Here is a 72,089-nt window from a genome sequence, read left to right as displayed (position 1 = left end):
ACATTAAACTTTAAGGCTCTAAAATACCAAGTTATTTTGATTTATGTGGAACAAGCTAAAAGCATGAGTGCCCCTGAAGAATGTCAAAAATTATACCTTGGAAGTCTTTTTCCCAAAAAAGAAAAAAAAAGAATATGAGCCATCATAAGGTTTCCCAACAGAATTTTATGTGAAAATTAATGTCACTTCAAAATTATTTCTTTGCATGACTGAAAAGGCTGCTCTTCACATTAATATTCTTCAAAGCGTTGTTTTAAGTGCTATTTGGCTACACTAAGAAAGACAATTAATAGCCACAGTAAAGTGCTATGTTCCAATTGTACCGATCTGCTACTTACAAAGTGTCAGAAAAAAAAAAAAGAGAGAGAGAAAAGCTATTGAAAGCTAATGAAAAATTGCAGTGCTTAATAGTAATAGGATTTTTCAAAATGTTATTGGTAAGCCCACAAGATGAAAGGTCCCTATAGAGGCTTTTATTTAGTTCTTAAATTACTTTTTAAACTCTAGGCTTAAGAAGAAATAGAATCAAACCCCAAACTTTCAAACCTTTCATAAAATATCAGTGAATATCTTCATATGGCATCCCTCAAGGATTCCTTATTCCATACAGTGTATTTTCAAAAAGTCAAGTAAACAATAACCACATTCTTTAAAACAGCCTAGAAGAAAGTAAGTATGTGCTAGTGTTTCCTGGCATGGAGTTCACTGTTAATTTACTGTACCAAAAACCACCTCACAGACCATAAAAGAATCCCAAGAGGTTATTAAATGCCTCAGTATCAACCTATTATCACATCTCTTTTGTAACAATTCTCTCCAAATAGAAAGAAAACACAAAGCTAAAAGAGCATTAAAACTATTTAATATAGTGTTACTTTTTTCAATAGCTTTGTCAGCAGTTAAATATAATTAGAGTCACTTAATATAAAACATTATGGGAGGGGCGCCGGGTGGCTTAGTCGGTTAAGCGTCCGACTTTCGCTTAGGTCATGATCTTGCGGTTCGTGGGTTCGAGCCCCGCGTCGGGCTCTGTGCTGACTGCCAGCTCAGAGCCTCGAGCCTGTTTTGGTCTGTGACTCCCTCTCTCTCTGACCCTCCCCTGCTCATGCTGTCTCTCTCTCTCCTAGAAACAAATAAAACATAAAAAAATTTTTAAAAAAATAAATAAAATAAAACATTATGGGAAAGAGTTATGAAATGCCCAGCCTTTTCAATATTGCATTGCTCTTAAAATAATTTAATTAATGAATTAATACAGCACTTTATATTAATATTAATAAACTTTATTAATTTAGCATTTAATTCACTGATAAAAAAGAATGAAAGTCAAAACTTTAATACTTAAGTAATAACTTAGCTATGAATATACTGCTTCTTCAGATGCCACCTGAGTGGGTTAGTTGGTTGAGCGTCTGACTCTTGGTTTCAGCTCAGATCATGATCTCATGGTTTCATAGGTTCAAGCCCGACATCAGGCTTCATGCTGACAGTGTGGAGCCTGCTTGGGATTCTCTGTCTCCCTCTCTCTCTGCCCCTCTCCCTCTCATGCTATCTCTGTCTCAAAATAAATAATTTTTTAAAAGCTGTAAAATACTTCAATATTATTAGTTTGAAAAAAATTTATGAATAGTTTTGTAAATATGCATCACTGAGTAAAAGAAAATAAGAGAAAATATGTTTAAACTTTTAAATGAAAAATACTCAAGGATATAGAAACATATTCCCAGAAATTTTGAATAGACTGAAGCGGCATGCAATCTTCAAAATATAGGATCTTTGCTCACTACTGCCTACACACCCATTCTTTTCTATCCAATATTAGATACCAAAAATGTTAAAAAGTCCATTTGTTCAAAGCACTTTCCTAAATACAGAAAGAAGAAAATTCTTATTTTCAAATAAAATTTAAAAGACACTTAAGATATCAATGGAGGAATGATTTCCTTTCTATATTAGTACTCTAAAAAGGAACGTGAAAGCCATAGATGGGTCCCAAAGATAATAGGCTAATGCTCATTGCTTGGGCAATGAACAGCAGGCACCATTGCTTTTGGAGTCACTAAGTCTGGGCCCAAATATTGGTTCTGTTACTTATGACCACATGACCTGGCACAAAGATAGTAGCTTCTCTGTGCTCATTTCCTCACTTTTAAAATGAAGTAATACTACTACAGGTTTAATGGGGTTCCTATTATTTGAAACTATGAAAGTAAATCCCTTAGCACAAAGCTTAATGGCAAAAGCTTACATAAGTTTGATAAACAGTATTACACAACTTCTTTTCAACTCAGAAGTGATGTTCCTTTCCTCCTTAGGGGTATCAACAAGAGTTGTGTTCTCAACTACCACAACTGAAAACCCCACCTGTTGCCTAAATCTTAAGTCCACATACACCCAAATGTAAGCACACATTCGCTTTTCATCCTGCACTCTATGAAACCAAACAGTCAAGCAAACATCTCTCTCTCTCCCTCTCTCTCTCTCTCTCTCTCTCTCACACACACACACACACACACACACACACACACACACGAAGTTTGGAAGATAAGAGTTTGGACATTAGGGGAACAACTGTACAATTGACTGCGACATCTAAAATATGCAGTGGTTTTCAAAATAATCAAATGATGCCACCAAATATACGATATAATATTTCTTAATATCTGGATCTAAATGTGGAATCCATTAGTTCATATACTAACTTCAAAACTTGCCAAAACACCCATAACTTAACTTTCTTACATATGAAGAAAAAAGTATTAAGTTTTAAAAGAATTAGAAAGTTTTCATCAACCTCCATTTAAAACACAACGACTACAACAACAAATAACCTAAGGCTTCTGCTTCCAGCACTAGGGTAAATAAGATACTTTGAAAGACCTTCCTACCCAAACCAGCCAGATTTCAAAAAAAGACTTTACATTTTTTAGGGGCTCCAATTAAGCAAAGTAACTCACTGAGGAACACTCCTCTTGTTTAAGGGGGTAAAAAAAAAAAAAAAAAAAAGATAAACTAAAGCAATGAGCCAGGAGCAAACAACTAAGAACAAATGTCAATATAAGTAAGCATTATAAAATAACAATATACTTTGGAATAGTGGCAACATTGGAGTACTACACCTGCAGTTTCTGAATTAATAAATATCTTAGGGGAGGCTGGGTGGCTGAGTTGGTTAAGTACCCAACTTCGGCTCAGGTCATGATCTCATGATTCATGAGTTTGAGTCCCAAGTCAGGCTCTGTGCTGACAGCTCAAAGCCCAGAGCCTGCTTCCAATTCCGTGTCTCCAGCTCTCTCTGCCCCTCCCTGCTCATCTTCTCTCTCTCTCCCTCTCTCCTTCTCTCTCAAAAAACAAACAAACACTGGAGCACCTGGGTGGCTCAGTTGGTTGGTTAAGTGTCCAACTTGGTTTTGGCTCAGGTCATGATCTCACAGTTTGTGAGTTCCAGCCCCACATTGGGCTCTGCACTGACTCTGTAGAGCCTGCTTTGCATTCCCTCTCTCTCTCTCTCTCTCTCTCTCTCTCCCTCTCTCTCTCTCCCCCTTTCTCTCTGCCCCTCCCACACTCGCTTGAACATGTTTTCCTTCTCTCTCTTTCAAAATAAATAAATATTTTTAAATAAATAAATACAAACAAACATTTAAAAAAAAAGAAATATCTTAGAAGATGGTTATCACGGCCCCAGGCCAGTAGTAATCCTGGCTCCCAAAAGAATGTACATTGTTCTGTATCTTTAGATGCAGAATCCCCTAAGCCTCCCAGATTTCTAAGATTTGATATTGATAGTCTCCTAATCAATATGAGTAGGAAATATAGAGGGAAATAAACTTCCAATGTTGAAAGTCAGAAGAAACCTCAATGAACGAACTACAAAAATGAGCAAATAACAAAGACCATTAACAATTAGCAGTCAGATTTATAAAAGAGCCAAAAGAACATCTAAAAATGAAGAGCATAGGGAGGCCTGAGTGGCTCAATTAGTTAAGCATCTGACATTGGCTCAGGTCATGATCTCATGGTTTGTGAGTTCCAGTGTCCCATCAAGTCAGCTGGTGCTCTGCTTTGGGTGAGCTTATGCCCAGGTTTGAGTGAACATGAGCTGCACTCTGGGTGAGCTCCACTTCTCTCTCTCTCTGCCCCTAATGGGATTCTCTCTCTTTCCCACTCTCTTTCTCTCCCTCCCTCTCTCGTTCTCTGCCTTCCACTCATCTGCACCCTCTCTCTCTTTCAAAATAAATAAATGAAAAACATAATTATTAAAATAAAAAACTGAATTAATGAGTTAAATAGTAGATTAGACACAACTAAAGTAATAATTAGTAACTGGAATATGAAGCTAAAGAAATTAACCCAAAATGGGAGTTTGTGGAGTTGAGAACATAGCCGTTGTTGACAATGGCTTAGAAAGGCAAGTAAATAGAGAATTTAAAGAAAAAAGATATAAAGGGGAGAATCTCAAAAGGTCTTGAATGCATAGAGTTAACTTAACATCCAATCCACATAATTTTGAGAATGAAAAAGGGACTCTGTTAATAATAGGCTAGAACAAAAGATTTATACCAACACTATTCAGTACAAATCAGGACTATGATCATTCTACATATATACCTTATGAGAATACTAAAGAAAGTGGAGAGGAAATATTTCAAGACATAATAGTCATGAATTTTCAAAAATTGACTAAAAGACATAAATGGATGGAAAACCAGAATCATGAAGAGATCATAAAAAGCAACCTGATAAAGGCCACCTACAAAAGAACAGCAAATAGAAATGACAGCAGTCTTCCCAGTGGAAACAATGAAAGCCAGAAGATTGTCAAGTAATTTCTACAAAGTGCTGAGAGAAAATAAAAAACCCAAGGAGACCACTTTCTAAGAATGAGAAATCAAAAATATACACTTTAGATAAACTAAAACCAAGAGAGTTAACCTCAAATAGATCTTCACTAAAGGAACTTCTTAAAGGGATGAATGACAAGAGCAAAAATCCCTGAATGATGGTCTGAGATACAAAAAGGGAGGAACAACAAATCTGGAAATACTGGATAATTTTAAATGCACACTGATGTGTAAAACAACTTTTTAAAGGCACAAATTTAGATACTCTACAAAATAGCGTGTAATTCTGGAGGAATGATGAGAACTCTCTATACAATTATAGTAATAATTTTTTTATTTAAATTAGAGCTAACATACAGTGCAATATTGGTTTCAGAAGTAGCATTCAGTTATTCATCACTTACATACAACACTCAGTGCTCATCACAAGTGTCCCATTTAATACTCATTACCCATTTAGTCCATCCCCCACCCACATCCTTCCATCAACCCTCAGTTTGTTCTCTATTGTTAAGAGTCTGTTTTATGGTTTGCCTCTCTCTTTTTTTCCCCTATGTATCTGTTCTGCTTCTTAAATTCCATGTATGAGTGAAATATGGCATTTGTCATTCTAATTGACTTATTTTGCTTAGCATAATACACTTTAGCTCTATTCATGTCACTGCAAATGGCAAGATTTCATTCTTTTTGATGGCTCAATTGTTGGGAGTTGTTTTCTGAGCTCATAAGTTGAGAAGGAACTCCTTATGAGGTAAAGTAAGTTGCATGGACTCTTACCATCAGATGGCGACCGATATCCACCCCCACCCAATTGTTTCTGCTTGGAGTACCAACTCCCAAGGCATTTTATTGATCGGTATTCGGAGTGACTTATTCTGGCTTTGATATGCTGATCAAACCCTGTGAAGGAACCTATTGTAGGAACTTCTTCCTTTGTGATTATGGGAGCAAATATTTGTGTTTCCTGAAAGATCTGTTTTTTTTTTTTTCATAGTAAAGGATTTTTAATACATTTCTCTTAGTAACTGATAGAATAATCAGAGAACAAACTTAGTCAGGATATATGTGATGATTTGAACAATATTATTAGCAAAACTGAATCAATTTGCATATTAACATATGAGTTAATTGCATTTATTTATTTATTTTTTTACAAATAGTTTATTGTCAAATTAGTTCCCACATAACACTCAGTGCTCATCCCCACAAGTGTCCTCCTCCATGCCCATCCCCCCTCCCCCCCACATCCATCAGTCCTCAGTTTTTGTCAGCATTCAAGAGTCTCTCATGGTTTGCCTCTCTCCCTTTCCCCCACCATTTCCGCCCTTCTTCTCCCCCTTGTTCCTCCGTCAAGTTCCTCCTAATCCTCCTATACGTGCAAACATATGATATTTGTCCTTCTCTGCCTGACTTATTTCGCTCAGCATAACACCCTCAAGGTCCATCCATGTTGCTACACATGGCCAGATTTCATTGTTTCTCATTGCCATGTAGTATTCCATGGTATAGATAAACCACATCTTCTTGATCCATTCATCTGTTGATGGACACTTAGGCTCTTTCCATGTTTTAGCTATTGTGGAGAGTGCTGCTATGAACATTGGGGTACATGTGCTCCTATGCCTCAGCATTTCTGTATCCCTTGGGTAAATTCCTAGCAGTGCTATTGCTGGGTCATAGGGGAGTTCTATTGTTAGTTTCCTGAGGAACCTCCACACTGTTTTCCAGAGGGGCTGTACCAGTTTACATTCCCACCAACAGTGTAGGAGGGTGCCCGTTTCTCCACATCCTCGCCAGCATCTAGAGTTCTCTGATTTGCTCATTTTAGCCACTCTGACTGGCGTGAGGTGGTATCTCAGTGTGGTTTTGATTTGTATTTCCCTGATGAGGAGGGATGCTGAGCATCGTTTCATGTGTCTGTTGGCCATCTGGATGTCCTCTTTGGAGAAGTGTCTGTTCATATCTTCTGCCCATTTCTTCACTGGGTTATTTGTTTTTCGGGCGTGTAGTTTGGTGAGTTCTTTATAGATTCTGGATATTAACCCTTTATCTGATTGTTCATTTGCAACTATCATTTCCCATTCCGTTGGTTGCCTATTAATTTTCTGGGTTGTTTCCTTGGCTGTGCAGAAGCTTTTAATCTTGATGAGGTCCCAATCATTTATTTTTGTTCTGAAAGATCTGTTTTTCTTAATACTTCCCCTAAAACAAACAGGCTATTGACCCCTGCTCACAAAGAACTAACTTTGCCTTTTTTTATGCTAAAAACATTGTCTTGAATGCTAAAGACATTCCTCATAGGAATGCTACCTTCCTTCCCCATAGGACAAGCATCCAAATCCCCTACCTCAATCACTATTGATAAAGGCCATGCATGAGTCTTCTACAAATCTATGTTCTGGGAAATTCTTACATATCAAAGAAATTTGCCATCAGAAATCATTGTCTAAGGCAAATGCCACTTCTGTGCTGTCCCCCAAATACTTAATTATAAAATGAAGTTGAGCCCCAGTCAGAGCAGAGATGCCTACCTGGTGATCAGGAAGATTCCTGTGGCTCTCTCATACCTCCCTCGCTGAAACTGTCCATCTTTCAGGGACCCCTGGACCCGGCCAGAGCAGGACTCTGGCATACTGGCTCCTGAACAACAGACCTGAAGGTAATCTTTTTAAACTACGTCGTTTTCATTTCATTAGTCAGGATGGTTAGGATTCCACCATAGGGTACCTCAGACCCCCTTGCATAAGATAAGTACGGTTAGTTGGTGGATAAGCAAAGAACTGTTTTTGAGAAGTTATGGGCCATAAAGAGCCTAAGGAAAAGAGACTCTTTATAGATATAATGCAGAACATGCTTACAAAAAAAGGGGGGTAAGAATGTCCCCTCAACAGATTGGTCAATTTTTACGTTTTGTTCAAAAACCATGCCCCTGGTTCCCTGAGGAAGGAACTGTCAGCATAGATATCTGGAATAAAGCTGGGGATGAAATTAGACAATGTTATATTTCACAAGGACCTCAAAAAATACGGGCAGAAATTCTTTCTCTATTGAACATCATAAAGGAGGTATTAGATCCCTCAAAAGAGACTTTGGGAGTCTTCAAGCTCACCACCTCCCCAAATAAGGTGAACTCAGGGACTGTCACCGACCCCACCACTATGAAGGTTTCAAATTTAACATCAACCAATTGGGTTTTCCTGTTCAGACTATAGGGACTTTCCCTCCATATGGACCACTTCCTCCCATGCCACTTTCAAAAGGAGTAGGGCTCAGATCTGCAGTTAGAGAGGCAGAAAAAGAGAGAGATACAGATTTTGTTTGCTGCTTCCCCGTTGCTCTTGGGGGAGAATTTGATGAGGACCCTTCTTGGGAACCTCTTCCCTATAAGATTGTTAAAGAATTAAAAACTGCCTGTACCGAATATGGGCCACTTGGGCCCTACATACTTACATTGCTAGAGGCCCTAGTATCCTGCTGGATGACACCTTATGACTGGATTCAGACTGCAGAAGCATGCCTGTCAGGAGGCCAATATCTGCTATGGAAAGTGGAATATGACGACTTAGCTAGAAAAAGAGTAGTAATAAATAAAAGGATGAATAGGAGAGACATTACCCTTGATAAACTCCTGGGTGAGGGTGATTTTGACACTGCTCAAGCTCAAATGTATCTTGACAGGGTCACCTTACAGCAGGTCACTGATTACGCCTATAACACATGGAGAGCTTTGCCAATTGCAACAGGCAGAGCCTCTACCTTGGGAGAAATCTGACAGTGATCAGATGAAAGCTATGCAGATTTTGTATATAGACTCATATAAGCTGTTAGAAGAGTGATAACTAATGATGAGGCAGCGGACATTCTCATTAAATAACTAGCATTTGAAAATGCCTCTTCTACCTGCCAATCCTTATAACGACCCATAAGAAAAACAGGCACCTTAAATGATTATGTCAAACAATGCACGGATATAAGTCCTGCCTTTATCCAGGGCATGGCTATCGCAGCAGCTTTAAAAGGAGAAACATACTCTTAATATGTCAGGTCTTTAGGGCAGTCAGGAGATACTAAGAGCGAAAAACCTTCCTCAAGGTTTAAGTGTTATTCTTGTGGGCAAGTGGGACATTTCAGCAGGAAATGCCCTACAAGAAAGGCAATTACCTCTCTGCCAACCACACCTGTTCCTCAGGTGATAAATAATAACAACACGCCCAGGACTATATGCCCTAGGTGTCAAAACTGCTTTCACTGGGCCAAAGATTGTAAACCTAAATTTCACAAAAATGGCCAACCACTGGAAACCAATCTCCAAGAATCTCAGGACCAGGGAAATGGATTGAGGGGCCAGCTGCAGGCCCTGGCACTAATTGGGGCAACATCCCTCAGCCTTCTCAACCCGTTCACCAATCCCAATCAGTCTCTGAGCTCTATAGGGCAACCCCAGGCAGCACAGAACTGGACCTCCATTCCACCGCCAGCACAATACTAATGCCTTATTCACCTCCTGTAACTATTCTCACCAGTGTAAAGGGGCCCCTGACCCCTGGGGTAGTGGGACTAATATTGGGACGGGACTCCATCTCCCTTTAGGGGATTACTATAATCCCTGGGATGGTTGACGCTGATTATCAGAAAGAGATCAAAGTGCTGGTCTCTCCTCCTTCTTCCACTAAGCAAATTTTTAAGGATCAGAGAATTGCCCAGTTACTATTCTTGCCTTAATATCACATAGGAAAGATGACACTAATGCCCCCAGAGGAGGAGACTTTGGCTCTAGCGATGTGGCCTTTTGGATACAAGAGATTAAAGCCTCTAGGCGCACTAAAATATTGCAGATTCAGGGAATTCCTATTCAAGGACTTCTAGACACCAAGCAGATGTCCCTGCATTGCAGGAAAAGATTGGCCCTCAGCTTGGCCAACTCAGAATGCTCCTGTTACTCTTGTGGGTATAGGACAGGCTTCTAATGTGGCAAAAAACTCTCAAATTCTAAGATTCCCTTAATTCAGCTTCAGTGGTCTTGGTTGGTCTCTGTGTCTCTCAGCATAACATTTTGGAGGCCCTAGCGAGATTATGGAGACCCCAGACCTCCAAATTCCTGTCTCGTTCACCTGCACCATCCCCGGCTCCTGAAGACGTCCTGGGACCCGGGGAAACACTCTTGTCTTTCCTGCCACCCAGAAAATAGCTCCCAACTCTGAATAATATTCCTGTGTGTGTGTGTGTGTGTGCGCGTGTGTGTGCGCGCGCTCTCTCCATAGTTTGGCTATTGTCGATAATGCTGCTATAAACACTGAGGTGCATGTATCCCCTTCAAATCTATATTTTTATAATCTTTGGGTAAATACCTAATAGTGAAATTTCTGGGTCATAGGGTAGTTCTATTTTTAACTTCTCTAGGAACCTTCACACTGTTCTCCAGAGTGGCTGCAAGTGTTTGCATTACCACCAACAGTACAAGAAGGCTACCTTTCTCTGCATTCCCGCCAACACCTGTTGTTTCTTGTCTTGTTAATTTTAACCATTCTGACAGGTGTGAGGTGATATCTCATTGTAGTTTTGATTTGTATATCCCTGATGATCAATGATGTTGAGCATCTTTTCATGTGTCTGTTAGCCATCTAGATGTCTTCTTTGGGAAAATGTCTATTTGTGTCTTCTGCCCACTTAACTGGGTTCTTACCTGGGTTGTTTGGTTTTTTGGGTGTTGGTGCTTAACCAACTGAGTCACCTAGAGACCGCTATCAACTTTTTAAACTCATTTATTTTAAATACAATAGGGATACGATAGCCCAGTAAAATATATGTTTATTGGGCACTTCAAATGAGCAAGGTAGACACTTGTTAGGTGCTGAAGATACACTGATAAAAAATAGTTTCTATAGGAGGTGATGATCTATTAACAAACATACATGTAACATTATAATGCACTACATAAGTATAGTAATAAAAGTATGCTCAAATTGTTGTAGGATTAAGAAATGAATTGTATATTTCCAAATCACAGATTTCCAATGATAATTTTATTGAGATAAAACCTTTCATGATTGACTTCTTCTTCTATAGCATTTCATGTATTTTTTCTCAACCTAAATATCATAAGAGAAGAGCAAAGGGAAATTTGATCTCAGATCAGAAGTTTTCAAACTACCATCTAAGTGTTTTCTACAATAATTGTTAAATATTTTGTTTATATTTGGATAAGAATTTCAAAAAAATAACATGAGTATGTTTTTCAATCATCTATTACCATCTTTTAATTTAGGACCACTGGGTGAATTATTTACTCCAAGTGGCGGTCAAATTCATTTGCTGTGTTAATAAAATATTCACAACAGTTTAAATAAAGAAAAGCTGTAGAAAAATTGAATTCTCACACCCTTACAATGTAGTATAATAATGAAGAACTTGAAAATACACACTAATAGTCAGCCTTATGTTAATGCTTTTAAGTAATGACTTAGTTTAAGCAAAGCAACATCGGTGACTGTTAACATGAATGGCATTAGTTTTACAGCTCTGCTGTATTTTACTTGTTAATTTACTCCACTTTTATTGCTGCCTAGATCCTATAACTAAGCAGTGCAACCCAAGTTTGATGTTGACACACATTTTAGTTAGGCTCTGAATAAAAATACTATTTCAACACTGAGGATATCTGTGGAAATTCGGTAAGTGTCCATACATTGCTTAAATTTGAAAATAAGAAATATATGTGTGAGATGTAATATTGTACTGCTTTCTAAAGAACAAGTTTTTGATTTCTATCAGTTCACTAATGCATATATGAAATAATGTTATGTAAAAATAATAGAATGCAAAATATGATAGAGACCTAATCACTTCTTTAATAGGGCATGAATGACAAAGAGTTATCATCAACATAGTAAGAGTTCTTATAAACTAATAATGAAAAATTAATGTTAAATAGAAAAAAATGGGCAAATGGCATGAACAAACAATATGCAAATGAAGAACTACACAAAAGAAATATAGGTGATCAAAAACATATCATAAATATCAACCTTCTTACTAATGAAAGAAATAAAAATTCAAACAACAATAAGAAAATTATTTTTTCATCAACTATTCTATAAGCTATTTTGAGTCCTTTTTAATGGCAATTGCCTGTACTTTCAAGGTTTCATGGAAATGAACATTCCTTTACTTTAGGGGGCAAAGAAATGCTGAGATATAAACTGTACAAGTTTTATGAAGGGTAGTGTGTCAACATGTGAAAAACCATGAAGGGCATATCATTTGACCCAAAATTTCTATTTCTGGAGTCTGACCTAAAGATGTAGCACAAATACATAGGATGTTCATCATAGCACTTGAAACAAGCTAATGTCTGACAATAAGGAATTAATTATATATATTACAAACAACTACACAATAGGTGTGTGTTTTTATTTCACCAATTGAAATTATGTGTAAGTTTTTATTTAGTGAAATAGAAGTATGTTTGTGATATATTGCTAAATTTTAAAAAAGAAGGTTACAGAAATCTGTAATCTCATTTTATGGTTAATAAATCATATATGTGTGTGACTACACACATATATACATGAACACATATATATACAAACATACAAAGGATAGAATGAACGACAATTCTCTCTGATTATTGGAACTATAGGTGATTTTTATCCTCTTTTTCTATGTACTTTCTAAAGTGTATATAATTTAAAAAAATAAGGCTATTTTTCTTTTTTTAAATATAAACATTGTTTTAAGTTTTCTTTTTTCATTTTGAGAGAAAGAGAGAATGATCAGGGGAAGGGCAGAGAGAGGGAGAGAATCTCAAGCAGGCTCCATGCTGTCAGCATGAAGCCCGATGCAGGGCTCAAACTGTGAGATCCTGACCTAAGCAGAAATCAAGATTTGGATGCTTAACCAACTTAGCCACTCAGGGGTCATAAGCTTTTTTTATTTTTTAAATAAAAATCTATTTAACAGCATGTTTCCATTTTAACACATATTACTTAAATTGTCTACTAAAAATTACTGTCATATAGCTTTATTGGGGATTGGTTATTTTCTATGTGAGATTGTATTCTTAATCTCCTTTACCTATTTCTTTTTTAAAGTTTTTTTTAACATTTTATTTATTTTTGAGAGACAGAGACAGAGTTTGAGTGGGGGAGGGACAGACAGCAAGCGAGACACAGAATCCAAAGCAAGCTCCAGACTCTGAGCTGCCAGCACACAGCCTGACAGAAGGCTTGAACTCACCACTGAGAGATCATGACCTGAGCCCAAGTCTGATGCTTAACCCACTGAGCCACCCAAGCGCCCCCTTCCTTAACCTATTTCAACCATCTCCCACCTACCTCCCCTCTGGCAACCATCAGTTTATTCTCTATAGTTAAGAATCTCTTTTGGGGTTTGTCTCTTTTGTTTTCTTTGTTAGTTTGTGTTTCTTAAATTCCACAGATGAGTGAGATCATATGGTATTTGTCTTTCTCTGACTGACTTATTTCACTTAACATTATACTCTTCTAGATCAATTCATGTTGTTGCAAAAGACAAAATTTCATTCTCTTTTATGGCTAATATTTCATTCTGGATGGATAGACGGATTGATGGATGGATGGACAGATAGACAGATTGATTGATTTCACATCTTCCTTATCCATTCATCTACTGATGGTCACTTAAGTTGTTTCCATAATCTGGCTATTGTAAATAATGCTGCAATAAACATAGGAGTGTATACATCTTTTCCAATTAATGTTTTCACATACTATGAGTAAACCATCAGTAGTGGAATTACTGGATTATATGGTAATTCAATTTTCAATTTTTTGAGGAACCGCCATACTGTTTTCCACAGTGGCTGCACCAATTTGCATTCCCACCAACAATGCACAACAGTTCCTTTTTCTCTACACCCTTGCTAGCACCTGTTATTTCTTGTGGTTTTTATTTGAGCCATTCTAACAGGTTTGAGGTGTTATCTCATTGTGGTGTTGAATTGCATTTCCCTGACATTAAGCATCTTTTCTTGTGTCTGTTGGCCATCTGTATGTCCTCTTTGGAGAAATGTCTGTCCATGTCTTCTGCCCACTTTTAAACTGAAATTTTTTTTGGTGTTTTGTAAGTTCCTTATATATTTTGGATAAAAACCCTTTATCAGATACTTCATTTACAAATATCTTCTTCCACTCAGTAGGCTGTCTTTTAATTTTGTTGATTGTTTCCTTTGCTGTGCAGAAGCTCTTCTTATTTCTACTTATTGTCTTTCTTCTCCACTTAGAATCCCCTTTAACATTTCTTGTAGGGCTGGTTTAGTGGTCATGAATTCCTTAACGTTTGTTTGTCTGGGTAACTCTTTATTTCTCCTTCTGTTCTGAATGATAGCCTTACTGGTTAGAGCATTCTTGGCTGCAGGATTTATTTGTTTCTTTCTTTCTTTTAGTATTCTGAATATATCATGTCACTCACTCTGGTCTGCAAAGATTCTACTGAAAAATCAGCCTATAGCCTTATGGAGTTTCTCTTAGAATTAACTATTTTCTCTTGTTGCTTTTAAAATTGTCTTTATCACTACTTTTTGCCGTTTTAATTACTGTGTGTCTCAGTGTAGACCTCCTTGGGTTGATTTTATTGGGGATCTCTGTGCTTCCTAGATCTGGATTTTCATTTCCATCTCCAGATTTGAGAAGTTTTCTCTTCTTCCAGGATCCCTATAATGCAAATGTTATTACACTTGATGGTGTCACTAAGTTCCCTTGAGTATTTTCATTTTGTATAATTTTTTTCTCTTTGCTGTTCAACTTGATTGCTTTCCATTACTCTGTCTTCCAGGTTGCTGATCCATCTGCTTCCTCTAGTTTACTATTTATTCCCTCTAATGTGTTCATAACTTCAGCTACTGAGTTCATCTCTGATCAGTTCTTTTCTTTTCTATTATTTTCTAATTCTTTGTTAAGAGTTCTACTGAGATCCTCCACTTTTTGCTCAAGTCCAGTGACCATCTTTATAATCATTACTTCTGTGACCTCCTTGGGCTTGAGTTGAGTCATACCAGGCAGAGATACAGTTGCACTGACCTGCAGGGCACATTTCCTCTGTTGTCCCTTGAGAAGCTTTCATTGGGAGACAGGGTCTGTAGTCAAACCAGACACCTGACTACAGCCAGCTACTGGAATGAACCACAGTTGATTGGTGTGTGTGGTTATCTTCTCCTCTCCCCAGGACAGAAGTCACTTTGGATTTACACTGGCCCATCAGGGATGGTCACATACTGCCAGGCATATGGCACCGCTGTGGATGAGCTCAGGCCAAGGGTATATTGGAGGAGGTGTGTCCAGAGGAGAACACGGTGGTGGGGAAGAGGAGGCAGGGATGCACTTTAACAAGCTGGATGGTGAGTGTTCATGCTCTGCTGATTCTAGTAGATGCCTGAGTATCTTGGCTGGGGGTGGGGAGCAGGAGGGGAAATGGCACTCGCCAGTTCTTTTGTTCTTAGAGAAATTCCCCAAAGATCCCTACACCCCCAGCACATGCTCTGAGATTACTAAATAAACCTTCCAGTATGCCCCAGATGTTCTTCAAACTGTTGCTTCTAGGACAAATACCGTATGTTTGCACGTATAGAAGGATTAGGAGGAATTTAATGGAGAAACATGGGTGAGAAGAAGGGGAAAAATAGTGGGGGGGAGAGGGAGGGAGACAAACCATGAGAGACTTTTGAATGCAGAGAACAAACTAAGGGTAGATGGGAAGGGGTGGAGGGGAATGGGGGTGATGGGCATGGAGGAGGGAACTTGTGGGGATGAGCACTGGGTGTTATATGGAAACCAACTTGACAATAAACTATTAAAAAAAACTGTTGTTTCTATCCTGGATCTCTGTGGGACTGTTTGTTGTGCTGTTTAAGGGTGGAGCCTCTGCCTCCTAGCTCTCCCAGAGCCCAGCCCACTAATTTTTAAAAGTTCCAGATGTTAAGCCCCACTGATTGTTAGGCCCTTCTAGTTTTCAAACCAAATTTTATGGGAATTGATCTTCCCATAAAAACAACTTTCTACTAGTTAGTTGTGGAACGAGGTAAGCTTAGAATGCTCCTACTCTGCCATCTTTCCCAAAAGTCTTCTACTTTTTAATTTAATAAAAATATATCTACACTTTAATACTGATTCAAACTAAAAGTCTAAGAGGAAAAAAGGTGTTCAGTTTTTAACCAGGTTTCATTTTTAAAGTAGGTTATGCTCAGAATATAATCACACTTAAAGACTTCCTTTCAACATATTTCAGGACTCACATAAGCCTGCTTTGTTGAAATATGCATTTACAATATTTATGTTGATATGTACATGTCACTCAATTATTCCAAAGCATAATCAAAATCTAAAATTTCTCCAAAACCAAGGAGTATCATCAATGTTTTATTCTATAGCATTTTGAACACAGAAAGCACTCAATGAATAAACACCACATATACTGTATTGGTAAATTCAGTGCCAAGCCATCAGCTTTCCTCTACTTCATTTAAAGAATGAACATATGGGCACCTGGGTGGCTCAGTTGGTTAACATTCAACTTCGGCTCAGGTCATGATCTCATGGTTTGTGAGTTTGAACCCCACACAGGGGTGCACACTGACAGTGCAGAGCCTACTTAAGATTCTCTCTCTCTCCCTTTCTCTACTCCTCCCTGAATTGTGTGTGTACTCTCTCGTGTGTGCTCTCTCACACATATGATCTCTTTCTCTCTTAAAATAAATAAATAAACTTTAAAATAATGAACATAGAGTGTTCCAGAAGCCCTTTAAGCAACCTCTGTTAGTGAAATTCATAGAAATAGCATCTGATTGTGTATTCTGAGAAAAACTGGCACATTAGCTAAGGATGGTGCTGCATATTTTCCTACGGTGGTTTTGGTAGCACATGAGCTTACTCATCTGCCTTTAGTGTGTCTCTGAAAAATAAAGCTTAAAAGTCACCGACTTAGAGTGCTGCATTGTCCTATAGTTTGATTATTAAATTGTTAAGAATGAAGAAATCATAGAAGTTTTCTGTGCTCTTTACTATGTAAATTGAAGCTAGCAACAATCTTTAATAGGTAGGTGTTGCCTTTAATATTTCAACTTATTCATGCTGAGATCTTTAAAACTCATCCACTTTTGAGAACTGCTTTCTCATTAAATGTCAACCTTACTATTAAATAATGATAACTCTTCTTCCCTGCATGAGAATTGTGGAGGAGAGGAAACTTCAACAGACTTCAAACAACAAACTATTAAAACAGCTTCTTGTTGTGAAGGACAACCTCCCCCCCCCTTTTTAGAAAGCACATGACAAAGTTAGAATAAATGCATTTTCTGTTATCTACTCCTCGGTACACATGTTATCTGGATGTTGCTTCTCATCTTGCTCCACAGCCCACACAACACCCACTGTCTAGTCAGTGAAAGCTCTGTGGGTAGATCACCTTCACAGGAGACAGAAAAAGTCACGATCCTTTGATGGATGAAAGATAAAATACTTAAAATTCAAAAAATAACATAAAAAGGGGGGAATATGGTAGTAATAAGAGAGATAAGAGAATTTGTTGTACCATTTTCCTCCATTTGAATTGGAGGATAATGATGTTTGTAATCTTACATATTAAATAATCCATATATATTCTTTTTATTTATTCTTACCTGTTGAGGCAACAGTAAATATTTCAACCCTATGTGACTTTTGCTAGCTTTCCTTGGATTTTCACTACATAAACAAAAAGAGGAACAGATAGCTGGTTTGGCAGCCAAAACTTCCTTATCCCCAACATAACATCTTTTATCAATCAGATTCTTTCATCACTCAGTGAACAAAACTGTCATGTAAATGTCATAAGCTTTCTTTATTTATAAACGTATCACCTATTCTACCTGGCATGGTAACTGCTTAGTAGAAGTTTATAGAATGACATATACTATACAACATTGGTAGCTTTTCCTAATACATCTTGAGTATGTAAGATATATATGACCCTATTCCTGCGTTCCATGGCCTAGAGGGAGGGTGGACAGGGAGAGCTGAAATGAAAAGGGATGAATGAGACAAAATAGCAGCCTAAAGGGTATAATCAGCTCTCTCAAAGCTTTCACAGAGGAGGTGATGCTTGTGGTATGAATTGAAAGATGAGAAAGAGTTCATTAAGAAGGGGTCAAAAGAATCTCCCAGTTAGAGAAAACTGCATGTTCAGAAAGCATGGAGCACGAAGATACAACCATTTTGGAATAACATTTGGCAGTTTCTTGGGGTTTTTTTCCTTCCTTAAATAGTTTATTGTCAAGTTGGTTTCCATATAACACCCAGTGCTCATCTCAACAAGTGCCTTGGCAGTTTCTTATATAGTTAAGTATATACTCTGTTTACAATCCAGCAATTGCCCCCCTAGGTATTTACCCAAGAAAAACAAAAAGATAGGCCCACCAAAAAAAAAAAAAGGTATTGAATAAGAGGGTTTATGGAAGCTCTATTCATAATAGACAAAAACTGGAAATAACTCAATGTTATCATAGAAGAATAAAACAAACTTATTGTGCAATATTCATACAATGGAAACTACTCCATATAAAGAATAAGCTGGTGATTTCAAAAATATTATGTTAAACTAAAGAAGCCAGACAAAGAAGAGTATATACTCTATGATTCCACTTATATGAAGTTCAAGTACAGGGAAAACTATTCAATAGTGATACAAGTCAGAACAGTAGTTGCTATGAGAGGAGGGGGGAATTAACAGAAAAAGGGCACATAGGGAACTTTCTGCTATGTCACCAATGTGTTAAATTTTGATTGGAGTGGTGTTACACAGCCACTTACATTTATCAAAACTTACCAAATTATGGACTTAAGATCAATACATTTCATTGTATGGAAATTTCTCCTTAATAGAAATAATGAGCAAAAAAATTGATATAATATTAGAACAAATAAACAAAGACATAAAGGCTGAAACTACATAGCTAGTAGTTTAGCAGTGATGAAGCACAGTGTGTGAGCAGTGAAGTAATAGGGAATGAGCCTGGAAAGGTGAGCACTGTGAAACTGGAATGCGAATGGTTCCATGTTTCTGACCAAAAAAAATTGGAACCTAGGTTAAAGAATAAATCTTGGAAGTTAAAGAGTGATTGACTAGGAGCGCCTGGGTGGCTCAGTCAGTTAAGCGTCCAACTTTGGCTCAGGTTATGATCTTGTGGTTCATGAGTTTGAGTCCAATGTCGGGCTCTGTGCTGACAGCCAGCTCAGAGCCTGGAGCCTGTTTCAGATTCTGTATCTCCCTCTCTCTCTGACCCTCCCCTGCTCATGCTGTCTCTCTCAGAAATAATTTTTTTTCATTTAAAACAATTTTTAAAGAAAAGAGTGATTGACTAGCCAGAGACCTCCAGAGATTTTAGAGTTCTCTCTGTTTCCTTATCTAAGGAGAATGAAATTCTGAGCCTTGAAGTCAGTCCTCTAGATCCCAAAGAACTATAAAAGGTAGAGAGTAGCCTATTAGTTTTGTGGGTTGTTTCCTTTGCTATGCAGAAGCTTTTAATCTTGATGAGGTCCCAATCATTTATTTTTGCTCCTGATTCCCTTGCTTTTGGGGATGTGTCAAGTAAGAAGTTGCTGCGGTGGAGGTCAAGGAGGTTGTTCCCTGCTTTCTCCTCTAGGGTGTTGATAGTTTCCTGTCTCACGTTCAGGTACTTTATCCATTTTGAGTTTATTTTTGTGCAACAGAATGGGAAAAGATAGTTGCAAATGACATATCAGATAAAGGGTTAATATCCAGAATCTATAAGGAACTCACCAAACTCCACATCTGAAAAACAAACAACCCAGTGAAGAAATGGGCAGAAGATATGAACAGACACTTCTCCAAAGAGGACATCCAGATGGCCAACAGACACATGAAACGATGCTCAGCATCCCTCCTCATCAGGGAAATACAAATCAAAACCACACTGAGATACCACCTCACGCCAGTCAGAGTGGCTAAAATGAGCAAATCAGAGAACTTTAGATGCTGGTGAGGATGTGGAGAAACGGGCACCCTCCTACACTGTTTGTGGGAATGTAAACTGGTTCAGCCCCTCTGGAAAACAGTGTGGAGGTTCCTCAGGAAACTAACAATAGAACTCCCCTAGGACCCAGCAATAGCACTGCTAGGAATTTACCCAAGGGATACAGAAATGCTGATGCATAGGAGCACATGTACCCCAATGTTCATAGCAGCACTCTCCACAATAGCTAAAACATGGAAAGAGCCTAAGTGTCCATCAACAGACGAATGGATCAAGAAGATGTGGTTTATCTAGACCATGGAATACTACATGGCAATGAGAAACAATGAAATCTGGCCATGTGTAGCAACATGGATGGACCTTGAGGGGGTTATGCTGAGCGAAATAAGTCAGGCAGAGGAGGACAAATATCATATGTTTGCACGTATAGGAGGATTAGGAGGAACTTAACTGAGGAACAAGGGGGAGAAGAAGGGGGTTAATGGTGGGGGAAAGGGAGAGAGGCAAACCATGAGAGACTCTTGAATGCTAAGAAACAAACAGAGGACCGATGGATGTGGGGGGGAGGGGGGAAATGGGCATGGAGGAGGGCCCTTGTGGGGATGAGCACTGGTTGTTATATGGAAACCAATTTGACAATAAACTATTGTAAATAAATAAATATTGAAAAAAAAAATAAAAATAAAACCTAGAGAGTAGGGGTTCCTAAGTGGCTCAATTGGTTAAGTGTCCAACTTCAGCTCAGGTCATTATCTCATGGTTCCTGAGTTCAGAGCCCTGCATGGGGCTCTGTGCTGACAGCTTAGAGCCTCCAGCCTGCTTCGGATTCCATTTCTCCCTCTCTCTCTTCCCCATCCCCAGAGAGTGCTCACTTGCTTGCTCTCTCTCTTTCTCTCTCTCTCTCAAATAAACATTAAGAATTTTTAACTAGAGAGTAAAAAATTTTTAAAAAGTAAAAAGTAAGGGTTTTTCTTCCTCCCTAAAGAAATGATGGGGCAGCATGTAGCCTATATATAAACTTCTAGACTCATAATTTCAAGGTTCTCCCTTTCCCCAACATACAGGATAACATCTGGCTCTCATTGTATCACTTGTGAATGAATGCAGTCATTGCTGTAATGATAATTCTATCTCTGCCCCCAAAATATCACGTTTGTATACTCATGCAGATGAATATACATATAAATTATAAAGATTTATCAAACAGGAATTGGATCATAAGAGCTTCCTATAACATGTAAGAAGTGTCTAGATTTGTCTTGTTGCCACTGGGAAGACAGATATAGAAGGGTTTTAAACACAGGAAAAAGACCATATTTGAGTACAGAAAGATCATTTAGCAGCTCTATGGACAATAAATCCAAGATGATCAAGACTGAAGTCAGCAAGATGATTTAGAAGAAGCAGCCAATAGCCCTGGTAGAAAATGATGGGATAAACATTAGTAATGGGGAATTATCAGAGGGAACTGACATGAGCAATGTCATGAAGGTAGGGAGGAAGGTTTTACTCCTATAAGATGTGATTCCCACACAGTGCCTAGTGGATCTGTACAGAAACACCAGAGACATTACCTTCTTGCATTTCCTTGAACTATACTATCCCCCTGTACCTGCTAATTTGTCATGCCCTTCCACTTATTCACCTGAATTCATCTTCTACTTGTGTTCATTTTCTACTAGTAAGACTCCTGAAAACCTTTAACCCACAAAGCAAAGAACTGGCAGGCACAAAGTAAAAACTCAATAAATATCTGTAACTAAATTAATAAGCATTGCTATAAGTAACATTTATAGAAGATCAACAACTAGAACAACTTACCTCATTTCCCAGACTTCCTACGGGACTCCAACTAATGACATTATGTCCTCAATAAATTCAAACAAATCATTGGAGTCTCATTTTCACTGTAATAAAATATAAACCTTATAAAACTTTAATAAAAATGAAATTCAGAATGAACCTTAACATGAGTTTTTCAAGACATGTGATTGATCAATCTGTTGCTCCCTTAGCGTGACCTAAATTTAGTACCTGGAAACTCTAAAGATTCCTAATAGAGGAGGAAGCCTGGGAAGATGGTGGAATAGGAGGACCCTAAGCTACCCCATCCCATGATTACAACTAGATATCACTTATCTGTGTAAATAAACCAGAGAGTAATACAAAGACTCGCAGGACAAACTCCATAACTAAATGTAGAAAAGAAGCTGCATCTGAAAGGGTAGGAAGGACAGAATAGTTGAAGGCTGCCCACAGGAGGGAGGGAGCTCCAGGTGTGGAGAGGGCAGAGAAATGTTCCATTAGGCCAAGAGCTCAAACAGTGAAGATGAATCCTCATAATGTGTGGCTTTGAAAACCAGAGGAGCTGGGGCGCCTGGGTGGCTTAGTCGGTTAAGCATCCGACTTTCGCTTAGGTCATGATCTCGCGGTTCGTAGGGGCTCGTGGGTTCGAGCCCTGCGTCGGGCTCTGTGCTGACTGCCAGCTCAGAGCCTGGAGCCTGTTTCAGTCTGTGACTCCCTCTCTCTCTGACCCTCCCCTGCTCACGCTGTCTCTCTCTCTCTCTCTCCTAGAAATAAATAAAACATAAAAAAAAAAATTGAAAACCAGAGGAGCTGAATTCTGTGAGTTTGTATAACCAGTGGGACTTGGAACCTGGAGCTTTAAATGTCAGCTGACTCAGCACTGGAGTCAAATAAATAAACTCAGAAATGAAAGGGAGAGATAACAATAAAACCACAGACATACAAAGATGATAAGAGAATATTATGAAAAATTATATGCAAACAAACTGGACAACCTTGAAGAAATGAATACATTCCTAAAAATGTATAACCTCCCAAACCTGAATCAGGTAAAAACAGAAAATGTGAACAGACCAATACCAGCAATGAAATTATCAGTAATCAAAAAGCTCTCAGTTTCACAGGTGAATCCTACCAAAAATTTAAAGAAGAGTTAATACCTATTCTTCTCGAACTATTCCAAAAAAATAGGAAGAAAAAAAATTCCTAAAACTTTCTATGAAACCAGCATTACTCTGATACCAAAACCAGATAGATCCGCTAAGAATGAGAACTATAGGCCAATATCTGTGATCAACATAGATGCAAAGATCCTCAAAAAATATTAGCAAATGGAAACCAACAACACATTAGAAACATCATACACCATGATCAAATGATATTTATCTATGGGATGCAAGGATGGTTCAATAATCACAAGTCAATCAATGTGACACATTACATCAACGACAGAAGAGATAGACACCATATGATAATTTCAATAGATTCAAAAAAATCATTTGACAAAGTACAACATTATAAAAACCCTCAACGAAGTAGGCTTAGAAGGAAAATACCTCAGGATAATAAAGATCATCTATGAAAAACCTAATATAGTTCCCCCTTAATGGGGAAAAACTGAGAGCTTTTCCCCTAATATTAGGAACAAGACAAGGATATCCACCCTCACCACTGTTATTTAACATAGTACTGGAAGTCCTAGCCACAGAAATTGGACAACAAAAAGATATAAAAAGCATCCAAATCAATAAGGAAGAAGTAAAACTGTCACTATTTGCAGACAACTTGATACTAAAATAGAAAATCCAAAAGACTCCACAGAAAAAAAACCTGCTAGAACTGATAAATGAATTCAGTAAAGTTGCAGGATACAAAATCAATGTACAGAATTACGTTGTATTTCTCTACACCAATAATGAAGCAGGAGAAAGAGAAATTAAGGAAACAATCCCATTTACAATTACACCAAAAATAATAATAAGATACTTAGAAACAAACCTAACCAAAGAGGTCAAAGATCTGTACTCTGAAAACTATACAACATTGATGAAAGAAATTAAAGACCACACAAAAAAATGGAAAGATATTCCATGCTCATGGATTGCAAGAGTAACTATTGTTAAAATGTCTATACTACTCAAAGCAATCTACACATTTACTGCAATCCCTATCAAAAAACCACCAACATTTTTCACAGATCTAGAACAGTCCTAAAATGTATATGGAACTAGAAAAGATCTCAAATAGCCAAAGCAATCTTGAAAAAGCAAAGCAAAGGTAGAGGCATCACAAATCCAGACTTTAAGTTATATTACAAAGCTTCAGTAATCAAAACAGAATGGTAGTGACACAAAAAATAGACACAGATCAATGAAATATAGTAGATAACCCAGAAATAAACACACAACTATGTTGTGTCTTTGTCAAATTAATCTTTGACAAAGCAGGAAAGAATATCAAATGTAAAAAGAAAAAAAAAAACAATCTCTTCAACACATAGGGTTGAGAAAATTGGACAGCGACATGCAGAAGAATGAAATTAGACCACTTTCTTACACCATACACAAAAATAAATTCAAAATGGATTAAATAACTAAATGTGAGACCTGAAACTATAAAAATTCTAAAAGAGAATACAGGCAGTAACTTCTTTGACATCAGTCATAGCAACTGTTTTCTAGGTAGGTTCCCTGAGGCAAGGGAAACAAAACCAAAAATAAACTATTGGGACTACATCCAAATAAAAATCTTCTACACTGTGAAAAAAAAAATCAACAAAATTAAAAGACAATCTCCTAAATGGGAGAAGATATTTTCAAATGACATATCAGATAAAGGATTAGTATCCAAAAATCTATAAAGAACTTACCAAACTCAACACCTGAAAAACAAATAATCCAGTGAAGAAATGGGCAGAAGACATGAATAGACACTTTTCCAAAGAAGGCATCCTGATGGCCAACAGACACGTGATAAGATGTTCAACATCACTCATCTTCAGAGAAATACAAAATCAAAACCACACTGAGATACCACCTCATACCAGTCAGAGTAGCTAAAATTAACAACTCAAGAAACAACAGGTGCTGGTGAGGAGAAACAGAAACCCTCTTGCACTGTTGGTAGTATTGAAAACCAGTGCAGCTCCTCTGGAAAACAGAGTGGAGGTTCCTCAAAAAATTAAAAATAGAATTACCCTGTGACCCAGCAATAGCACTACTAGGAATTTATCCAAAGGATACAGGAGTGCTGATTCATAAGGGCACAGGTACCCCAATGTTTATAGCAGCACTTTCAACAATAGCCAAATTATAGAAAGAGCCTAAATGTGCATCAACTGATGAATGGATAAAGAATATGTGGTTTATATATACAATGAAATACTACATGGCAATGAGAAAGAATGAAATCATGCCATTTGCAGCAACGTGGATGAAACTGGAAGGTATTCAATGGAATATGGAAAAAAGTCAAACAGAGAAAGACAGATATCATATGCTTTCACTCATATGTAGATCTTGATAAACTTAACAGAAGACCATGAGGGAAGGGAAGGAGGAAAAAATAGTTATGAATGGAGAGGAAGGGAGGCAAACCATAAGAGATTCAAATACAGAGAACAAACTGAGAGTAGATGGGGGTTGGGGGAGAGGGGAAAATGGGTGATGAACATTGAGGAGGGCACTTCTTGGGATAAGCACTGGATGTTGTATGTAAGCGATGAACCACAAGAATCTACCCCAAAAACCAAGAGCACAATTTATATACTGTATGTTAGCCAATTTGATGATAAATTATATTAAAAAAAACAACAACTGATGGGCACTTGGGTTGTTCAGTCGGTTAAGCATCTGACTTCAGCTCAGGTCATGATCTCACTGTCATTGAGTTTGAGCCCCGGGTCAGGCTCTGTGCTGACACCTCAGAGCTTGGAGCCTGCTTCAGATTCTGTGTCTCCATCTCTCTCTGCCCCTCCCAGGCTCATGCTCTGTCTCAAAAATAAATAAACATTTAAAAATAAATAAATAAATACTCAAGAAACAAGTGTTGGCAAGAATATGGAGAAAAAGGAACACTTGTACACTGTTGCAAGAAGTGCAAACTGGTACAACTACCAGGGAAAACAGTTTAGAGATTCCTCAGAAAGTTAAAAATGGAACTACCCTATAATCCAGTAATCATACAACTGGGTATTTATCCAAAGAATATAAAAACACTAGGGATATACGCACCCCTATGTTTCCTGAAACATCATTTACAATAGCCAAATTATGAAAGAACCAAAATGTTCATCAATTGATGAATGGATAAAGATGTGGTATATATATACACAATATAATATTATTTAGCCATAAAAAAGAATGAAATCCTGCCATTTGCAACATGATGGATGGATCTAGAGTGTATAATGCTAAGCAGAAAAGATAAATATCATATGATTTCACTCATATGTGGAACTCAAGAAACAAAACAAATGAGCAAAGGAAAGAAAGAGAATGAGAGAGACAAATTGAGAAACAAACTCTTAACTATAGACAACAAACTGATGGTTATGAGGCAAGGTGTGGGGGGTGGGTGAAATAGGTGAAAGAGATTAAAAAGTACACTTACCATGATGAGCACTGAGTGATGCAAACGACTATTGAATTACTATATTTTACACCTGAAACTAACAAAACACTGTGTGTTAACTATACTGGAATTTGTTTTAAATTAATAATTAAAAAGAGAGAAGAGTTATCAATAATGTAGCTGTGGGAAATCCCCAGACTGTAAGACCGATTGTCAAGCTGGCCTCTTCCTCAGGAACCATTGATGACAGCCACTGAGATAGAAAAAGTATAAGTGGTGGTGACCAATAGTCTGGATTCCTCCCTGGAATACCTTTAGGGAAAAGCATTAGACTTCTTAGCTTTAACTTCTCACAGAACCTACTGGATGTTAAGAGGAGTAATATCCACGTGAGGTGGAATTAGTTCCCAGGAAACAAAGGAATACCTTGCAATATCACAAGGGTCTTCTAATTCCATATTAGATAAGAAGGACTTTTGCCCTTGAACTGATTTGGTACTTTGTGGAGGGAGGGCACCTCCACAGGAGCCAAGGTGGTTAGGACAAGGAAGAAGAATGCATCTTCTTTATCATAAAAATTTTCCTCTAGGGACCCATTTTGTGAACCTGCACTCAATATGTTGGCTCAAATATAACAGTAAACTTGTGGTCTACATATTAAATGTTTGTTTTTAAGTTGAAAAAAAAAAAGATTCCTAATAGAGATGTACAATCATCTTGATGCCACAAAACACGTTTGAGCTTTATAGTGTCTTTACTTCAGCATGGTGACATTAAATAAGATAGCATAGATGAAAGTACAGTGATACCCACATACATAGTATACAAATAGTAAGTACAAATTTCACCTTTCCCTCTCCATACACATTTCTTATACTTAATGCTCTGCCCTCATTTTTATTTACAGGTGAACCTATGAAAACTGATGAAATTTTCACAGCCTCGTTTAAAATCACAAATATTATTAATGGGCACTGAAATTCATGATACAATTAAAATGTGCTTATACTGCATAGAAAATAAAACAATGGCAGTAGGAAGAAAAAATGTTTCCTCTTCTTCTCTGGAAAATAGGAATATATAAAAATATACATTTAGTGCACATCCAGCCACTCTAATGATTTCAGTAAACAAGGGAAAAGATAAAACTGTATGATAAGAATATACAAAATGAATGGTTCATTATTCTAAATAAGGGAATGAAATAGAAAATAGGTAGACTTTACCACCTATATCCAATTCCAAAAGTTAAAGATATTATTCTTATTCCCCAGTGAACATCTACCATTAGCACTTAATAAAGATAGAAACATTGACCTTCATTCAGTACAGAAAGCAGAGCCTAAAATTGGAGTTATTCAGAGGGTGGCATTGCATTCCAAAGTTGTCAAGTTTAACTTAAAACAAGCTTCCAGTCTAGACCATAAATATGAGAGAACCCACTGATCTACACTGCCGCTTTCTTCAACTCCATAATAAGAATTTTATCAAAGCTTATATCCAACAAATAATGAGGCCAGAAACCAGGGCTTGTAATGTGAGACTAGACTACATATTGGAACTTTAGTTTCACTTCATTCAGGATGAAGGATGTCTCGGGAAAACTTGTCTCTACAGTAGAAAATGCCTAAGAAAGCAGACTGTGGCAATAGAGGCAGGAAAACAAGTACATGGGCTAATCTCAAAAGACTGTACAATCTAGAAATTATGTCTCATTCAGTTCACAACCTCCAACTCATAAAGAGACACTCAGCATTCAGGGTCCAACATTTATTGAGTACCTACTCTGTGCCAGGATCTTTATTAGAAAAGTCTGCTTCTCTTAGTTCATTTAAATTACTTGTCAAACCAAAAATTCTGTATTATCTCCATGTTACAGATAAGGCAAATGAGAACCAGAGAATTACAGGGACCCAAAGTCACATGGTGAGGAAATATCAGAGCTAGGATTTAACTCTGATTTTATACCTCCATGAGCTATATAATATCCACAGTACCACAGTGCAATCATTTCAAAATGTCAGAAAATTCAAAGGTCCTTTCCCAGGGGATGAGGAAAGAAGATGGAGGTGGAGGGAGAAGAGCAGTGCCTCTAGTGACTGAGAGGGAAACAGGTGCATGGTGTGCCTTATGTACATTATGCTAATACATATACAATGGATGGCTCTTTTAAAGGAAAATTTGGATAATTTCTTTTTAAAAATTTTTTATAATATTTATTCATTTTTGAGAGACAAAGTGTGAGCAGGGGAGGGCAGAGAGAGAGGGAGACACAGAATCTGAAGCAGGCTCCAGGCTCTGAGCTGTCAGCAAAGAGCCCGATGCAGGGCTCGAACTCATGGACCACGAGATCATGACCTGAGCCAAAGTCAGAAGCTCAACTGATTGAGCCACCAGGTGACCTTAAATTAAATAATTTCTGATAGTATGCAGAAAACACTTATTTTGTAGTCAGTCTTCACATTTGACTCCAACAAATGAAACCACAAATTTTTCCTTATGGTTCTTTTGCCATTTGGCTTAAAAAACACTGAGCCTCATATTTTACTATAATAAAAGTAGCCTAGTTTCTTTTAACAAAAGAATCCAGAGAGGCCATATGGATGGTGTGATGATCTTCCTGGTATGTTCTAACTCAGCTATGGTCTCTAGGTATTCAACAAAACACTAATATAGGTGTTTCTGTAAAAGTATTCTATAGATGTGATTAAAGTCCATAAGCAGTTGGCTTTAAGGAAGGGAGATTATTATAGATAATCTGAGTGGGCTTGACTGAGTCAGTTTAAAGGCCTTTAAAGTAGAGCTGAGGCTTCTCTGAAGAAGAATAGATTTTACTTACAGACAGCAGCTTTAGTCTCTTCCCTTCTTGACAGCCTGTCCTATTAATTGCAGACTTTGCTATGCCACCTCACACTGTACAAGACAATTCCTTGTGATAAATCTCTTTGATGTATATTTCCTACTAGTCTACTTCTTGATACAGACTGATTTAAGATGCATTATTTTGGACTCCCATGATAAAAGATCCTGGATCTAAACACATCCTTGGTTATATGTTCCCTCAATAAATAAAACATGGTTTGGGAGGTGGAGAGATGGAAGGTGATTTACATTTATTGAGAGCCTACTCAGAACCGAGTATTTCCACATGCATTGTCTCTACTCATTCTGACCAAACCCCACACAAAGTTATCATTAGTATTCCTGCTGTACTTACAAAGGGACTGAAACCAACATAAATCATGTCATTTGCATAAGGTCACAGGCAATCAAAGCAGGATTCCAAAATGGATCCATATAAGGCCAAAGGCAAAACTTCCCATGATGTTTTCCCTAGGAAGATAAACATCTTATAATATTGTCAGCTTATACCATAAAGTTTTCAACTAAAACACTACTATGGCACTGGGAAGTAAAGGGTAAATCAGCAAATAATCCAATTTAGTTAAAAGATTGGGAAAATCTGGAGGATAATCAAATTTTTCCTCAGGCATTGACAGAAACATATAAAACTCAATTTTTATAACAGACTATTGAATTTCTCAGAGGAATGCTGAAAAAGATGCCTAAGTGACCCAGAGGGTTCATTTAAGTATCTCCATTATAGGATTTGGGCTTCAATTTAAAAGGAAAAAAAGTGATTCACATTAAACCAAACAAATCAGGATCTGAAATGTAGCTTTATGCCAATCTGCCACTTAATGGCTTCTCCAGAAATACATCACAGTTACCTTTCTATCCTCCGAGTCTCTTCCTTTAAGAAATTCACCTTGATTATTCTGTGTCTTTAAAGTGCTGAAATTGAACAGTCAAAATCCCAGTTCTATTTAAGAGTGCATCCCTTGGAGCCCAGGGCAACCTGTTACTTAAATATAACATATGAATTCCACTGTATTTCAATGATTTGGGTGACATTTCCTTGACATTCACAATATGTCTATAAATTAGAAGTGCTATAGTTTTTACACAAAATGAATAAAATGATCAAAAGAATCCTCCAGTTACTGCTTACCCCTGGAGGAGGGGGAAGCTAATCGGATTGCTACTCTCTGAATACATCAAGCTATACAAAGAAACACGGTGAAAGCACTAATAAATTGCCTTTTCTCATTATATTTTGCTTTACTTTTATGTTTTGCAATTGATGTAATTACTCATTGTCTTCTACCGAAGCACATTATAGAAAACCTTGATTAATCCATTGAAACCCTCAATTTACTGTAATTTAGTAACCAGAAATTGTTTTCTAAGTGTTAAGGCTATAGAGAAGCAAATGATAACATAACAACCTATATCAGAATGCTTTTGTGGATTTTTTCTTTTTCTTATTTGATTTATTTATTTGAAGCACACTATCTCTTACAATAGAACATATAAACCCCATATAAGAATATTCACACATAAAAGGTCAGGCACCACCAAATGTTCAGGAGATAGCTCTTTCCAAATTCTGAGGACTGAGGACTACGCACTCCAAGGGAAGTCTCCAATCTCTCTTGCTATGAACCCATACACTATACACGGAAACCATAACCCTCATGTGATAGTGCTAGGAGACTTGGCCTTTGGAAGGTAATATGGTTTAGAAGAGGTCATAAGGGTAGAGCCCCATGATTGAATTAGTGTCCTAATAGAAAGAAGAGGATAGAGCCCTCTCTTTCTCTCCACCATGTGAGGACACAGCAAGAAAGAGGGAAACCAAGAAAAGAATCTTTACCAGACCATGCTGACATCCTGATCTTGAACTTCCAGCCTCCATTTTGAGAAATAAATTTATATCTTTGATTTGGTTTTGTTTTTAACTTGAGAGAGAGAGCACATGAGTAGGGGAGTAGGGCAAAGGGAGAGAGAGGGAGAATCTTAAGCAGGTTCCACACTCAGCACAGAGCCCAACACAGGGCTCAATCTTATGACCCTGGGATCGTGACCTGAGCCAAAATCAACCAACTAAGCCACCCAGGCACCTCAAAATTTCTGTTATTAAAGCCAAACCAGTTAAGTTTCTCAAATTCCACATATGAGAAAAACGTATGATATCTGTCTTTCTCTGACTGACTTATTTCACTTGGCATAATACCCTCCAGTTCTATCCACATTGTTGCACCCCACAAGATTTCATTCTTTCTCACTGCCAAGTAGTATTCCATTATATATATAAACCACATCTTCTGTGTCCATTCACCAGTTGATGGACCCTTGGGATCTTATGTAGAATTTGAGAAACATAACAGAAGACCATGGGGGAAGGGAAGGGAGGAAAATCATTTCAAACAGAGAGGGATGCAAACCATAAGAGACTCTTAAATACAGAGAACAAATTAAGGATTTATGGGGAAGGCATGGGGAAGAGGTTAAAATGTGTGATGGGCACTGAGGGGAGCACTTGTTGGGATGAGCACTGGGTGTTGTATGTAAGCGATGAATCATAGGAATCTACTCCCGAAGCCAAGAGCACACTGTATACAGTGTATATTAGCTAACTTGACAAGAAATTATATTTTTTTAAAAAGCCAACCATTTCTGTATCCCTTGGGTAAATTCCTAGCAGTGCTATTCCTGGGTCATAGGGGAGTTCTATTGTTATTTTCCTGAGGAACCTCCACACATGTACCCCAATGTTCATAGCAGCACTCTCAACAATAGCTAAAACATGGAAAGAGCTTAAGTGTCCATTAGCAGACGAATGGATCAAGAAGATGTGGTTTATCTAGACCATGGAATACTACATGGCAATGAGAAAGAATGAAATCTGGCCATGTGTAGCAACATGGATGGACCTTGAGGGTGTTATGCTGAGCGAAATAAGTCAGGCAGAGAAGGACAAATATCATATGTTTGCACGTATAGGAGGATTAGGAGGAACTTAATGGAGGACCATGGGGGAGAAGACGGGGGAAAATGGTGGGGGAAAGGGAGAGAGGCAAACTATGAGAGACTCTTGAATGATGAGAAACAAACTGAGGACTGATGGATGTGGGGGGGAGGGGGGAGATGGGCATGGAGGAGGGCACTTGTGGGGATGAGCACTGGTTGTTATATGGAAACCAATTTGACAATAAACTATTTGTAAAAATTTAAAAAATTAAAAAACAAAATAAATAAATAAATAAAAATAAAAAGCCAACCAGTCTGTGGTATTCTTTTACAGCAGCCCAAATTGACTAAGATGTCTCCAAATGCACAGGGCTACAGGTGCACTCTGGAGCCTATCCAAGAATAAGAACAGTAAAGGGTGGTAACAATCACAACTAACACATGCATGGCCTTGATCTAAACACTGTAGGGATATGAAGAGCAACCCCTATAAGGTAAGTATTAATGTTATCTTCATTTTTCAGGGGATGAAATTGAGACAAAATACATTTAAATCATACAGCTAGCAAGCTGTCTGGTGAGCCCAGATTCACCCAGGCAGTTAGCTTTTCAGCAGTACAAGTCTCTTTTTTTCTCATTAAATTATAAACTACCTACAAATTGGTATCATTTTCACAGCTTCAGTATTCAAACCATATCAAACACCTGAGGATTAAATGGTAGATTGAGAGGGGCACTTGGGTGGCTCAGTTGGTTAAGTGTCTGACTCCTGATTTCAGCTCAGGTCATGATCTCATGGTTCGTGAGTTCGAGCCCCAAATCGGGTCGGGCTCTGCACTGACAGTACAGAGTCTGCTTGGGATTCTCTCTCTCTCTTTCTGTCTCTCTCTCTCTCTCTCTCTCAAAATAAATAAACTTTTAAAAAATGACTACTGAGGAACTTGACGGAGGAACAAGGGGGAGAAGAAGGGGGGAAATGGTGGGGGAAAGGGAGAGAGGCAAACCATGAGAGACTCTTGAATGCTGACAAAAACTGAGGACTGATGGATGTGGGGGGGAGGGGGGGATGGGCATGGAGGAGGGCACTTATGGGGATGAGCACTGAGTGTTATGTGGAAACTAATTTGACAATAAGCTATTTGTAAAAAAATAAATAAATAAATAAATACTAGTAATAAAAAAAATGACTACTGAATGAACAAATTATATCAATAGTAAATTATCTTAAGAAAAGATTGAGAATAAAAAAACAAACTTGACAGGGTTTCTGAGAACATGTTAAACAGACTAATCACAAGATCTATAATAGGAAATAGCCAGCAACCACCAACTATAGTCACTCTCCTTGGCACAGACCTCAGAGCCCCACATCGGGCTCTGTGCTGGCAGCTCAGAGCCTGAAGCCTGTTTCTGATCTGTGTCTCCCTTCTCCCTTCCCTTCCCTGCTTTCTCTCTCTCTCTCTCTCTCTCTCTGTTTCTCTCTCTGTCTCTCTCTCTCTCTGTCTCTCTCTCTCATAAAAAAAAATTAAAAAGGAATTTAGTTACCCAGAACACTTGATTCCGTAAGCATTGAAGTGAATCAAGGTTTTAACCAAATTTCCTTAGCTCTTGGATATTAGGTATGACAGTTGCAGTGTTTGCCTTGAGAGCTGACATGTAGGGGCATCTATAGATTCCTTATGGCTTTGTGAGTCAATGTCACAATGTTACCTTGTCATTTTCACTTTGGGATTTTTATCTACTACTTCAAGTTAAGAAGGAAAGGCCTGAAATGTGTTTTTAAAATACATCCAGGACAATACTTCTTTTTTGGAACTCTTCACTGGTTAAATAAAAAACCCTCTAACAGCTGCTAGATAGGAGAGGAATACCAATCATTTCAGAAGCTAAGAAATATATGATGAGCTACTACTTCAGTTCCTAAAAAACAAGCCCATTCAAAGCTAGCTAAGGCTGTGATACCCCAAATGAAATGCTAAATCTAGGCTGCATTTCTTGTTGCTGGCAAGAATGAATGTATAAAGTGCCTCGAAGGGTGCAATTTTCCTTGAATGTTATTATGGAGTACCTTCATTTTTGAGGGAAAGATTTCTTCTTGCTTATACAGTATCTATAGTCGCATTTTGGTACAATGCCTTCTCAAGTTCTCTAGAATGAATATAAAGTTGTACCTCTACAAGCTCTTTTACACAATGTACATGCCAGAGAAATCAGATAGTGTTGAAATTCATCATGTACAATCTATGAAATAAGGGCTGTGCAACCATATCAGCACATGTTACAAGATATATTTCTTTCTTTTTTTTTTTTTTTCCTTTTCATGTCCCTCTGAACTTACTTGACAGAATTTCAGAAGGGAAAATGTGTTTGCCAGAGGGCAGGTTATTTTTGCTTCTTGGAGTCAGCAAAGATGCTAAATGATTTTCAGCTTTCTTTGTCATTATTTAAACTTCATCATCTTACACATCTAGTCATACTCTGCATGCCATAGCAGTGGGGATTCTTTCCTAAATCATCCTTTGTCTCAAGTGTTTCTCAAGGCACTTCTGGGCAGGTTTAGACATTCCAAAGTCACAGCTATATTTTTGTTTTTTTAATTTTTTAATGTTTATTTATTTTTGAGAGAGCAAAAGAAAGACAAAGTATGAGAGGGAAGGGGCAAAGAGAGAGGGAGACACAGAATCTGAAGCAGGCTCCAGGCTCTGACCTGTCAGCACAGAGCCAGTTGTGGGGCTGGAACTCACGAACTGTGATATCATGACCTGAGCTGAAGTCAGATGTTTAGCTGACTGAGCCACCCAGGCACCCCATAAAAGTCACAGCTAGTTTTAAAACACCCTTATATCAACACCAAAATAAAAACAAAAAAGCTGCTTTTTTTAACCTAGTCCATTAGCCACCACACCTGGTTACTGAACTCTCCTAAATATCAATTTTCTTCTATTATTTTTAAAAGTATAATTCTGAGACCTTCAGCACCCTCAAGCTACAAATACATATTTTTTCTTGTGTTCAGGAGGTTAAAATCATAAGCCTCTGAAGGCATTACTTCCTCCCCTCCTATTCAATCCTCAACCGTTAACTTATTTGTTTACCATTTCAATAAAGCTATTCTTGTTCTTTTGGTTTATGAAGGCCTAACCCAGTGTCATTTTCAAGCTTTGTCACTCAACAGCATTGTATACCATTAGCCAATACCTGCTTTGAATTATCCACTCCCTTTTCCTCCTGGCACCACTTTCTCCCAAAGTTTTTTACTTCTCCCATAATTCCTTCTCAGCTCTGTCTACTAACTACTCTCCTTAACTGGTAGTAGTGCCAGGATGGGTGGATATTTGTTCTTCTCCTCTGATTCCTGAACAATCTTATTCAAGTCTCCAAAAACTTCCATACATTAACAACTGTATTATCTCCAAACTGGATCACTCTCTTGAACCTCATGCTTACTTTACCAACTGCTTCATGATGATCTCTACCCAGATGTCCCACAGAATCTCAACTGTAGATATCCAAAACTTAATCCACCCTTTCCCTTCCCAAAATTGGCTCTTCTCTTTTGATTAATAAAACAATGATTCACAGTCAGAAAGTTGAGATGAATCCCATGCTGTTCTTCTACCTTAGTCCTAAATCCTCATCATTTCTCATCAAAAGACGTTAACTTTCTAACTGGTCATCCAGAATCTGGCATCACCCATTGCCTCCACCCTCCATTTTCCATCTTTTTGAAGTCAAACCCTTCAAAGGCCTCCATTATCCGCAGGTTGAAGTCCAAACTCCAGAATAGAGCATTTTGGGATTTGTGCTTCTGTCTACCTTAAAAAGTTATAACTGTATTCACATAATATCCTCTAGGTCCATCCATATTGTCACAAATGGCAAGATTTCATCCTTTTTATGGCTACATAATATTGCTCTGTGGGGTGTGTGTGTGTGTGTGTATGTAACACATCTTCTTTATCCAATCATCTTGGGTTGCTTCCATAATTTCACTATTGTAAATAATTCTTCAATAAATATAGGAATACATATATTTTTCAAATTAGTGTTTTTGTTTTCTTTGGGTAAATATCCAGTAGTGGAATTATTGTATCATATGGTATTTCTATTTTTAATTTTTTGAGGAACCTGCATACTGTTTTCCACAGTGGCTGTATCAATTTACATTCATACCAACAGTGCATGAGGGTTCTTTTTTCAAATAAGTCAAACAGAGAAAGACAAATAACATATTATTTCACTTATATGTGGAATCTAAAAAGCAAAATGAATAAACAAACAAAAAGCAGCATCAGACCTATAAGTACAGAGAACATAGTGATGGTTGCTAGAGGGAACAGGGTCAGGGAATAGGCAAAATGGGTAAAAGAGAGTGAGAGGCACAGGCCTCCAGTTATGGAATAAATAAGTCACAAGAATAAATGGTGCAGCATAGAGAATATAGTCAATGGTACTGTAATCGTGTTATATGGCATCAGATGGTAGCCCACACTTGTGGTGAGCATAGCATGATATATAGAGTTGTTGAAATACTAAGCTGTATACTAATGTAACATTATGTATCAATTACACTCAAATAAAATTAAAATTAGAATAAATTAAGTTATTAAATTAAATGTAATTGAATTAAATTAAGTTAAATTAAAAGCTATATCTCCGACACATCCTGGTCTCTTGGCTGCTTCAGAATTTTCCGCCTTTTCTTATATGCTACCTCTCTAGTCTGTAAGAGAAGACTGGAACACTAATTCATTCTTTAAGAATCTATTCAAATGCAACCCTCTTTGAGAAGCCTTTTCTAGTCTCTCCAGGAAAAGTTAAGTGCTTCCTCTCTCATGCCTTCTCAGCATCTTGTTTATTCCTCTACTGTAGCATTAATCACTTTGTTGTAACTGTTCTTATAGTGGAGGGTAGGAATAATGGTTTATTCTGTTCATCTTTATATTCCCAATGTTCAGAACTATGCTCCTCACATAATAAGAGCTTAATAAATACTTTGAGAATAGAATGGTGCAAGGGTCATATAATTCTCTGCCTTTCAGAAAATATGCCTGTCTATGTATTTATGCATGGTTTACATCAGAAATCTCCATTTAAATCCTAAATGGAAATTAAAACCTAGTGCTCCTGACTTTGCTGAGTTTCCTTACCATCATTTATGGTTGTTTCGGGTATATTTTGGAGGAATGAGAAATTCTAGAAAGTCCAGTGTCCCCTTCATTCAGCTAATCACAAATCATATGCCCAAGGACACTATCAAAGCTGAATCTTATAGATACCAAGGAAAAACTAAAATTGAGAGCCCTTTCCTTCCCTGCTTGTTGAAAAGATAATATCACAATGTTAGTATATTAGATTCTGCTGCTGCCAGAGATATCTGCTTCTATGAGAATTTCCTCGACAGAGACCAACCTCATGGAAATTTCCTAGATTGTGGCATTTGCTTCTCAATGCTATGTAGCCTACACAGGGCTGACCTCCAGGAAAATCACTGACTCCTTAACTATTTCAAGTAAGTTTCTTATACCCTCTCTATCTAATCAATCAAGAGGCTCTATAGGTCTCTCAATGACATAATACCCTAAAATATTCAAGCCTATCACCCAGCAAATCAAACTCACCACTCTACCACAAGAACAAAGCTCCATATCATCTTAAAGGGTTTAACCAATCTGCTTTAATACTATAAGAGGAAGAATTTTCACATATTTGCCTTTCCTCTTTAGGGTAGCACAGTAAGAGGTACAAGTAACTTCTCAGTATATATATTGTTTGAATTGAACGAATTTTTAGGTTCCTTTTCATAATACCATAAGTGCATTTGTAGGGGCACCTGGGTGGCTCAGTTGGTTAAGCATCTGACTCCTGATTTCAGCTCAGGTCATGATCTCATGGGGGTGAGATCGAGTTCCACAATGGGCTCCATGCTAAGTGTGAAGCCTGCTTAAGACTCTCTCTCTCTCTCTCTCAAAAAAAAAAAATCCTGTAAATGCATTTGTAACCCATTCCCACCTACCCTCATACAAAACACTCTCACAAAGTTACATATACACTTTGTTTCCCACATGCTCCTTTTTGTATGGTTAAGTAGCTTATTGTTAGAGGGGTTTATCTACCTATCAAGTGTAATCAGGAGGAAGCGTTAGGATATTTACTACCCCAGAAAATAAGCCTAAACCATGTAGTTTAAACTGAGCTGACCCTACCTAGGGCTAAATCTGGAGGTGACCCTGATACCTCGCAATACAGAATCTAAATCTTTGTCAAAATATTGTGAAATTTTCTTTTTTTAATGTTTATTTGAGAGAGAGAGAGAGAGAGTGCACACACATAAGTGGGGGAGGAGTAGAGAGGGAGGGAGAGAGAGAATCCCAAGCAGGCACAGAATCTGTCATAGCCTGACTTGGGGCTCAGTCTCATGAGCCATGAGATCATGACCTGTGCCAAAACCAAGAGTCAGATGCTTAACTGACTGAGCTACCCAGACATCCTAAATACTGTAACGTTTACATAAGTTAAGTTGATAGACATGTCTCCAAAACATCATAAACTTAGAATTTTGTTGATGACCTAAATTTTTGGTTTTTATGATTATTAATAAAATATGATGTTTGTTAGCATAAATATATTTTAGGCATAGTTTTATATAAATGTTTCATGTTTAATGTGCTTTTGCTTGGTTTCTATATATACTCTATATTGTATGAGAACTTGTCATACATTTGGAGCACAACACTTAAGAAATAATTTATATTTGGCCATGAGGTTGCACCTATTCAATGAAGATGCAAAAAAGAAAAAGTAAAGACCAAAGCCAGAATATTAAAAACCCAGAAAAGAATCTGTAGTGCTAAAGCCAGAATTCATTCACATTGAACAGAGAGAAACTTAATGCCCATTACAGACAGGAAGCAAGGAACTGGCTAATGAATGTGGTTGTGCTTAGAACAGACTTCACAGTCTCTAATGAACAATTATCTTTTATAGTTCAGGCTAGACAAGAACTCCCTTTGCCTTCCAGTGTAACTCCTCCACAGAAGAGTACATTTGTTTTTCTGCCCTTAACCTTTAAAGCTAAATAGATATTAAAGTATTTTAATGCCTGTTCTGAAATCAAGTGTGTTATGTTGCAGCAAAACATCTGGGCATTAGTTGCTGTCCTCAGAGATTGTTCTTATTCTTTTCTCCTTTCTTTATGTCTATTACTTGCTAATGAATGAGTAAATGAATTTCCTTCTTTAAAATGTCATTCTAAGATTATACATACTGACCCGGTTGACCAACTATATTAACAACTACAAACCTCTAAATTTTATTGAGAAAAAAAGAGCAGAGGTAGTTTAGGAGGTATGGTTTTAGCTATTTTTAAAATGAGAAAAGAATATTTAAAGGAAATATGTGAAATTTTAGCAGTTATTAAATATGATTAGAAATTACATGTATTTTGTGTTTTTCTATATAATTGAAATAATCCATGATGAGGTTGACAAAAAATTATCTACCTTCAGCTAGACAAGCCAAATTGCAATAGTAATAAGATTTAGAATTCCTCACTCTCTAAATATCCACTGTTCTTGCTTTGTCAATCCCTTTCCCTAATTAAGCTTTTTATTTCCTAGTCCTGCTTCCAGACTACCCAGTTTTACTGCACAATGCCATGCAACTAGTGGTTGCCTTACAGGCTCACTCCAACCTATCTAAGACACTGTTACTTAACAATTTGTTTATCCCTCTACTTTAATCTACTATTATCATATCACTTAGACTATCACAAGTCCTTTCTATTTTGGTCAACACACCACATTTTCTGAACTATCTTTGCAAAATGTGTTGACCTTTCCTAAGCTTCTTAGCTTCCAGAGGGCTTTTCAGAGTACTCTTCAGTCAAACCTTCTATTGCTGTCATATTTTTCCAAGAATTCTAGATGTAGTACAATTTTTTGCTTTGTTTTTTTGATGTTTTTGAATAGATTCTAATTTATATTTTTTAGTTTTTATTTCAATTCCAGTTAGTTAACATAAAATGTTATATTAGTTTCAGGTATATACTATAGTGATTTAACACTTCCATATCACCCAGTGTTCATCACAAGTGCACTTCTTAATCCTCATCATCTATTTAACATAACTCCCACCCACCTTCCCTTCAGTAACCATCAGTCTGTTCTCTATAATTAGTCTTTTTTTCTGTTTCTTTCTTTTTTTCCCCTTTGCTCATTTGTTTTGTTTCTTAAATTCTACATATGAGTGAAATCATATGGTATTTGTCTTTCCCTGACTTATTTCTCTTAGCATTATACTCTCTAAGATCCATCCATGTCTCTGCAAATGTCAGGATTTCACTCTTTTCTTTTTTTTGGCTTAGTAATATTTCCTCATATACATATTTACCACATCTTCTTTATCCATTCATCTATAATGGACATGTGGGTTGCATCCATAATTTGAGTATTATAAATAATGCCGCAATAAACATACGGGTGTATATATGTATCCTGTTGAATCAGTGTTTTTGTACTCTTTGGATAAATACCCAGTACTGTGATTCCTGAATCATAGGGTCCATCTATTTTTAACTTAATGGGAATCTACCCATTTTTTTTGCAGTTGCATCAATTTCCATTCCCACCAACAGTGCACAAGGGTTCCTTTTTCTCCACATCTTCACCAACACCTATTGTTTCTTATGTTATTGATTTCAACTATTCTGACAGATGTGAGGCAATATCTCATTGTAGTTTTGATTTGCATTTCCTGATGGTAAATGATGATGAGCATCTTTTCATGTGTCTATTGGCCATCTGGATATCTTCTTTGGAGAAATGTCTGTTCATGTTTTCTGATCATTTTTTAAATTGGATTATTTGTTTTTTGGGGTATTGAGTTTTATACATTCTTTATATAATTTGGATACTAATCATTTATCAGATATGGCATTTGCAAATATCTTCTCCCATTCCATATGATGTCTTTTATTTTGTTGATTGTTTCTTTCTCTGTGCATAAGCTTTTTATTTTGATGTAGTCCCAAAAGTTCCAATAGGTTTTGTTTTGTTTTGCTTTTTTTGCTTTGCTTTTATTTCCCTTGCCTAAAGAGACAGCTACAAAAAAAAAAAGTTGCTTTGGCCAGTGTCAGAGAGGTTATTGCCTCTGTTCTCTTCTAGGATTTTTACATGTAAGTCTTTAATCCACTTTGAATTTATTTTTGTGTATGACATAAGAAAGTGGTCCAGTTTCACTCTTCCTAAGTTGCTGTCCAGTTATCGCAACATGATTTGTTGAAGAGACTATCCTTTTCCCACTAGATATTCTTTCCGCTTTGTCAAAGATTAATTGACCATATATTTCTGGGTCCATTACTGGGTTTTCTATTCTGTTCCATTGATCTACATGTCTATTTTTGTGTCAGTACCATACTATCTTGATGACTAAAGCTTTGTAATATAACTTAAAATCTGGAATTGTGATGCTTCCAGCTTTGCTTTGCTTTTTCAAGATTGCTTTGGCTATTCAGGGTCTTTTGTGGTTCCATACAAAGTTTAGAATAGTTTGTTCTAGCTCCATGAAAAATGCTTGTGGTATTTTGATAGAGATTGCATTAAATGTATAGATTGCTTTGGATTATATAGGCATTTTAACAATATTTGTTCTTCAGTGCATTAGCCTGGAATGTTTTTCCATTTCTTTCTGTCATCTTCAATTTCTTTCATAAGTGTTCTATAGTTTTCAGAGTACAGATCTTTTACTTCTTTGGTTAGGTTTATTCCTAGGTATCTTATGGCTTCTGGTGCATTTGTAAATGGGACTGATTCCTTGATTTCTCTTTCTGTTGTTTCATTATTTGTGTACATAAATGCAACAGATTCCTGTACATTGATTTTATATCCTGCAATTTTTCTGAATTAAAGTATCAGAACTAGCAATTTATTTTTGGTTGAGTCTTTCAGGGTTTTTTTTACATAGAATATCATGTCCTCTGCGAATAGTGAAAGTTTGACTTTTTCCTTACAGATTTGGCTGCCTTTTATTTACTTTTGTTGTCTGATTGCTGAGGCTAGGACTTCCAGTACTGTGTTAAATAGCAATGCTGAGGTTGGATATCCCTGTTTGTTCCTTATCATAGAGGAAAAGCTCTGTCATAGAGGCTGATATTACCTGTGAGTCTTTCATATACAGTCTTTATGATATTCAGGTATATTCCCTCTATCCCTACTTTATTTGAGGGTTTTTTTTTTTTTTATCAAGAATACTTCCTGTATTAAAGCCATTAAAACCCTAGAGAAGAAAACAGGCAACAATCTCTTTGGCCTCAGCCACAGCAACTTCTTACTTGACAGGTCTCTGAAACCAAGATAAATAAAAGCAAAAATGAGCTACTGGGACCTCATCAAGATACAAAACTTCTGCACTACAAAAGAAACAATCAACAAAACTAAAAGACAACCAACGGAATGAAAGAAGATATTTGCAAATGACATATCGGATAAAGGGTTAGTATCCAGAATCTATAAAGAACTTACCAAATTCAACAAATAATCCAGTGAAGAAATGGGCAGAAGACATAAATGGACACTTTTCCAAAGGAGACACCCAGATGGCCAACAGACACGTGATAAGATGCTCAACATCACTCATCAGGGAAATACAAATCAAAACCACGAGATACCACCTTACACCAGTCAGAGTGGCTAAAATTAACAACTCAGGAAACAACATATATTGACAAGGATATGGAGAAACAGGAACTTGCACTGTTGGTGGGAATGCAAACTGGTGAAGCCACTCTGGAAAACAGTGTTGAGGTTCCTCAAAAAATTAAAAATAGAATTACCCTATAACCCAGCAATAGCACTACTAGGAATTTATCCAAAGGATACAGGAGTGCTGATTCACAGGGGCATATGGACTCCAATGTTTACAGCGGTGCTTTCAACAACAGCCAAATTATGAAAAGAGCCCAAATGTCCATCAACTGATTAATGGATAAAGAAGATGTGGTTTACATATACAATGGAATACTACTTGGCAACAAGAAAGAATGAAATGCTGCCATTTGTAACAAAATGAATGGAACTGGAGGGTATATGGTAAGTGAAATAAATCAAACAGAGAAAGACAGATATCATATGTTTTCACTCATATATGGAACTTGAGAAACTTAACAGAAGACCATGGGGGAAGGGAAGGGAGAAAAATAGTTTCAAACAGAGAGGGAGGCAAACCATAAGAGACTCTTAAATACAGAAAACAAACTGAGGGTTGATGGGAGGGGGGCATGGAGAAAGGGAGAGGGAGAAATGAGTGATGGGCATTGAGGAGGGCACTTGTTGGGATGAGCACTGGGTGTTGTATGTAAGCGACAAATCATGGGAATCTACTCCCGAAGCCAAGAGCACATATACTGTATGTTAGCTAACTTGACAATAAATCATATTTAAAAAAAAAAAAGAATACTTCCTGTATTATCTCAAATGTTTTTTCTGCACCTATTGAGAAGATCATATGGTTCTTATCCTTTCTTTTATTAAGATAGTATATTACATTGGTTGATTTGCAAATCAATATTGCAAAGATTTCAATATTGAACCACTCCTGCAGAGATGATCAAACTCCACTTGACAGTGGTGAATAGTTCTTTCAATGTTCTATTTGATTCGATTTGCTGGTTATCTTGTTGAGAATTTTTATATCCATGTTCATCAGGGATATTGACCTGCAATTCTCTTTAGTGCAGTCTTTGTCTGGTTTTAGAATCAAGGTAATGCTGGCCTCATAGAATGAATGAGTCTGGAAGTTTTCCTTCCTTCCATTTCTATTTTATGCAACAGTTTGAGAAAATAGGTATTAACTCTTCTTTAAATGTATAATAGAATTCCCCTGTGAAGCTATCTGGCCCTGGACCTTTGTTTGTTCAAAGGTTTTTGATTACTGATTCCATTTCTTTGATGATTATCAGTCTATTCAAAATTTCTATTTCTTCCTGTTTAAGTTTTGATGGCTTGTATGTTTCTAAGCATTTATCCATTTCTTCCAGATTGCCTTATTTGTTGGCATATAATTTTTCAAAATATTCTCATATAATTGTTTATATTTCTGTGGTATTGGTTGTGAACTCTCCTTTTTCATTCACAATTTTATTTATTGGGATCCTTCCTGGTTTCTTTTTGATAAGCCTAGCTAGGAGTTTATAAATTTTGTTAATTCTCTCAAAGAACCAGTTCTTAGTTTCTACTGTTTTTTTTAATTCATACTTTTTTTTAAGTTTATTTATTTAGAGAGAGACAGAGACAGCACAAGTGGATGAAGGGCAGAGAAAGAGAGAGGAGAGAGAATCCCAAGCAGGCTCTGCCCTGCCAACACAGAGCCCAATGCAAGGCTCGAGCCCACAAAGCCATGAGATCATGACCTGAGCTGAAACCTAGAGTCGGGTGCTTAACTAACTGAGCCACCCAGGTGTCCCTTTTCTTATTTGTTTCCATATCATTTATTTCTGCTCTGATCTTGTTATTTCCCTTCTTCTGCTGGCTGTAGGCTTTATTTGCTCTTCTTTTCCTAGCTTATTTAGGTATAAGGTTAAGTTGTGTTTTTGAGAATTTTCTTACTTCTTGATGTAGGCCTGTATTGCAATATACTTCCCTCTTAGGACCACCTTTGTTGCACCCAATAGGTTTTGGACTGTCATGTTTTCATTTTCATTTGCTTCCAAATTTTTATTTCTTCTTTAATTTCCTGGTTAACCCATTCATTCCTTAGTAGGATGTTCTTTAACCTCAATGTATTTAGGGTCTTTCTAAATTTTTTTATGTTTATGTTTCACTTCAAATTTCATAGTGCTGTGGTCTGAAAATAGGTATGGTATGACCTCAATCTTTCTGCACTTGAGGCCTGATTTGTGATCTAGTACGTGATCTATTCTGAAAAATGTCCTATGTGTATTTGAAAAGAATTTGTATTCTGCTGCTTTAGGATGAAATGTTCTGAATATATCTATTAAGTCCATCTGGTCCAGTGTTTCATTCAAAGCCATTGTTTGCTTGTTGATTTTCTGCTTAGATGACCTGTCCATAATTCTAAGTGGGGTATTAAAGTCCCCTACTATTAGTACTCTGTTATCAATGAGTTTCTTTATGCATGTTAATAACAATATGTAGGTGTCTTTAGGTCTCAAATGAGGGTCTCATAGCAACATATGGATGGGTCTTGCTTTTTTATCCATTCTGTCACTCTGTCTTTTGAGTGGTACATTAATCAATTTACATTCAAAGTAATTAGTGACAGATATGTATTTATTACCAAATTATTACTTGGTGTGTAGCTGTTTCTGAATATTTTTTCTGGGCCTTTCTTATCTTTCTCTCGTTTTGCTGATTTTGTTAGTGATATATTTGGATTTCTTTCTCTTCATTCCTTGCATGTTTATTAGTTGTCTTTGATATATGGTTACCATCAGGTTTTTACACAACCTCTTCTGCATATAGCAGTATATATTAAGTTAATAGTCATTTAAGTTTGAACCCATTCTTCTCTCCTCCCCACATTTTAGGTATATGCTACTATATTTTATTTCTTTTTTGTGAATTCCTTAATTGATTTTTTACAGAAATATTCATTTTCATTGCTTTTGCATATCCTACCTTTATATTGTCACTTTTGATCTCTAATTTCCACTCAAAGAGTCCACTTTAATATTTCTGGCAGAACTGATTTACTGGTCACAAACTTCTTCAGTTTTTGTCTGGGAAATGCTTTATCTCTCATTGTATTCTGAATGATAGCCTTGCTGAATAAAGTATTCTTGGCTGCAGATTTTTCCCATTCAGCACTTTAAATATACCATGTCATTTGATTCTGGCTTGCAAAGTTTCTGTTGAAAACTTTCCTGCCACCCGTATGGGTTTCCCCTTGTAAGTTACTGACTTCTTTTTGTCTTATGGCTTTAAGATTTTTTCTTTATATTAATTACAATATGTCTTGGTATAGGTCTGCTTTTGTTGATTTTGATAGGAGTTCTCTATGCCTCCTGGATCTGGATATCTGTTTCCTTCCCCAGATTAGGAAAGTTTTCAGCTATTATGTCTTCAAGTAAATTTTCTGTCCCCCTTCTGTCCCCCTTCTATTTCTGTCCCCGGTCTATTCTTGTTTTGTGTAATTCTTTTTTCTTTCTTTTGGCCAGCTTGATTCGTTACCATTATTCTGTCTTCTAGGTGACTAATTCATTCCTATGCTTTTTGCATCCTGCAATTCATTCTGTCAAGTATGTTTCTCATTTCATTTATTGAGCCCTTTATCTCTGCTATGTTACTCCTTTTCTCTGTGTAAGTCTCACTTATGTCTTCTACTTTTTTCTCAAGTCCAGTGAGTATCCTTATGATCATTGCTTTAAATTCTCCATCAGGCATGTTACTTATATTTGTTTCTCTTAGATCTCTACTTGTGGTGTTATCCTTTTCTTTCATTTGTGTTAAATTTCTCTGTCTCTTCATTTTGTCTGCCTCTTTCTGTTTTTCTGTGTTAAGAAAGTCAGCCATTAACACTGTCTTTGGGCTGAGCCATTGTGGACATTTTGAGGGAAGCCGACCTGCAGCCTGTATGCCTCCACACCATGTCCTGTGGAAGCCTAAGCCAGCTGTATAGCTTTTTCCCTTTGTCTCATAACCACGTCCACCAATAAAAATGCTAATTCACCAGCTGCCTGCCATAACAGATTCAAGAAAAAGGGGAAAGACAGTACAGAAATGAGGTGGCACTGAATAGAATTTAATGTGGAGCTGAAGAAAGCTAAGAAGGATGACCAGATGCTGAAAAGGAGAAATGTAAGATCATTTCCTGATGATTCCACTTCTCCATTGCAGGAAAACTGCAACAACCAGGGCACTGTAAATTGGTCTGTTGATGACAATGTCAAAGGCATAAATAGCAATGATTTGGAAAGCTGGCTCCAAGCTACTAAAGCTGATAGGAAACTGCTTTCTAGTGGAATACAGCCTTCCATAGACAACATAATCTGGACTGCTTTTGATTCCAAAATTTGTGTACTTCTTGGACAGAACTGATTGTAGCCCCATTCAGTTTTAATCTGCTTGGGCCTTCACTAACATTGCTTCTAGAATATCAGAACAGACCAAACTTGTGGTAGATAGAGGTAGTACCCAAGCATCCATTTCTCTGTTGTCATCTTCCCATGCACACATCAGTGAATAAGTTGTAGGGGTGCTAGGAAGCATTGCAGGTGATGGTTCAGCTCCACAAAACTTGTTTATCAGGTATGATGTAGTTGATCTGATGTTGGCTCTCCTTACAGTTTCTGATATGTAATGTTTAGCATGTGGTTATTTACATAACCTTCCTTGGACACTTTTAAATCTTCATCACAACAAAAATCTTGAATGTCTCTTAGACGGTATTGAGCAGATTCTTCCTAAATTAGTTCATCTCCTGCATCATGATGATCCAGATGTATCATTAGATACCTGTTGGGCCATTTCCTACCCTACTGATGATCCAAATGAATGGATTGAAATGGTCATGAAAATAGGAGTTGTACCCCAACTTCTAAAGCTTCTAGGAGCTCCTGAATTGCCCATTGTGACTCCTGTACTAAAAGCTACAGGAAATATCGTCACTAGGGTAGATGAAGAGCAGGTTGTAAAAGATGTAGGAGCAACTGCTGTCCTTCCAAGCCTGCTAATGAACCCCAAAACTAATATTCAAAAGGAAGCTATGTGCCCAATGTCAAACATCATGCTGGTCACCAAGACCATATACAGCAAGTTATGAATCATGGATTAGTACCATTCCTCACTGATGTTCTCTCTAAGACTTTAAGACACAAAAAAGAGCTGTATGGGCTGTGACCAACTATACAAGTGGCAGAACAGTTGAACAGGCTGTATAACTCACTCATTGTGGCATAATGGAACAATTGATGAATCTCTTAACTGAAAAAGATACAAACATTATTCTGGTTATTATGGATGCATTTCAAACATCTTTCAGGCTGCTGAGAAACTTATGTAATGATTGAAGAATGTGGCGATTTGGACAAAATTGAAACTCTACAAAACCATTAAAATGAGTCTGTATACAAAGCTTCATTAAACTTGATTGAGAAGTATTTCAGAAAAGGAAGATCAAAATGCCATTCCAGAAACTAACTCTGAAGGCTACACATTCCAAGTTCAGGATTATACTCATGGTTTGGGGGATCAATCCCCAAGCTGAGCTCTAAGCAGAGAGCACAGAGTCTGCTTGGGATTCTTTCTCTCCCACTCTCTCTCTCCGCCCCTCCCCCACTCACACTCTTTTTTTCTCAAAATAAATTTTAAAAAATGTTTTGTTTGTTGTGTACTATGTTTGGTATATATTACTGTTTCTCTACTAAGAACTCTTTTTAAATGTGTTTTGTTACTGTAGCACTTTTTACAAGGAAACTATACTTGAAAAATTCCAAACTGTATGCACTGTATGAAGTTTCTCCTCTAAGTGTTTATTTCTTTATAGAATCTCATATCTTGCAGTGTGCTGGGAGGGAGGGAAGGAGGATGGAAGGGAGGAAGGAAGGAAGGAAGGAAGGAAGGAAGGAAGGAAGGAAGGAAGGAAGGAAGGAAAGAAGGAAGGGTCAACTATGTCTTCTGCTTTTGAAAGCAATGACTTAGGAAGAAGAGGTCCTGAAGTGCCTTGCAGGGCAATGTTCCCTGTTCACCAGAACCTCGTGCTTCAGAAGAGTATCCTACGTGTGTTGCTTATGCCCTGATACTGTGTCTGAGTCACTTTTCCTTTCAGTGCAATTGTCTGCACTGACTCTCTGACTTTTGTGAGCCCTACTGGCTCTTTGTGGTGTTAATGGGACACAGCATACCAGCTCTGAGCAGGCATGCCCACCAGGCAATTTGGGAATGGGGTGGCAGTGTTAGAAAATTTTTCATTGAGCCACTGGATAGCCATTCTGGATACCCTGAAGTTCTGTGGCAGCTGGGGCCTGCATTCCAGGCTGGCCAGGGGCATGAGGCTGGGTGTGGTGCTTGATGATGGCTGAGCATAGCTGGGCCCAGTGCACAATGGTGGCTGGGGGCAACATGGCTGGGTGCAGTGTGGTGGTTCAGTGTGGCACAGTGTGCATGATGGCAGCAGCTGTGTACCCACAGGCAAAATTTGAGCAAAATTTGCCCCAGCCCTGTGTCTAAGCTAAAAATATCTGTGCCACCTTGCCACCCAGAGGTTTTAAAGCCAAATATTATAGGAGTTAGTTTTCCCCATGTGAACTCCATGGTGCGAGGGCCGGATTCTCCGCCCTCTCCAAGTGCAGTTCCCCTTCCTCCTACAGGCATCCTCCCTCTGCCTCTTGACTGTCCTAAACTTTCAGATGCAGCTTCTTCTCTATAGTTAGTTGTGGAGTTTGTTCTGCCAGTTTTCCAATCACTCTCTGTCTTACTGACTTGGATGTGGATGATATCTAGTTGTAAACATGAGAAGGGGTAAGTTCAGGGTCTTCCTATTTCACTATCTTCCCAAGCTCTATTATAGTATGATATTTTGATATCTTGTGCCTACAATGAATAAGATCAAAGTTAGAGAAGAGTTCAGTACCTCCTATGATCTTATAATTTGTCAAGCACCTTGGCGTGGCACACAGACCCTACAATGACCACCCACTCTGAACACTGTCCACTGTCTAGTGTTCTCACCTTTGTGTAACCCCCTCCTCTTCCATGTAGAAGACACCTATGACTTGTTTTAGCAAACAGAATACAGTGAAGGTGATGGAATGTCACTCACATTTTACATTATATCGTACAATACTGCCTCTTAGGAGACTGAAGTGAGAGATTCTCTTTGCCATCTTGATAAAGCAAGCAGCCATACCCAGAAACCCATGTGTCAAGGAACTACGGAAGGTCTCCAGACAATAGCTTAGATCTTCAGTAACACATCTTTGAGGAAATGAATACCACCAACTTGAATGAGTATGGAAGCAAAATTTTTCCCAGTTGAATCTCCAGATGAGAATGAAGGCCAGCCAACACCTTGATTACAGCTCTGTGAGACCGTGGACAGAGGCCCTGCTAAGCTATGCAGAAATTCCTTATCTATTTAGGCTATGAGATAATAAATGTGCATCATGTTAAGCTGAATTTGTGTAATTTATTATGCAGCAATTAAAAACTAATACACGGGGGGGTTAGAAATAAAGATAGAAAAAAAGGAAATAAAAGAGGGGAAAGGAGGGGCCTCTGGATGGCTCAGTTGGTTGGGCATCCAATTTCAGCCTAGGTCATGATTTCACTGTTCTTGAGTTCAAGCCCCACATTGGGTTCTGTGCTGACAGCTCAGAGCCTGAAGCCTGCTTCGGATTCTGTGTCTCCCTCTCTCTCTCTGCCCCTCCCCCCTCTCTCTCTCTCTCAAAAATAAATAAACATTTTAAAAAATTTTAAATGAAAGGGAAAGGGAAGAGAAAAGGGACGGGAAGGTAAGGGATGTGAAACTGTACCTTACTGAAGACTGAAAAGTAGGAGAAATGTAGGATCCTCTATAAGAGAAGCAATAGCTGGCCCAAATACTTAACATGAATAGTTGAAAGAAGTGCTGCTTCTGGAAATGGGGAGATTTAATGGTATAAACACAGAAAGCATCATATATTTTGTTTCTACTTAACAGTGAAGAGTAAAGGGGGTCTGTTTGGCTCAGTCAAAAGAGAATGTGACTCTTGATCTAGGGGTCATGAGTTCAAGCCCCATGTTGGGTGTAGAGAGTACTATTATAAACAAGCAAACTTTAAGAAAAATAGTGGGGAGGAAACATATTTAGTTTAGGACTCAACCAGTAAACACTAAAAATGATGAAACCCTTACTATACACCAGTGTGTGTGTGCTAAGTACGCTAAGTGTGCTAAGTACTCTACTTGTATTATCTCATTTAATCCTCACAACAACTTATGAGGCAGATAGCATATAATATAATATAATATATAATATAATATAATAATAATATAATATAACTCCATTTCAGAGATGAGAAAATTAAAGTATATAAATGTCCACTGATTTGTCCAGGATCACACATAGCAAGCAATAGACAGTACTAAAATTAAACTCCAGCCTGCCTCATTCTAAAGTCTTAGTTATTAACCATCACCACAGTGAAGACAATGCAGATCAGCACAAAGAGTGCTGCATGGCAAAAGTAAGCAAGGGCCACAAGGATAGAGATGAATGGGATAATGCAGAGGCAGACACAGGGCAACAACAACAAGCCTTCAGAGGCAAGAAGAAAGCAGGTACCAACATTTTACAGAACAAAATGAATTAAACATTTTGCACAGTTCAATGGGAAAAAATTCATTCTAAAAAATATCTCTAAGCAAAAAAAAAAAGGTTATATCCTCAGGCAGAAGGAAGTAGGCAAAAATACCAGGTAACACACAGAAGAGGATCAGAGGAGGGTCAGCTAAACTTGGCCAACAGAAGAAAATTCAAACCAGACCAGAACAAAGACTGTTTCTTTGACAAAGAGTTTTCACCAAAAAACTGGAAATTTACATCAAAAGCCATTGTCCTGCTTTGTACTTTGTGGCATTGAACTACATGAACTAAAGTAGTTATCCTTCCAGACTGGGGAATCAGGCATCGTCCATGCATTCTTTTGTTGCTTATTAAAGTTCTGATTTAGAGATCTCTTCATATTGTTATAGATAGACAACTGGATTGATAAGAGCCTCAAGATCTTTACAATCAACATTCCGGTGATGAGAGTGGATGAAACCCTTTACTCAAGTCTGGTTTAGCAAAGTGTATTTCTGCTCAAGTGAGTACACTTTATAAGACATTATATGATCCAAGAAGGTGAGCCACAGTCAGCTATTAGTAATTCACTGGTAAACACAGTAAGTCTGGTATCAGATGATCCAGGGTTATAGCCTAGAGCTAAACTGAAGATCAATAACCAGAGAAAATGGATGACTAAGGGGAGTAAGTAGGTGAGAAGCAGACTCAGGTATGAACCAGGAATGGAGTCAGCCTGCTTGCCTTTGCCCCAGAGCTACCTGATCAAAGAACAGCCAGCCAAGCTAGACATCCAGACATAGCAGCCTTGTCTCCTGTCCCTCCCTCAACAAATTAGAATTTCCAGGAATACCTTCCCTAACTACCTCACTAATGCTGCTGGATATTTATCCCTAAAAATGTACATGATATCCTTGGCACGTCTACCCTGACAGCAAAGTAAGGGCTTCAAGCCTTCTTAGTGCATCCAGTTTACAACCACATTTTTCTTTGACAAAAGACAAACATTGTTGAGGCATTTAAGTACTTTCAGTGACATTGGATTCATCATCAAAAGGATGCTTTCCAGACTGTCAAGCACTTATTGATTTCTGGGCCTATGTAGTATATGATAAAAGACTACTCTTTCCACAGACAGTTTGCCTCACTGTATTGGAACAGTTCTCAACTGTTTAATGCTAGATGAGTAGCTGCATGTAACTGGTCAGGATTTCTGATTTGCCCTCTGGATGTGAAATGTTTGGTCAGGAGAAAGTATGTCTCAAAAGTGTGGTTCAGAAGTTGTATAATGCCTCTAAGGTATCCTAACTACAACCACGCCAGCTAAAACTATATCATATTCCAACAGAATCAATATGAATCCTCCTTCCAGGATCAATCCCTGCTCATTTTGGCTCCCAATCTGGTTCTCCTCCCAGGACTTGACCTGTTCTCATCCTACTATTTCATTTTTCATTCCTAACTCATCTGTTCCTCCTTATAACTGGCCACAATTTGATCCCAAACTCAACCCTGCCCATACTGCTTTAGTGAAACTGCTCAGGTCAAAGGTCACTGATTATACCTTTATGCAAAATATAATACATTTTTCCTGTATTTCCTAGTATACCTGCTTAAAGACTGACACTAATGACACCTCCTCCTTCTTTAAACTCTATTTCCATTACATTGTTCCTCTCTTTTTTCCCCTTTTACTTCTCCTTATCTTTCTCATCTATGTATTCCTCTGATTATCAATTAAATGTCTTCCCAAGAGCTCCAACCTCAGTCCTCATCTCATGATGCTTGGGGTTTGGTGCTCATACCTATGACATCAGCTTATAGGATAACTCTAGTCCATGTCTCTTGCTTCAAGACATTCAGCTGAGTTGCCTAATAGACATTTCTTCCTGGATAAACAAAGAGAATCTCAACTTTCACATGCCAAAGTCTGAAATATCTGTTTCCCAAAATCTGATCTCACTTCTATATCCTCACTGAATGATCCCATAAAGGATTCAAATATCCAAACCAAATATTTGAGAGTTTATCCCTTTCTGTCACTTACTTCATCAATCAGGCTCCAAGTCCCAAGGCATTTGTCTTCTCAATTATTTTTAAATCTATTCTTTCCCTTAATTTCTCAGCTACCTTAGTTTAAGCTTTCATCTTCTGCCCCAGATTTCAGCAGTGGCCTCTAACAGACATCCCTGCCTCCAATCTTACTTTCTTCAAATCCATTTTTCATTCCTGTGCCAAAATATTCTCCTTAAAATACAAGTTTTTTCAAATTAATCCCTTGAATCAAATCCTACAATGGTTTCTACAGCTTTCAGGAGGTGGTTTAAATTCCTCTGAACCCAAGACTCATAATTATTTACTCCTGACTACTTCTCTCACTCCATCTCCTATAATTCCCCAAATATCCTCCTCTTTCTGGCTGTACAGACCATTTGTAAATCTTTGAATATGTCTTTAAACCTCTACCAAGAATGGAATCTTCCATCCACAACATTTTTTTCTAGCTATTGCCTACTTATCTTCAAAACAGATGTCACCATTTCTGGAAAATCATTTCTAATTTACCCTTCCACTTCCAGATCTGATTTGGTTCCCTTTTCTGTGCTCCTGTATCAGAGCACTTATGATTCTACCCTACTAGACTATGAGGTCCCTAAAAACAGGAACTTATTCATCAATCCACTCCTAGCATTCAACATAACATCAGGAATGGAACAGGCATTTAATAAATGTATTTTATAGAAATTAATTCTAAACTTAATCTCTCTCATTCTTTACTAATACCACAGATGGACTTTCTAAATTTATTGGGGTAATAATTATCAGGTATCTTTGCAGGAATATTTGTATGTTTCTATACATATACATAAACATATATATGTATATGTGTTTCTGTTTCTGCATATGTGTTTATTACCATAGTACATCTATTAATTATAGAGTCATTCAGAATCTATGATTCATAGGTATTGAAAATTAAATAATGTTCCCTTTTGTAGTTTTCCCTACCTATGCCTTCCTCACTAAGCCTTTGCATGTATAGAAATAATACCAGCCTTTTCAATTGACCTGAATTCTTTGCCAGTAATTCAACACAACCAAAAAAGCACTTGTCTTTCTCCTCTTATAGCCTTCACCAACTGATTCCTCTGGTTCTGTTATCTTCTTAACCTTCTTATAATTCCCCCAGCCTCCAAATTCTAAACTTATCTTTAAAATCTCCCTTTGCAGCACTATTAATATATATACATGCACATTCAACCAACTACCCTATTAAATATAATTCTAAAATTCATCTTAAATTTGTCTCATTCTTATTTCCATTGATGTAATTATCTTACAAGTCTTTGTTTCTAACCTATGCAATTTTTTCTCATCTCTACTATTCTCTAGCAGTTTATTCTATGCCACTTTCTAATCTATACTACTGTAATGGACTCCTAACTTTTCCACTTCATATAAAGCTACATATTGCTGCCAAAATAATCTTCTCGAATCTGTGCTTGGAAAGTATAGCTTTAGGGGCACCTGGGTGGCTCAGTCAGTTAAGCATCCAACTTCGGCTCAGGTCATGATCTCACAGTTTGTAGTTCGAGCCCTGCATCGGGCTCTGTGCTGACAGCTCAGAGCCTGCAGTCCACTTTGGATTCTGTGTCTCCCTCTCTCTCTGCTCCTCCCCTGTTCATGCTCTGTCTCTCTCTCCTCCAAAAATAAACTCCTTCAAAAACATTCAAAAAATGTTTAAACCAAAACAAAGTGCAGTTCTAATTATGTTACTCCATGATACCTGTGAGAATATCAAAGGAAGATAAAATATCACAATTCAAAATAGTCTTGAGACACAACTGCTTATTTAATAAAATCCAAGTTCTTTGTTATGGCACTGAAGAATTACAGTACCATAAAACTATTTAAAAAGGAACTTAAATAACATCCAACAGAAAGCTCCCCAAGCCCTCTCCCCAAGTACCCTTTCCTATCTCACCTTTTCAATATGTTTAATATGCTTATACTGTAGTCAGATTAAACTGATTATTGTTCATTTGACATTTATGTCTCCATAACCATTCTCAAATTGTTTCCTCTGCCTGGAGTCCCTTCCCTTGAAATCTGTCAAAATATTCTCATCTTTCTAAGTTCCAGGTCAAATGTCCCCTCTTTCATGAACATTTCCCTGATCCTTGCAAATTAAAAATCACCTCTCCTTTACAGATAGCCAACAGACACATGAAAAGATGCTCAACATCATTCATCAAGAAAATGCAAGTCAAAACTACAGTGAGGGGGTGCCTGGGTGGCTCAGTCTTTTAAGCATCTGACTCTTGATTTTGGCTCAAGTCATGATCTCACAGTTGGTGAGTTTGAGCACTGCATAGACAGTGCAGAACCTGCTTGGGATTCTCTCCCTCTTTCCTTTTCTCTCTGCCCTTCCTCTGTTCTCACTCTGACAGCTCTCTGCACTGATAGCTCAAAGCTTGGGACCTAAGTCTCCCTCTCTCTCTGCCCCTCCCTCACTTGCACTCTGTCTCTCATAAATAAATATATTTTTTTAAAAATTTAAACTACAATGAGGTATCACCTCACACCTCTCAGAATGGCTAAAATCAAAAACACAAGAATCCACAAATGTTCCCAAGAATGTGTAAAAAAGGAACCCTCGTGTACCATTGGCTATACTGCAAACTGGTACAGCCACTGTGGAAAACAGTAATATTAACAAAGAATTACCTTATGATCCAGTAATTTCACTACTGGGTATTTTCCCAAGGAAAACAAAAACACCAATTTGAAAAGATATATGTACTTCTATGTTTACTGCAGCATTATTTACAATAGCCAAATTATGGAATCAACCCCAGTGTCCGTCAATAGATGACTGGATAAACTGGTGGTGGGGCACCTGGGTGGCTCAATCAGTTAAGCATTTAACTCCTGATTTTGGCTCGGGTTATGATATTATGATTCATGAGTTCAAGCCCCTCATCAGGCTCTCTACTTTCAGTGTAGAGCCTGCTTTGGATCCTCTAGCCCCCTCTCTCTCTGCCCCACTTCCACTTGCACTCTATCTCTCTCAAAAATAAACATTTTTTTTAAAGATGTGACATATAAATACTATAACACACACAGGGGAATATTACTCAACCATAAAAAAGAATAAAATTTTGTCATTTGCAACACCATGGATGGATCTAGAGAATATAATGTCAGAGAAAGACAAATACCATATGATTTCAATAATATTTGGAATTTAAGAAATAAAACAAAGTAACAAAGGGGAAAAAAGAGAAAAAAACCAAAAACAAAAACAGACTCTTAACAGAGAACAAACAGATGGTTACCAGAGAGGATGGTGCAGGAAGAATGGGTGAAAAAGGTGAAGGGGATTAAGAGAACACTTATCATGATGAGCACTGAGTAATGTACAGAATTGCTAAATCATTATATTGTATACTTGAAACTAATATTACACTGCATGTTAACTAAACTGGAATTTTAAAAAATCACCTCTCCTCTAAACTTTTACAACTCTACTTGAATATTTTCTTTAGGCATTAGAACATTCTACCCTATATTATAAGTATCATGACTATCTCTCATCACTGTCACTTGGCTATGAACTCCCAAAGGGTAGGACTTTGATTTATTTATATGTATCCCCTCTGAATATTTTTTCCTACCTTATAACAAAAAGAAATCACTATTTATATACTGTTGTTTTCTCAGAAAAAAAAAGTGTTGATAGAAGTGAAAGATATAATATTGCAAATGAGATTTAATATTTTAACTATCAACCACTAGCATTATTTTGGGAAAGAACAATTTTGAACCCTAGATCTACATCAAGTAGGAAACAATGTCAGATTATTAAACAATTTTGTTCAATAAGTTTTATAAAATGTCTACTATATGTAAGAGGCATTATGCCGGTTGCATAAAATACAACCCTATTCATTAATAAGAATATAGACTAATGGGATAAAACAAAACTTGACATAACTTTAATACCAGAGTAAGTGCCACATGAGGAAAACACTGCTGTGGAGATTTAAATATGTACAAAACTCAGGAGGGAATCTTGAAGGCAGAGTCAGAACCATAAGGACTTAGAAGTCATTCAGGCTTGTTCGGATCCTGGCTGACTTCTTATAATTGGGGCAGCTGTAGGCAAAAAAAAATTTAACTGCTCTAAGTCTCAGCTTTCTCGTCTGTAAAATAGGAATGATACCTACATTGGGCTAACATTCCTAAAACAGAGTAAGTGCTCAAAAAATGACATCTTCCCTCCACCATTTCCCACTGGCCTAAAAAGCTCACAACCTTCTTAACCCCACAGTTCTGGGTTGACTTTAGTTCAAAGTATCAAATTTGAAATGATTTGAATACTCTCACCAGATTTCAAAATGGCATCGCTAGGAGAAGGTAAAATGAAATCTGTAGTAATTAAAGCCAGAGTTCTGGGGCTATAACATAGCCAGGGCTGAATTACTGAAAAGATTGTAAATCTCTTTTCATAGATGATGATTTCAGTTTGGGGTACTAAAATCAAGTGCCATTAATCTAGCATATCAGAGTCCTCTCTATTCAGTTTCTCATGATGATTAATAATTGAGGCCATATCTCACAGTTACAAATATGCTTCAGCCCTGAAATGTTCCCAATAAATTTACCATCTTTCTCAAATGGATGTTTTAACTGCCAGAACATAGTTTCTTATTCCTGTTATACTGGCATTGAGCAATACAGGCTTAGACATGTCCAGGAAAAGCACTAAAATAGCTGTTTTATAAGGCTTCAGCCATCATTAGGAAAGTCCATTTTTAATAAGAAGTTTAAGTCATCCTGTTTCCAGCTTCCCAGCTCCTCTGGACCCTTTTAATGATAGAAACTTCTTGAAGTGGAAGGGAACCAGGCATTCCCCAGACTACAAATTAAATTACAAACCCAAGTTGACATCAAACTCAATTACAAACTTAACTATCTATTCAAGTCTGTGTTTTTATCAATACCCTGGCCTTAAAATCTTCAGGAACCCTAAACCAGGCTGGATTCTGAGTGAGGGTCAGAGAGCCATTGGGAATCCACTGTTTCTCTGGGCAGGGAGTGGGGGAGACAGGAAACCTGGATTCTAGATCTTAATTTGTTGTCAACTACCTGATTACCCACTGTCAAAGGTACCAATTCAATTTGATTCAACATGCATTTATCAAACTCCTGTATATGCCAGGACTCTGTTAAGTATTAAGTATAAAAAACAAGATCAGGTATGACTTTAAATTGTTTAAAACTGAATGCTTGCAAAACAAAAGTAGACAAGTTATGATACAGACTTCCTTTTTAAAGTAAAAATAAATAAATAAATAAGACTTCGCATTAGGTGAAGAGTAGCTTCAGAGAGGTCATCAAGGAAAAAACTCTGAGAACACTGGCATGTGCTCTCTGCCTGTGGTGTCCAGACTGATGAGTGAGGTCACCCACTTGAACTCATCACCATCCTTTATTATCTAGGCAGCACTCTCCTGTGCCATGCTCTGAACATATTATAACAACGTGGTCCCTGCCCTTGAGGCTAACAATTTAGGCTTGAGAGACAGCTTCTTCTGACACACTCCTAAATAAGCTTCAAATGTACAAGAGAGAAGCCAGATCAAATGTAAGGAAACAGCATCAGAAACACAGTATATCCAGGATGACTAACTGACTTAACTTATGACCTATAGTCATAGGTCATAAGTTTGGAAGAAAAATAGAAACCATTTTTCTTCCAAAGATAACTGATGTACTGGTGGTCACCACAAGTTGCTTGATAAATCAATTTATTCCAAACTGACATGAGATCCAAACATAATACAATTTTAAATTACTGAACAGTATTTCCAGCCTCTAAGAGGATTTACATATTTTATATGAGACCTGCAACATCATCTTAAAAATACTTTCATACTACAGTAGAAACTTTTAAATCTTATAATTTCACAATACTCAATGAGGTGATCAGAATTACTCCAAAGTGTTGCAAAAAAACAGTAGATGGCCATATCTTGAGGACCTCAGTTAAAGGCAGATAATAGTACAGATTATACTCAGGGCTTGTTACATATGTAAATTGAATTAAGTAAGAAATCTGAACCAGAAGGAGAATTCTAGGTCTGACTTCTAGTTTCCTCATCTTCACTGTAGAACTTACAATGCTTAACAGTGTCAATCCATTTTCCAACCCAAAGCTAGATCATAAGAAAAGCATGAATCCAAAATATGGAATCATATCGGGATTACTGTATCACTACATGTTACTCAAAGGTGCTTCCTGATCCACAAGCCACATTCACAACTATGCACTGGGGGGGAGGGGGGATTCACTGGCTGTGAAAGCCTCCCATGGAAGTCATCTTTACCATCCTACTCTCTTCCAGTAGTTTTAAATTATTTTTAATGTTTTTATTTATTTTGGGGAGGGGGGAGAGAAAGAGAGAGACAGAGACAGAGAGAATGCAAGCAGGGGAGGGGCAAAGACAGAGGGAAATACAGAATCCAAAGCAGGCTCCAGGCTCTGAGCTGTCAGTACAGAGCCCAATGCAGGGCTCAAACTCATGAGCCAATCAATGAGATGAGCTGAAGTTGGAAGCTCAACCGACTCAGCCACCCAGGTCCCCCTCTTCCAGCAATTTTAAATAACAAAGCCAAACCTCTTCAGAAGATTGGCAGGGTAAGTGCTAAGAGTATATAGTCTGCACTCAGAAGACTTGGGGGGTAGCCCCAACTCTGCCACTTCCTAACTATGAGGATTGGGACAACAGGTGGGGCTAGCTAGGGGACTCTGTATTTTTGTTTTATCATCCTCAAAATTAGGAATAATAATAGTACACACTTAGATTGTCATAAATATATACATCGTTATTTGTAAATCACTTAAATCAATGCTTAGGACATTGTAAATGTGCTGGAGACATGAATATTGTAGGAGTAGAGAGTGATTTGGGAGAATATTCACATACATCAGCGGTCCCCTATCTCACAAACACATATTACTTGATAATGACTTCACCTCCAGTTCAAGACTGATACAAAAATATTAAGAGTATGTATTATTGCTCAAGAAGTAATTCATACTAGTAAAAATGTACAGGGCACCTGCGTGGCTCAGTCGGTTGAGCGCCTGGCTTTGGCTCAGGTCATGATCTCACAGTTCATGGTTCGAGCCCTGCATCATGCTGACAGCTCAGAGCCTGGAACCTGCTTTGGATTCTGTGTCTCCCTCTCTTTGCCCCTCCTCCACTCACACTCTCTCTGTCTCTCAAAAATGAATAAATGTTTAAAAAATATATATTATAGACAACAAAGTATCATGTATATGGATACATGATAACTCCATTTCTAAATTCTATATATGAGGATAACAGAAATAATATTAGTTAAAACTGTGAAGCAGTGGGAGGAAGAGAAAGCAACCAAAAATAAATCATCTGTAATTCTGTGAAGTACTGGGGCCAGAGAACAGAGAAAGTGAGATGCCACAGGACTGATGAGGAACCTACCCACTCTCATTGTAAAGTCTGATAGTTGAGATCCATAGTCCCAACTTATGGCTCTTGATTTCCATGTTATAAATCTACCATTTTAAATAAATAAAAGCTATACGCAAATCATGCCAAGAGGTATCAAGGGTACAGTCCACCTTCAACCTTGGTTTTCAAGAGGGGAACCCCCATATTCCACTCATTTCATGCCCCAATCAGGTTGATTCTGAAATCCCATCATATATTCCATCATTTGAATGTCTAGTTCTAAAGATGCAAAGTGAGTATAACAGTAAAATTGGTAGTTCAACTCCACTAGCCTTGTCGGTAAAAAGGACAGTCAGGGAATTGCCACTAAGGGAGAGTTAATAAGGCTTTGAAATTCAAATCTAGTAAATTTTTTAAAGCAATTGTTAAAGATGTCAGGTAAAGAATTACTGTGCCAATTAGTAAATATATTACTTCAGCATTGCTTCTAAGTGTGGGGACCACAAATTCCACCCTTTCATATTCTGAGAACCAATACAATGCCTGTACTCAACAGGCCATTGAGAAACATTTGCTATTAGTGATTCTGATGATACATATGTATGAGTAATTTATGTACACCTTACACATATATTGGTGCTGAGTATTTCAAATGCATCAACTCTAATCTTCACAACAATCCTGAGAAATGTAAGCTCCATTATTTTGTCTTTATAAGGAAACTGTATTTATGAGACGCTAATTTCTTGACCAAAGTAACACAGATTAAAAGTGGCAAGGCCGTTTCAAACCAAAGTTGATTCTGAAAATGCAATGTGTTCAAAGCATACTATCCTGGGACATGCCACAGAAATAATGTACTTTAAGCACCTAAGTTCCTACCAGTGAATAAAGTGCCCTATTTCTAAGTTCTTCTTCAGAACATTTTCTAAGTTAAATAACCAAACACCAAAAACCATATCCCAATTCATCCATGATGAAAATTATTTATTCCAGAAGTTCTGAAGATAGGCCTTATACCTGGTGATGGCATATACAAACTTTTATAAATGCTACCAAAATTACCCCCTAATAAGATTTTTGAAATAAAAAGTAATATTCTCTAAGTATCTTTATTCAGTGCTTCCTATTGAATCATGGAATTTTATCAATGGAAAGCATATTAGTTCACCCAAGTTCCTTATTTTATAGATTTAAAATAATGTTCAATATGTCTAAGAATATAATGGTAAAGCTTGAGCGTTCTGAATAACAGATGACAATAAGATTAGATTTTGTGGGGAAAAATATCTTCAGAGATTTTAATTGTACTGTCACTACGTCTTCCTGCATTTCTGCTTGAGTACATGAAAAGAACAAATGATATGATTGGTCATTTGAAATAAAATCAGGACAAGTTTATATTCAAAATGAATAACACCTCATTTAGAATAGAGATAATTATAGAAGTTATTATTCTATCAACTTGTAATATTGAATTAATGAACCTAGGCATATAAAATGTAAGTATCTTCTTTATAAGCTATACATGCAAGATTTACAGTCATAACCTGAACAAGTATAAAATTCAAAACAGAAGCTTAGCATATGTGAACTTGTTTAACCTATTAGAGCTCTCGAATAAAAATGTCTTTAACTAGGAACAAAACCAAAAAAAAAAAAAAAAGAGGCTAAGGTAAGGTAATAGAAAAGCAACAGTGACATCTGCTGTCTATTGTTATAGTTTCCTTTAAACTTCCAATCTTCAATTTTCTTCTGTATTTATCAGTCATATCTATAACATAAGAAATGCTTTGATGACTAAGCACATTCTGTCTACTCCGGTGATTTGTTTCCAGAGAATCTGAAGTAAACTATTTTGAATATATGATCTGTGTCACAGATGTTTTAATACACATACCTTTAAATAATCTGATCAGAGATTTCATCAAAATTTAGAATGTACACTAACGGTATCCACTAACTATTGACAGGTTAACAGTCATCTTGTTGCTGTCTGTTCCACCAGTAATATTGTTTAAAAAATGTAAAAAATGAAATGGTTTTACCTTTAGTGTCTATATTATATGAAGCACAATGCAGTTACCATGACATAACAGCATTTAGAGAAGAACAGAAATGCACAATTTAGACCTGGAAATCCTTCCAGGTTGCTTCCACTGCTACCAGCAGCAGTCTTACAAACAGGCCGGGTAGGCAGCAGTGTATGCATCCCCCTAGATATGCAACTTCCTTCCTGGATATGCAGCTTCCCAGGGTCCCACCTCATGACTGCTGAAATACCACAATTACAGAGTCACTTGCTTGATTAATGAATTTGTCACTAAGTTCTTACCTTTTCTACCACATTCATTTTCACTCTAGAAGATTAAGACATTGGGCCATTAATGACCAGTAGCTCCCTGGAGGAAGTTAATCAGAGAGATTTTCCGTTTGACAGCCAACTGGTAAGCATTTTAGTTGCAGAAGAAAGAAGAATGGTTTTGTCTTTGGGGTGCTGGCCCAAGAAGGCAGGCAGGATGTGGAGAAAACTGAGTACTCAGGATATAAGGATATTAAGTATTTGGTCAAGATCAGAAGAAAGGAAAACACAGAAGATAATGCCACAGACAGACTTTTACAATTTTGCTCAGTTCTCACAGTGCCCATAAAACAATTTTTACATGGGTATTGAGTAAGTAGTGACAGAGCTGTGAAATAATAAGATGGAAAGAACCAAGAAGATTCTTAAATTCTTAAACCAGTGATGCAAGATCAGAAAATCACAGGCAAAAATAAGTGTCCCAAGTATATTTGTCTTATTTGGATAGAGAGGAGCTTATTTTTCTTATTTTCTATAAAAAGGAAAAGGATTCTCCTATGTCTAAGATATGACAAATGACATCCTTCCACTGATAGCACTCACCACAAAACAGAATCTATGGAAGCTGATCTCAAAGTTTCGCATAAGTGAAAACAAAGGTTATTGGTTTGATAAAAGAAAATCCATTTTTAAGATGACAGTATAAAAAATCCTCTAATGGCAAGAAGCAATTTTCATTCTAGGGGAAAGTGAAATTCAAGAGCTCATATGGGAAAAAGAGATCGTTTGCTCTGTTTATTCTTGCCTGAACAGACACATTGTAAATTGATCATCAGTGAAGAACAAGATAAACATTCAGGAGCAAATGTGCACTTTTAATCCTGACATTTGAAGAAAATTTGTAAATAAACTTTATATAAAATAAATCTTCTCAGACACCCAATAAAAGCAGTATAGTTCAGGAATCTAAGGTCATGATGAATGTCCTAAGCCAATGAAGTAGTTTTTCAATGAAATCATTATTTGATCTAAAAATAGCATCATCAAACAGATGATCAAAATTGTCACTGGAGAGTACAATGGAGACACAAACATGAGTAAGTCATGGAGCCCATACCACAGAGTCTTCAATACACAAATAGGACATAAATATACGCAAAAAAAAAAAAATTCTTGACTGAGATTTTCTGGTCCTGCCTCACTGGTTTAAGAGTTAAGACATCTTGGTTCTTGCTTTTCACTGTTTCATTCTTTATCATTAGAAATTAGAATGGCTATTGGGATACATCTTTGAAAATGAAAAGGCATTAAAAATGCAGACAATATGAAGAATGGCATTTTATGAAGAAAAAGAGGTGAGAGGAAGACCTATACAACAATTTGGTATGTTAGGGATATCTATTTCAGTAGGGTTAAGAATGGGATGTAAGGAAGAAAGGGGTAAGAGATGGGGCTGAGGGAGAGGCAGGAGTCAGATTGTGGAATGGTCAATATGACATGGTTCAATTAAGCTCAACATCAACTTTATTCTTATTTTGTTTAATTTTTCAGATGAGACTGGAGAACCTTCTCAATCACGTCTACTCAAGTAAAGGCTGTATATTTCCCCCCTGATTTAGGAAAAAGAGAACAATAAAAGTGATTGAAATAATGAGTCTTAATGAATCATTCCAAAAAAAATTAATTATAAAATAAATTAAAACATGAAAATGAGGATAGTTCCTCATAAATGATAAAGGTTTTATCATTTTAAATTCCTTCTTTGCATACTTAGTGCCCCAGAAGTGTACATCAGTAAGCTATAGCCTTAAGAACAATTAGGAGAATAAGCCATTCATCAGTTGTCTTCATTAAACATTCTGAAAGGATTTCTTTTGCACTTCTCGTGGGAATGCAAACTGGTGCAGCCACTCTGGAAAACAGTAGGGAGGTTCCTCAAAAAATTACAAATAGAACTATCTTATGACCCAGCAATTACACTAGTAGGTATTTATTCAATGGATACAGGTATGCTGTTTCAAAGGGACACATGCACCCCACTGTATACAGCAGCACTATCAACAATAGCCAAAGTATGGGAAGAGTCCAAATGTCCATTGATGGATGAATGGATAAAGAAGATGTGGTATATAATACAGTGGAGTATTACTCACCAATCAAAAAGAATGAAATTTTGCCATTTGCAACTATATGGATGGAACTAGATAGAGGCTATTATGCTAAGCAAAATTAGTAAGTTAGAGAAAAACAAATATCATAAGACTTCACTCATAGGAAGACACAAAACAGATGAACATAAGGGAAGGGAAGCAAAACTAATGAAAATAAGGAGCAGGACAAAACATAAAAGACTCTTAAATATGGAGAACAAACAGAAGGTTACTGGAGGGGTTGTGGGAGGGGGAATGGGCTAAATGGGTAAGTGGCATTAAGGAATCTACTGAAATCATTGTTGCACTATATGCTAACTAACTTGGATGTAAATTAAAAAAATAAATTAAAAAAATTCTTTTTGGACACAGCTGGAAACTTCTATTCATTAAGTACTTATTCATTGGTGAGTCTTAGTCCTTTCCCAAGAAAACGTGTGCCAAGACTTGATGGGTCTGGACAGATATCTGGTAAGAGCTATGAAAACCACCTAGACTCCATTAAGCTTTTTGGTTCCAGGAAGAAAACCTGGCGGTGTTTTTTCTCACAACTGCACCTGTGACAGGCAAGGGCCTCCTAAATTTAAGGGATTTGGGGGATCATTGAGAGGGGAAACAAAGAGAGTATGATATTTTTTGAAGTCAGTGATGGCTGTGATTGAACTATCTCTTAGGTACCATGTGCCTTAGCAAGCTCTGTAATACCACGTGGACTATCAAAGTTTGGAAGGATAAAGGAAGAGCATGGTAAATGCTCCAAAGATAGCAGTGAGGAAACCTGGGCCCATATCTAGGTCCTTTGGTATCTGTTAGTATCTTTCATTTTTCACTTAAATAAATAAGTATATATATATTACACATAAAATAATTAAAAGGAGAGAACAAAAGGAAAATATATTAGGAAAAAACTTGGGGTGCCTGGGTGGCTCAGTCAGTTAAGTGTCTGACTCTTGATTTCACCTCAGGTCCTGATCTCACAGTTCATGAGTTCGAGCCCTGCACTGGGATTCTCTCTCTCTTCCTCTCTCTCTCTCCCTCCCCTGCTCACGTTGTGTCTATCTCTCTCAAAATAAATAAATAAACTTAAAAAAACTTAATTGTACATAAAGTCTACATTGCACTCTTTCTTAGACATATAAATATTTCCATTAGGACACAAAAACCTCTCCTATACAATAACACACAAGACTTCATCCAGTAAGTCTCTTAACTTCCTTCATTTGCTATTCCTATTTCATTCTTTCATAAACAAAGTCATTTCTAACAAGCTCCCAAGTGATGCGAATGTTTCTGGTCCATGGACCATACTTGAGTATCAAGGCTTTCAAGCATAATGAGCATAACTCACCTGCCTTGGGAAAATTTTCCCAATTCCTATACACAAGAGATCCACCCAGGAGACTCATTAGCTTCGAGCCCATGACTCCCCTATAGAGCACTCAGGCTGTTTCTCTGGCCTTCTTTGTTAAATATGCATCTTCCATCTTAACTTCCTCATCAAATTCTATGAAATTCTGAGCAGAGCAGGTAAATCTATATTCATGAACAGGCAGTGTTTGCTTAATGGCATAAATGAGGAATCCACATCAGACAGCTATAGGTCCAAATCCCACTCCTGCCTATCTAGCTGAGTGACCTTAGGAAAATACTTTAACTAGTCTAACTTCAATTTCCTCATCTGTAGAATATAGATGACAAGAACAAATATTTCAAAAGTTTATTCTATGGACTACATAAAATTATCCATGTAGCATTACCTGGTGAACACTCAACAAATGCTATTTATTAGTATTATCACAATGAGACAGCATCTACAGTACTTCTGATGTATACTCCCATCTCTATAGATGATACCATTTGAGACCTGAAATTCACAAGCTGATTTAAGTGTAATAGAACACGTTGCTCTCACAGTCACCAACCATGCCATTCCAAGTATATTAATAACTTAAAATTTTTTTGATGTTTCTTTATTTTTGAGAGTGACAGCGAGAGAGAAAGAGAGAACATGAACAGGGGAGGGGCAGAGAGGGAGACACAGAATCCAGAGTAGATTCCAGGCTCTGAGCTGTCAGCACCAACCTGGACATGGGGCTTGAGCTGTCGGCACAGAGCCCGACATACGGCTTGAACCCACAAACTATGAGATGATGACCTGAGCCAAAGTCAGGCACTCAACTGACTGAGCCACCTAGGTACCCCAATCACTTTATTTTCTTACAGTGAGTGAAGATCAATACCTCCAATCTTTACATATATATTTTAACATTGTGGGATTTATCATTCTTTGGGGCCACCTGTCACCTTAAACTTTCTGGTACTCAGGCTTTTACTTTCAAACAGTAGCACTGAATCAAGCTAGTTTTAGCAGAAAAGGATGTAAGAATAATATTAGCCAGCTCACAGAATCCCTGAGAGGGACAAAGAATAAAGCTTGGGGGCTCACGGCAGAGTTAGTGAGCCAAAGACAACACAGTAAGAGAAAAGGCATAGCTATGATGTGGGTCTGTTCTAAGAAACTTCATTAACAACCCCACTCACAGGTTAGTACCCTTGGTTCTGAATGCCAGAAGTCCCCCACAGCCACTCATAAAAAATCACCTTCACTACCACGCTTGCAGAAGGTCTAATCTCTCTGCAAGCAGCCATATGAGTTGGCTTTATATCCAAATCTTGTATGTGTACTGTACAGTGGCAACAGAGCCTAGGAACCCATCACTTTCCAGAAAGACTGTATAGAAGAGAGTTGGAATGAATGTTGCAAGACACAATCTAGTATAGTATTTAGCAAAACTTACTCCCAATATTTTAGGGATCTTGCAACTATGAGTACTGGTAGATGGCAGAGCCTGCCACAAACTGTAGGGGGAAAATGCCTGATAGTCACCTTCTTAGTGGCCTTCTCAATTGAAACATGAGCCTATTACCTAAGTTCTACCAGTCAGATGCATCCACTGTAAATTTTGAATTGTGAACCAGCAATGCAAAGAAGAGGAGAATGTGAGCAATTCAGTCTGGCAATGAAAAGAGATGGAGCATGATAATATCCCTAGGGTTAGGGTTGCAATGGCAGTAGTTCTAGTGACCCCAATCCAACGTGCATTATTACTGCTGTCAGCCTTGCAAAGTACAGAACCCAGTCTCAGCAGCAGCAATAATGGAGTCCTTATGGGGCATGATCTGGAGTATTGTTCCTAGCTCTGTAGCCCTGAAGATTCTATGCAGCTGAATGTCCTAATAATTAATTCATTTTATGCTTACAATGTATAGAGTTGATTCAACTAAGAACACTAAGTAACATAAATTGCTACCAGTTGCAGTCGTAGACAACGGTCCCTAAGGAAAAAATGGAATGGGATATCTGGCCTCATTGGAAAATAAAGATGGGGCCACCTGGGTGGCTCAGTCAGTTAAGAATCCAACTCTTGATATCGGCTCAGGTCATGATGTCACAGTTCCTTAGATCAAGCCCCATATTGGAATCTGCGCTGACAGCATGGAGCCTGCCTGGGAAATCTCTGTCTCCCTCTCTCTCTCTGTCCCTCCTCCACTCACACATATATTCTCTGTCTCTCTCTCTTTCTCTCTCTCAAAATAAATAAACATTTCTTAAAAAGGAAATAATAACAGTGAAAATCCAGTCAGTATTAAGAGATGTGGGGGCGCCTGGGTGGCTTAGTCGGTTGGGTGTCCGACTTTCGCTTAGGTCATGATCTCGCGGTTCGTGGGTTCAAGCCCCGTGTCGGGCTCTGTGCTGACTGCCGGCTCAGAGCCTGGATACTGTTTCAATCTGTGACTCCCTCTCTCTCTGACCCTCCTCTGCTCATGCTCTCTCTCTCGCTCTCTCTCTCTCTCCTAGAAATAAATAAAGCATTTAAAAAAAAAAAAAAAAAAAGAGATGTGAATGGAAGCCATGGCACAAATTATCAAATCATCACCTCAAAGAAGTCCTCACTGAAGACAGGGCTAATGAGGACCACCTAGGCCACTGCCACAAGAGTATATTCAAGAACTGTGGGGTGTGGACGCTGCTTCTAACAGTGCTACAGTGCTTAAAGGGAAAGAATGACAAGCTAAAATCGCAAATTCATGGCTAGAGGCATGAAGTGAAATCCCAAGTTTCTGACTGCTAAAAGAATGTCTTATCTCTTTCAGTTGGAGGGCTGAGATAACGGGAAATCAAACTCAAACTTTGATCCTAGAGCTTTCTAAAAATTATAATGTCAGTTGAATTCACAGCCCACTGAGATCACTTATGTGTAAGTAAAAGCACTGATGAGGATAGAACAAAACTGAGATTTGGAATGGAGGAAAATGGATGAATTTGGATGTCATAAGTACCCCAAACCCACCAAATCCCGTAACATGCCCTTGTTGACCAAAGCAGCATCGTTCTCTTTGTCAGGTGAGACACGGAAGGAATAAATTATCTATGGTAATGGAGGTGGCTGTCACAAAAATCAAGTTCTTTAGGTAGCAGGGATAGCAGAGCTGATGGCAGCTTCCAGAGTCCATTGCTAGGGATGTCAGCAGTACAGGCTGTAGTTCTTAGCAGCAATGACAGCAGTGTCTCCACTGAGCTGGTTCCGCAGCATGATTTGGAATGTTGTTCCTATCTCAACAGTCCCAAGGCTGGCTCTCTAGCTCAGTGTCCTTTGAATAAATAATTTTCTTCTCAAATCAACCAAATTTGCTTTCTTGCTTATAGCTAAGAACTATTATTATTAGAAATTTCAAAAAAAAATGGCTTTTTACTTTACCTCTGACTCCTCCATCCCCCAAAAATGTTATCAGGACATAAAACATTTCAACTCTGTTTGAGTGCATTGGAACAATAAGTCCACAACTGGTCTAAATTTTCCTTATAATAAGAACTCATGCTTAGAGTGACAGACTCCCTGCCTGGAAAATTTAATAAGAGATTCATGGCTGTTTGCTACTTACAGAGAAACTTTATTCTCTTACACCTTTATCCATCCTTGTCTCTTTTATATGCAATATTATTATTCACAGTTTTCCAGTGAATTATCAAAGAAAAGGCAAACACAAATGGCTCCCTATGTAGCAGCAGTCAACTAATTTATCAAATCATAACCTACAAATTCCAACATGAGCAATTGCCTGGTCAATCTAACACCATGACAAATTAAATGCCTGATAAACAGTCACAATTCCTTAGAAATTTTATGGCAAAGACTTTCAAAAACTCCAGCAAAGGGCATTATTGGTGTGATGGTGACAACCACAGATCAAATATAGCGCATGCACCAATGATAAGGCTAATGTACTATAATGCCATATATCATTGAATAAAAATTGAATATATATAATTGAATAAAAAGACAAGTTGTTTCCATGCATTAGACCCACAATAAGTCACTATTATGAGGGCTACCCAATTGCGCTGTTTGTGTACCTTTCCAAATTTGTTCTACCTTGCCATCTCCAAAGCTTTGGATATCTTGTTCAAGGAGAATCCAGCCACCACACCAGCCCTTTCTCCTAATCTCCTAACACTACAGCCTGTCTCCAGGCAAGCTTCCACATGGCTTCATCCAATATGCCACAGCAATAGCTACAATGGCTCCTTTCACTGCTTCTAGGTTCAGATAAAGCTAAGCTGGCTCCTTTTTGTCATTCAAGTGTGAAAACATTCTCTCTCCCCTACTCTCTCTCTCCTGCTTTCATTTTATTTTCATCATAACACATACCAGCACTTAATATCCTTATTTATGAGCTCCATGACACCAGGAATTTTATCTGTCTTGCTCAACACTGTATCCCAGCACCTAGAACAGTGCTCACAACACAACAGGAGTTCTACAAATGTTTGGTAAATAAATGAAGACTGAAATTTTTCCGATGGGTTTAGTCACAAAGTGGTGATGAGTGACCTCAGCAATCTTAATAAAATTCCGATGAAGCCTAATTGCAGAGGGTGGGAGGTAAGAAAATGGACAGAGTGAAGTTGTGTAGAGAAGCATAACTGTGGACAGAGAACTGCTGGAAGGATGAGGTGGATATAGAGAGGCTCTTCAAAGATGAGCAGATGAAGGTATTTACATACCGACGAAAGGGGAAGAATTCAAGATTCAGATACTTCTCTACTGTTGTTCTTATCCATTCATTTACTCATTCTCCTGGGTTTAAGAAACCAAGTGAAACTAATAAAATTACCAGCATGCACTCTTCAGAAAAAGTGCATGCTGTGGGAAATAGTTTCAATAACCAACATATTTGTGTGACAGCACCATTTTTTGAACTCAATGAAGTGAATAAACAAGCTGAACTTTTTGTCATTAGCCTTCAATAGGATAGCAGTTTTCCAGACAAATTCAATCTTTTCTGACTCTCAAAGAGCAATTTTATGCTGAAAGTCCCTATATTGAAGAGAGAGACTTTTAATATTAAGCCTGAGAACTGAAAAGACTACAATGGCTAACATGATGAATAAAAAATAAAAATAATAAATGTTTCCTCTTGTAAAATACTCACTTTAGGTAGCAGGGATAAAAGCAGCTACATGTAAAAGGTTTTCAATGTTGATTATTTTTAAATCTTTCTTCAACTCCACATAATATGGTATTTTTTAAAATTTTCTTAATGTTTATTTTTTAAGAGAGAGCATGAGCCAGGGAGGGACACAGAGAGAGGCAGACACAGAATCCAAAGTAGGCTTCAGGCTCTGAGCTGTCAGCACAGAGCCTGACGCAGGGCTCAAACTGATGAGCTATGAGATCATGACCTGAGCTGAACTGACTAAGCACCCCAGGCACCACAATATGGTAATTTTTAAAGTGGTCAATTTTTGCTCTTTTATTC

At 37.5% G+C, this 72,089-nt stretch overlaps 1 pseudogene; it reads left to right on the top strand.

The window, feature by feature from the left end:
• The first annotated feature begins 15,101 nt into the window (after positions 1 to 15,101).
• Positions 15,102 to 48,255, top strand: LOC120243419 (annotated as a pseudogene).
• Positions 48,256 to 72,089: the final 23,834 nt, after the last annotated feature.

The sequence above is a fragment of the Hyaena hyaena genome, unplaced genomic scaffold, assembly GCF_003009895.1.
Source record: "Hyaena hyaena isolate Hyena2069 unplaced genomic scaffold, ASM300989v1 scaffold_342, whole genome shotgun sequence".
NCBI classification, from domain to species: Eukaryota; Metazoa; Chordata; class Mammalia; order Carnivora; family Hyaenidae; genus Hyaena; species Hyaena hyaena.
This window is presented reverse-complemented; position numbering and strand designations above follow the sequence as displayed.